The sequence below is a fragment of the Humulus lupulus genome, chromosome X, assembly GCF_963169125.1.
Source record: "Humulus lupulus chromosome X, drHumLupu1.1, whole genome shotgun sequence".
Lineage (NCBI taxonomy): Eukaryota > Viridiplantae > Streptophyta > Magnoliopsida > Rosales > Cannabaceae > Humulus > Humulus lupulus.
In genome coordinates this window covers 6,598,707-6,670,795 of record NC_084802.1, presented here as the reverse complement: position 1 = coordinate 6,670,795, position 72,089 = coordinate 6,598,707, and the positions used below count along the sequence as shown (strand labels likewise).

The window sequence follows — 72,089 nt, the reverse complement described above, 5'->3', positions numbered from 1 at the left end:
TACGAGCTGGAGTTGGAGGCTGTGACCTTTTATAAAGTCAACCATGCAAGGTAAACGTGCATATATCAGACATCACGTGTCTGATATATCCCTGACTTCTCGGACACACAGCGTGAACGTGCGTATTCAGACACCCACGACTGGGTTGGGTCGTGCGGCCCATTATCCCCCTTACCTATCGATTTGACCACACTTATGTGTTAGGTTTAGGAATTAATCATGAATGTCACAGAGTTGACATGATAGGTAAGAAGGTCATGGGATGACCTTCTTACCAACTCCCAGGCGCCCTCTCCTATAAATATGGAGACCCTGGGAGTTACAAGGGGTTGGATTCTATTGTGTAAGAAATACTCTGTAAAAGAATACCAAGCAAATAGCAATAATATTGACTGGTGGAGTAGAAGGATTTTAACCTTTGAACCACCTAAAAAAAATGTATTTTGTGTCACCATTCCATTTCCAAGATCATTCATCTATTTCGGTTCAACATAAGCACTAATCCCTTTCTCTTTATTTTCTTAATTACCTATTGGCGAAGAACCGCGTCAACACTCATACATACAAAATGGCCCCCTGGAGATGTGTCATGACGCAGTACGTCACACTCTCCCCCACTTAAATCTTCGGCGTCCTCGACGAACCTGCCCCTTGCTGATCTTCAATCTTCTGTGTATGCTTGTGCAAGTCCTCCGCCCTTTCCCAGTAAATTTCTTCATCTCCGAGCCCTTTCCACTTCACCAGAAACTCTTTCTTCTTCTTTCTTTCCACGACCACGGCCTCTCTGCCAGGATTTCTTTAGGTTTTATGCTGCTTCGTGGCTTGACGCTGACTCCTTCTCTGGTAGACTGGTTGCGCGCTGGATCTTCTGGATCTTCATGATACGGCTTGAGGTTGCTGACGTGCAAGACCAGGTGTATCTTCATCCATTCTGGTAAGCTGACTTTGTAGGAGGTCAGGCCCACTTTCGAGATGACTGGAACAGGACCCTCGTATTTGCGGACGAGTCTGATGTCCTTATTCCCTCGGAATCTCAATTGTTCGGGCCTCAGCTTGATCATCACTAAGTCGCCTATTTTGAATTGCAGCGGTCGTCTCTTTTGATATGCCCACTTCTTCATTCTCTTTGATGCCTTCTCCAGATAGGCTCGGGTAATCTCGGTGGTTTTCTTCCAGTCTTTCGTGAAATTAAAGGCGCTCAGATTTCTTCCCCAATACTCATCAACTGTGTGGGGTAACAGCGGTTGCTGATCGTTCACAACTTCAAAAGCGCTCTTGTTTGACGAAGAACTCTTCTGAGAGTTGAAACAAAATTGAGCTATGTCTAGTAGCTGCGGCCAATTCTTTTGGTTGGCACTAACAAAATACCGCAAATACTCTTCCAGCATCCCATTGAATCTTTCCGTCTGTCCGTCTGTCTAAGGATGGTAGCTCGAGGAAATATTTAGTTGTGACCCCAAAAGGTTGAATAATTCGGACCAAAAGGTCCCTGTGAATCTTCCATCACGGTCACTAACTATGTTTTGGGGTACTCCCCAATACTTAACTACATACTTGAAGAAAAGTCTCGCTGTCTCTTCTGCCGAGCAATATTTCGACACCGGTATGAAGGTTGCATACTTTAAAAATCTGTCCACGATCACCAAGATCACATTCAAGTCTCCCGTCTTCAGTAAACTAGTAATGAAGTCAAGCGACACACTCTCCCATGGTCGGCTTGGGACTAACAAAGGTTCCAACAACCCTGGTGTCTTGTGTCTCTCTACTTTGTCTTGCTGGCAGGTGAGACAGGTCTTGGTGTACTCCACAATATCATCGCGCATTTGTGGCTAGTAGTACCCCTGCTTTAATAGGGCATGAGTTCTCTGCCACCCTGGATGACCCGCCCACAAGGTGTCGTGACACTCACTCATTAGTGTCCTCCGCAAATCTCCCGTCTTTGGCACATATAAGCGGCCACCTTTGGCCCACAAAAGATCGTCTTCTACCCAAAATTGGCGAGTCTTCCCCTCTTTTGCGAGATTCATGATGGTCTTCACCACCGGGTCTTTCACCAAGTTCTCCTTAATGCGCTCTCGGAGTGGAGTGGTCACCATGCTAGCTGACATATTTGCTAGCAATTTTAGAGCCGCTAACTCAGCTTTGCGACTCAGGGCATCAGCTGCCTGGTTTAGATGGCCCGCCTTGTGTTCGAAATGAAAGTCGAATTCTGCTATGAACTCCTGCCATCGTGCTTGTTTAGGGGTAAGCTTTGGCTGGGTGAGGAAATGACTCACCGCGGCATTATCTGTTTTCCCCACAAACTTCGACCCCAACAAGTAGTGCCTCCACACTCGTAGACAATGAATTACTACGAGAAGCTCCTTCTCTTGTGTAGTGTACCGCCTCTCCACCTCCGTGAGTTTGCGGCTTTCATAAGCTACGGGGTGGCCCTCTTGTACAAGCACCCCTCCCAAAGCATAATCAGACGCGTCTGTCTGCACTTCGAAGGGCCTACCAACATCTGGTAAGGCAAGGACATGATCTCGCATCATGGCTTCCTTCAGACTCTTAAATACTTCGACACACCTATCGGTCCACGTCCAAGTTACACCCTTCTTCAACAACTCGGTCAAAGGTGCCGCCCTTCTTGAACAGCCCTCCGCAAATCTTCGATAATAGCTGGCTAAAGCAAGGAAAGAGTGTAATTCCTTCAAATTGGTGGGGGCCTTCCATTCTTGAATGGCCCGCACCTTCTCTAGATCCATGTGGATCCGACCACGTTCTACTATGTGGCCTAGGAACTTGATTCTCTCTTGTGCGAAGGAGCACTTCTCTCGCTTCACATAGAGTTAGTTCTCTCTCAATTTCTGAAACACTTAAGATAAGTGTCATTGATGTTCTTCTATTGTGGAGCTATAGACCACAATGTCATCCAAGTAGACTACCACGAACTTGTCTAGGTATTCCTGGAAAACTTGGTTCATCAACGTACAGAACGTGGCTGGTACGTTTGTCAACCCAAACGGCATGACTCGGAACTTGTATGCTCCATATCGAGTCACACACGTTGTCTTCGGCTCATCCCCTTCTGCTATCCGCACTTGATAGTAGCCTGATCTCAAGTCCAGTTTCGTAAAGAATTTTGCTCCACTCAACTGGTCGAATAAGACGGCGATCAAGGGGATGGGGTACGTATTACGCACTGTCACCTTATTGAGAGCCCGATAATCAATACATAGTCTCAAGCTCCCGTCGTGCTTTTTCTGAAATAGCACGGGTGCACCATATGGTGCCTTCGATGGTCTAATGAAGCCTGCCTGTAATGCCCCAAATTTCCTAATAAGATTTAGGACCTTGATTAGGAGGCCGGGAGGGCCATAATTGATTTATTATGATATTTAATGATTATATGCATGTTTATGTGGATTATATTATTATATGATGGTGAATGCATGCATATGGGTTCATATTTCAATTATAAGGGCATTTTGGTAATTTGGCCCGCTGAGGGCGTGATTGTGCATTTTTATGCATGTGGGTGAATTATAAATAATACCACATTATATGTGGATTGGTTCGAGCCATTCGGCATGAGACGATCATGGAAATGCAGGTTTTCGGTCTAGTCATAACAGGATTAAGTTCGGGGCTCGGAGTGAGTCTCGGGGTAATTTGGTGATTAGAACGTTGCCGGGGATTAAAGGGTAACGGGATGTGAATTATTGGTATTTGAGAATATTGAGAATAATGGGAATTGGAGGGTGTTAATTATAATTAACGAGATAGGCGAGAAATGACGATTTTACCCTTGGGAGTCTTTGGAAGCCTTTATTGGACCTAGGGGCAAAATGGTCTTTTCACCCCTAAGATATATATCAACTCAAGGCTGTAGAAACCTTTAGACCAAAATAGAGCATCCTCATCTTCAGTTCTTCTCTCCTTCCCGTACACCATTTCTCCTCTATCAGCCTTTGGAATTTTTGAAGCCAACTTGAAGAACCAAGCTAGGAGATCAAAGGTTGGAGCTTAGGAACTTAGTTCAATCATTGAAGAGGACTCAAATCCAACTTGAGGTAAGGTTTCATCCAAGAACTTAAGCTTTACCCTATTTTTTAAGTTAGTTTTCAGTTGGGAATTTGAGATGTTAGTTATGAGAATTCATGGAAGTTCTTGTGTAAGATTGCTTGGGTTTTGATGAAGTTGTGGTGTAGATGAGGTTTGGGGGTTGAGTTTGATGTTTTGATAATGTTTGGGATTGGTTTGGAGGTTTGTTTTTCAAGGGAAATCGCAGGGGAGAAGACCAGAAAAGTTTCTGGTCTGCTGATGGCACCCCAGCGCTAGGCAGAGCTGATTCTGGAGCTCTCTGACTTTGGGGCAGCGCCCCAGCGCCATTAGGCAACGCCCCAGCACTAGTGCACTTTCCAGCAAGCATATTTTAGGGCTCGGGAGGACTTTTAAGGCTCGGGGGTTGGTTCCTTTACCTTGTTTGGGTAGATTGAGAGTCCCGAGAGTGTGGGATGGATCCCAGAAGTGAGGTTTTAGATTGTAAACCTTTTATGATTTATTTTATTGATGGGATTCCATATTTGGTTATGACTAGGTGACCGCTAAAGGATCAAAGGATTAATCATTCTCGAGGGTCGTTCTTTTACTAATTCTTGCTCGAACCCAAGGTAAGAAAACTGCACCCCATGTGTGACATGCATGGCTATTATTGCTGCATGTTGGATGTTTAAATGTAGACATTGATAGCATAATGTATGCTTGGCAATCTTGCCCATTTGCATATGATTATTATTGAGGCATGCTGGATGATTAAGTGTGATGCATGTGATGCACGAGAAACATGTGATTAGGGCATGCCATGAATGATGAATATGAGATTGGTCAGGGCTTGAGTCTCTGAGTTTGTGCATGATCATAATTATGCTAGCAACTGTTTAGTAAGCATGCTGAATGCCCTATTCTTGGATAATTGGCATATGATACACATTGATAGCATTGCTTACTTGTGCATGGTACTGACTAATTAGTCAGATTTGGCAAAGGTGCTAGTATCAACTGTGAAGCTGTGACTCATTAGTCAGGTTCGGTAGTGGTACTGGGCACTGGTCACGTTGCACTGACTCATTAGTCAGAACGGCCTTAGCGTGTATCACGCAAGCCAACAGAGATTAGATCAAATCGACTATCAGCATTGAATGACTCAAAGAGCATTAATGCCAGACCGACCTCAGGGTCGATGAACATTATAAGCGCTTGAAGGCTAGAGGCTTACCCAACAGCCACCTTTCCATTTGAATTAGTGACTTGTTTGTCAGTCACTCAGTATGGTTTACCAGAACCTATTGAAGGCTAGAGGCTTACCCAACAGCCACCCTTCCATTTGAATTAGTGACTTGCTTGTCAGTCACTCAGTATGGTTTACCAGAACCTATTGAAGGCTAGAGGCTTACCCAACAGCCACCCTTCCATTTGAATTAGTGACTCGCTTGACGGCCACTCAGGATGGTGTATCGGAACCTCAAGTGTTGCGACACTCATCTGATTAGGATTGACTTGATAGTCCTCCAATCAGAAGGCCAGGATTTCTTATCCTGGATACCCCAGCAGTTGTTTGAATTCATTTGCATGCTAAATAGAGCTATGATTGCTAGGCATGCCAGATATGATTTGATATCATGATATGACTGTTTATGAGCATATGAGTTTTCTTGCTGGGCTTCGGCTCACGGGTGCTTTGTGGTGCAGGTAAAGGAAAAAGAAAGCTGGACCATCCTTGAGTTGGAGAGCTTAGGTGATGACGTGTACATATGCAGCTGCTCGACCAATACTTGGGCGAGGTTTGAAAGTGGAACTACGGCTGAACCCTGTTTTGCTTCTTAGAACGGCCTGTTGTAGACACTTTCTTGTAATAAACTCTGAAATTATATTTTTGGGATCCCAATGTATACAGTAAACGTTCTAGTGAAACGTTATATCTTAACCAAAGTTTTTAACCCCTAAACCGCTAATCATGCTTAGTTACACGATTATGGCCAAACGACTCGATTAGCGAGTTTAGCACTGTTTGCAATGTGCACTGTAGCGGTCCCTGGAGTTGGGGCGCTACACTGCCTCTAGAAATCCTTCAACTGCTTCCTCAATTCTGCTAGTTCAGGGGGTGCCATCCTATAGGCCGCCTTTGCAGGTAGTTTGGCTCCCGGCACCATCTCAATCTGGTGATCAATCCCTCTTCTAGGTGGTAAGGCTCTGGGGAGTTGGTCCGGCATAACATCCCCATACTTCTTCAAGACCATTAGAATTTCTGGTGGGATGACTTCATCCACCGTATCCTCGTATATTGTGGGTAGGATAATATGCGTGGGCTCTTGTCTTCTCACACCCTTCTTCAATTGTAAGGCTACAGCAGCTTAGTTTCTGGGGGTTGCTCTACTTTAGCAGGCACCACGGCAGGTGTCTCCCCCATTATGAGTAAGCTTCCCGTAGCTGGGATGGGAATAGCTCCCTTTTCCGTAAGGAAGTCCATACCCAATATCACATCAAAGTCGTCCATTCGCACAACCACCAAGTCAGTCTGCCCCTCCCACGAGCCGATCTTCATGTTCACCTTTTTAGCCACGCCGGTTGTGGCCAAGGCTTCTGAGTTAACCGCTTTCATGCAGCCATGGTCCTTCTCCCATTTCAGTCCCAGACGTTTAGCTTCGATCTCCTAAATGAAGTTGTGAGTGGTGCCCGTGTCGATCATCACACTTCCGGCCATCTTACCGTTTAAAGCGGCGTCCACATACATTAGTCCCTTTCTGGGGGTCTTCTTCACTTTCGCACCGTGTTTCTTGAGAGCATTCAGCATCCGAAGGGCACCCATGTGCGTATACTCCTCCTCCTCCTCTTCGTTGGTTTGTTCTCCTTGAGCAAATGTCACCTGGAGGGCACTCATCTTGGATCTGTGAGGACACTCTGTCGACTTATGAGGTCCGATACAGATCCAACATGTAAGAGGCTTCTTGAACGGGGGGCTACTACCTTTGCTAGGAGAGTTAGACTCCACACTCCTTTTCTCTCCTCCCCCACTCTTGCTTTGCCAAGACTTCCCAAACTTTTTACTCCCAACATTACTTCCACTAGTCGACGGATTGGTCTTCTTGGATTGAATGTTCCCTGATGAGTAATCAATCAATCGTTCGACAGCAGCTTGAGCAATGGCTAGGTCAGCCACTCGTTGTCTCTTGAGCTCTTGCTTTGCCCAAGGCTTCAGACCTTCTAAGAACGCGAAGAGTTTGTCCACTTCGGACATGTCCTTGATATCCAACATCAACCCAGAGAATTTCTTCACGTATTCTCGGATTGTTCCGGTGTGCTTCAGCTCTCTCAAATGGCGCCGAGCTATGTAGGCAACATTCTCAGGGAGAAACTGCGTCTTCAACTCTCTCTTGAGATCTTCCCATGTTGTTATCTGAATATCGTCGTACTTCGTCCTCCACCACACTTTGGCATCTGTAGACAAGTACATCGTTGCCATGGCGACCTTGCCATCCTCTGATTCAGCTATCACGGTTCTAAAGTAATGCTCCATATCAAAGAGGAAGTTCTCTAAGTCCTTTGCATCTCTAGCCCCCCCATAGGGCCTCGGCTCAGGGACTTTTACTCTCCCATATTCCATGCCAATGGGTCCAGTTGCAGGCTGATTCCCAACTGCCCTCATGGTGAGGTTCAGCTTGGTGTTCATCTCCAACATTTCATCCTTTATTGCCTCAACTGACTCCCTATAATTCTCTACAAGGTCCTTTAATGCTTCTTGTAGGTCCTTCACCACTCGTTCCACTGCCTCAATACGTTCCTTCCTCAGAGGAGTATTGGATGTGCTTGAAAGGTTTTCTCTCCGCTCGATTGCCGTTATACGGGCTAGTAGATTGGTCGTATCCCGCTCCAACGCAGCCACGCGGTTTAGTGCGTTAGTCGTCTCCAGTTCTATCCTGACAGAGCCAAGATCCCTGACTCTTTCGTCCAGGCCATCTAGCTCTCCAACGCGCCTCTCCAGCGCTTCAATCCCTTGAGTGTTGCTCACCATCCTGCAGGGTCATCAAGCTTTCTCAAACTTGGCTCTGATACCAACTGTCACGGGCCGCCAACTTCGATACTCAAATCGACGGAACATGCAGCACTTGTTAGCGCTCTTAGCTAGCAAGTCAGCCTAGAATTCACACCTGCGGCAAGCAAACTCAATGGTTAGCCATGTTACAAGTCTCATACAAGTAAGGGAAATTATGAAGCGGGAGCAAGCACGAGGTAAGCATTCCAGAGACAACATCCCACACAACAATCAGAGCATACAACACAGTCAAGTGGCACGCAATGGCCCAACGAAGGTAACAAACAAGCAACACATAGACCGTAAAGAAAGCATACACAAAGGGACATGGCAAAGCATCGTTTTATTCATATAAGGCCTTGATAGGGCAAGGGAGTACACAACTTAAGCCCATATCTGCTGGTGGCCATGGTGCTTCCTTAAGTCACCAGGTCACCCCCCCCCCCCTAAGGAGAATACTAAGGAAATGAAGTCTTCCTAAGAACATATATGATTTTTGTCTGGGAGACATATGCATAATTTCAAAACTATCATTCCCTACCCCTGAGGTTACATGGTGCAAGACTTGACTAATGATCAAGCACTAAGGCATGCTCATACATACAAAATGGCCCCCTGGAGATGTGTCATGACGCAGCACGTCACACCTAGCGCTGGGGCGCCATCAGCAAACCAGAGAGAATTCTGGTCTTCTCCCCTGCAATTTCCCTCTGAAACCAAGTCTCCAAACCAATCCCAAACATCATCAAAACATCAAATTCAACCCCAAAACCTCATCTACATCACACCCTCATCAAAACCCAAGCAATCTTACACAAGAACTTCCATGAATTCTCATAATTAACACCTCAAATTCCCAACTGAAAACTAACTTGTAAAATAGGGTAAAGCTTAAGTACTTGGATGAAACCTTACCTCAAGTTGGATTTGAATCCTCTTCAATGATTGAACTAAGTTCCTAAGCTCCCACCTTTGATCTCCTAGCTTGGTTCTTCAAGTTGGCTTCAAAAATTCCAAAGAATGGAAGAGGAGAAATGGTGTACGGGAAGGAGAGAAGAACTGAAGATGAGGATGCTCTATTTTGGTCTGAGGGTTTCTACAGCCTTGAGTTGATATAAATCTTAGGTGTGAAAAGACCATTTTGCCCCTAGGTCAAATAAAGGCTTCTAAAGACTCCCAAGGGTAATCGTAATTTCTCGCCTATCTCGTTAATTATAATTAACACCCTCCAATTCCTGTTATTCTCAATATCTTCAAATACCAATAATTCATATCCCGTTACCCCTTTAATTCCCGGCAACGTTCTAATCACCAAATTACCCCGAGACTCACTCCGAGCCCCGAACTTAACCCCGTTATGACTAGACCGAAAACTTGCATTCCATGATCGTCTCATGCCGAATGGCTCTAACCAATCCACACATAATGTGGTAATATTTATAATTCACCCACATGCACGAAAATACACACTCACGCCCTCAACAGGCCAAATTACCAAAATGCCCTCATAATTAAAAATAAACCCATATGCATGCATTTATCATCATATAATAATATAATTCACATAAGCATGCATATAATCATTAAATATCATAATAAGTCAATTATGGCCCTCCCGGCCTCCTAATCAAGGTCTTAAACCTTATTAGGAAATTTGGGGCATTACAATATCCCGGCCTATAAAGAACCTATCGTGACCCCTGACCCTATAGAGACCTTATCCCGACCCCCGACTTCCGACCCTATCCCACCCTATAAAGACCCTGTTCGGACCCCCGACCCTATAAAGACCCTATCCGGACCCTATTTCGACCCTATAAAGTCCCCCGACCCTACAGAGACCCTATCTCGACCCCCGACCCTATACAGACCCTATCCCCGACACTATAAAGACTCTATCCCGACCCTGTGAAAACCCTATCTTGACCCTATAAAGACCCCCGGCCCTACAGAGACCCTATCCCAACTCCGACCCTACAGAGACCCTATCCCGACTCTCAACCCTATCTCAACCCTATAAAGACCCTATCCCAACCCTTACCCTATCCTGACACTATAAAGACCCTATCTCGACTCCCTACCTTATAAATACCCTATCCCGACCCCGACCCCAACCCTATAAAGACCCTATCACGACCTCCGACCCTATCCCGACCCTATGAACCATATCCCGTCCCAATAAAGACCCTATCCCGACCCTATAAAAGACCTTCTCTCGACCCCCGACTCTATAAATCTACAAAAAATTGGGCAGCATCTCCCTATACTAATGACCTAGCCATCTGTAAACAGTTAAAAAAATAATTCAAACAACACGCAATAAGTTTCTTCGTTAGATCCCAACATCATACAAAAATTTCATAGAACCTACTTCACTAATACATACAAGTCCATAACCTTCTGATATCACCGCAACATACACAATATGTATCTCAGAACCTACTTCACTGTGGATGAATATTTAGGATATTCAAACTTCTCTAACAATAGTAAATTATAATAATAATAAAACAAGAAATAATAGACAAATACCAATTAATAAAATGATCCACAAGAAAATATAACACATATAACATATACATATATACACCTCACACACATATACATATACACCATACACACATATATATATATATTTATAGGGAATCTCTCTGGTGCAACTCACAAAAAGAGGTGCATTGGTGCACCTCTTTTTGTTTGCACCCGTGAACAATATTTGGCACGATTTTTTTCATAACCGTGTATATTATAGTTATTTAGAGCATTCTGCACATTTTCAGAAAATTCCGAATAATTTAGAGTACTGAAAAACAATGTTCAAACATATTAGTTTCCACACGCATAAAAAATTTAGTCACGAGTGCAACAACATGTTTGAACCTTGTTTTCGGTACTGTAAATTATTTGGAATTTTCTGAAAATTTGCAGGATACTCTAAATAACTACAGTATACACGGTCATAAAAAAATTTCACGCTGAAAACTATTCACGGGGTGCAAACAAAAAAAGATGCACCGGTGCACTTTTTTTTGTGAGTTGAATGTCGCTCCTAATATAAAAAATGCCGCTGCTAATAATATTGTAAATTAAAAAAATATATCTGACGTGATATCAGCGGCGAACATGCTTTGTCACCACTAAAATGTATTTTCTTGTTGTGGATTAGTTTTTCAAATTTTTCTCAATTTTCATACCAAAATTAAATATAAAAATCATCCAATAATCTTATTCAATCTAATTCTACTTTCGGAACGTGACTTTGATGTAAGGGATTAACTCCTGTATATTGGCAGTGTTTATTTTTTTCCTAAGCGTAACACTATATATTTCTTTTTCAAAATTTAAAACAATGCAGTGGAAAACGATATAAGAGATATAAAATATACTAAAAATATCCAGTTGTATGTATATATAGTCTTGATGTTATATAATAGATATAAATTTTAGTTATCCTCCTCTATATATATATATACATATATTGGCATGATGTGTTTGACCATTTCAAAAATGTTCTCTCAAATATAATAATACTTACAATTTATACTAGTACTGCTTCTTGTCAATATATCTTAATTCCACCGTTTTGGAGGCATGTGTGGAGAAAGATGCCTGTTTTAAACTTAGAATCTCTTCAAACTTATATATAAATATAATTAGTCAATAAATAACATTTCTCACATTTAATTTACTTTTTTAAAAGAATATTAAAGCTTTTGCTTTATTAATAATTTTTACTCATATCAAAATCGAACCCAATATGTGTGAGGTAATTTGTCACTCTTTAGAGTTTTCTTCATACTCATTATTCAATTATATTATTAATTAAAAATAATCATATATAATCACAATGCATATATATATATATATATAAATTAGCTACCACTTATGTTGTTTCTTTTGTACTTAATTGGGCTAGAGCTTGGGGAAGTGTATCCCCACCTGTTTTACTTAATTATTAGTTGTAGTTTTGCCTGAAAGAGGAAGGGTTGACTGGTTATTTATATATATTTAAATTAATTAGTTAGTAATTGAAAAAAATATATATTGTTTTTATAATAATTAGGTCTTTGTTTAATATGTAGTTGTATTATTTGGTTATATGTTAAAAAAAACCTATAATTTGGATTAAAAAACCAATTCCAATAATTAATTCTTAATATTTACACATTCTCTCTAAACCACACACATATATTTTCTTCAGCATTTTTCTCTTCTAAGTCAATGTACAAATTAAATTAAAATTAGTCCCCTTTGATCTTTGAATATATGAAGGTATTTTGAATAATAATCTCCTCTTATAAACATAATTTAAATTAATACACTCTTAAAAATTAATTAATTAGTTATTTTTAATATAATTTTTTTATATTAAAAAATAATAATATACTATAGCACCATTAAGTATTTTCTGTAATAACTTGTTATAGTGATATCACTACCTGAAACTTTTCCCTTATATTTGTATTTATATACTGTATTGTACTATTAGTTGTTCATTAGTCATTGTTGTGTACTATATCACCATATTGCACTTCAAGCACTATATATATATATTTATACAGAGATATACCTGTTCAAGTATATACCATTGTACTCTTGTATACATACAGTGTATATATATACATATATATAGAAGGAAAACTTCTGAGGGATCAGAGAGAGAGAGATGGCATCATTATCATATGTGGGGTTTCAAGTGAGTTGTTCTATTCATGAGAGGCCATCTATTCCAGTTAACAGCGCATACTTGAACTTGAAGACCGCATTGTGTTCTGTTATCAAGGTTAGTTAATTATGATCAATCTTCTCAATGCTTTCAATATATATATATATATGGTATAATATTGTTTATATATATATATATATAATGAATAAGCAGCCATTGTTTGGAGCATTGATGCAAAAAGCTCCGAATATCCGAATAGAACACGTTTCAAAAAACATGAAGAACACTTCCATCAAAATATTGGATGCCTTGGTTGATTCCATGTTTGAGATTACTGATCAACCATTACTCCCATCACAGGTACATACATACATACACATTTTTATATTTTTATATATATATATTTGCTTTGTAATTATCATATATATCATAGAATTTTTCGACATATATATAATTATATAGAAAAACTTTGAGCCGGTTGATGAGTTGGAAGAGGCTGTTGTTATCAGCAGAATCGAAGGGAACATTCCCAATAATTTTCCCGACGGCGTGTACGTAAGAAATGGTTAGTACTATATATGTTAATATATATATATATTATATGTCTTGATAAACACCATTTTTTTTTTACTTTCTATTAATTAATGCTTATTTTAAAGAACAAACAAACGAAGAAAACGCTGATGATTAAGACAAAACTAGTAAAAGCTTTGTATGAAATTTGGACAAAATAAATATATATATATATAGGTAAATATTTTTTGGTGTAAACACTGAGAGAGACCCCTATAGCTTGTTCGTCGTTTTGTTATGTATTGTCATTAATTATATAAAACCCTAGCGATTAACAGGAAATTTTAGAATATATAGATTCTTATTAATAACTAAAAGGTTTAAATTTGCTGAACTCCTTATTGTTGATGTTGTACTTAATTAGAATAATAGATTAGTAATTTTGTTATCTCTTTTCCTGAACTGAGTTGTATTATTAGAAACTTTAGATGATAGCTATTAAAATGCCATAATTAGAAGAAATTCTACTTATGTATATTTTTCTAATCAATAAGTATTATTTGTTTCATTACACGATGATGCAAACATTACCACATATTAACATTTTATATATATTAGGGTTTGGGAATATTAATTTGTTTTGACTACTATATATATAATTCTCTAATGTTTTAGAGTGACTACTTGACAAAGTATTATTTTTCTGACATAAAAAATGACCAATATCAAATATTAAAAAATATAGTTTGACTAAAAATTGAGTGGGTACACAACTAATAAACAAATAATGGGTGTGAACATGCATCCCTTAATATTAATTATTATATGTGACTCATAATCACATAAACATTTTATTAAAGTGCCAATTATTAAATAAGGTTGCTATACATCTAAGAGCCATAGTCATAGATTTTTTTTAAATTTTCTGTAATTACAGGACCAAACCCACTTCATGGAGGACTTAAATCAACAAAGTCAATGTTTGGAAAGTCAAATCACATATGGATAGAAGGAGAAGGAATGCTTCATGCTCTGTATTTTAGCAAAGTATTAAAATTAGATGATGACCAATATTCTAATAATAACCAATATCATTATTATTGGAGTGTCAACTACAACAATAGACATGTTGAAACCGAAACTTTCACTCTTGAAAAACTAAGGAACAAACCATCTTTTCTTCCCACCATAGGGGGCGATTCCTTGGCTGTTTTATCTGCCTATCTCCTCAATTTGGTAACTATATATATATATATATATAAATTACAATGTACATTAATTTTTTTAATTTTATTTATAGAATTTATTAATTATTTTTATTGAATTTGCACCATTATCATATAAATTTCAAATAAATAAATAATATTATATATAAAAGAATGACATATACATATTAAATAAAAAATTAAATCAAAATATTGTTTATAATTTTTAAATATATATATAATATGATAACATTTTTAAACATAAATGATAATTATTTAAATAAAAATTAAGATTATGTATTATAATAATATTTAAATTTATATTAATATGTGTATTAAATATTATTATTGTAATAATAATAATAATAATAATAATATATTTTATAATATTTGAATTCATATTAATATAATTAGTTGTATTATATATTATTATTATAATAATGCTATTTTATAATATTTAAATTTAAATTTATATTAATATAATTATTATACATGTAGTCTTACATTAAATATTATTATAATAATAATATTTGAATTTATAGTAATATAAATTAATAAATATCTATTTTTAATTAATTTTAAAGGTACATTTAGTTAAATATTTCGAATATTTTCTTGAAGTTAACAAGATAAACTGTCAAAATGTTAAAACTAAAATTTTTCATTATTTACACATTTTTTATAAAGAGGAGATATATTGATTTGTATATATATATATATATACAACTGATTTTTTGTAATTTGTATGTTTTAGCTTAGGTTTGGGAAAGTAAATAAATACATTAGCAACACCAATGTGTTTGAACATTCGGGGAAGATATTCTCCATCGCTGAAAATCACATGCCTCATGAGATTGACATTTCTACATTACAAACATTAGGCAATTGGGATCTTTCTCGAGCTTGGAATAGACCTTTTACAAGCCATCCAAAAGTATAAATATATATATATGTATTTATATATGAAGTGATTTTAAAATAAAAAAAAATACAGAATTAATGCATGCTGATTTACAAGTTTGATTTGATGTATTTAAGCTTTAATGATTATTAACGTTAGATTAATCTAACTATTAATCTGTTGTTTATGGAGCGAACGGAATACTTACTCTAATAAGACAAAATCCGAACTCATTTAAACAGCAGATTTTCCTAATAACTAATACAAAAAAAATTTAGTTTTAGTCGCAGTAAATTTTATGACTACGAGTAAAAAATTTGTGATTAAAGAAAAATTATCTTACTTATGTCATCACTAAAAAGTCTGTGGCTAAAAATATTAGTCACAAAAATCACAATTTATTGTGACTAAAACTATAATAGTGACAACTTATGATTAAATATGATTTTTTAATCACAAATAATTTTTTGTTGTGACTTAAAGCGACATTTAGTCACAAAAATATATGTTGACTAAATGATACATTTATTTGTAGTCACCTTAAGTTTGTTGTAGTATTTTTTTTTTTTCTAATTTCATCATGTATATATATATATATATATATATATATATCTATGTATAGCTAGTTTGAGAATGTCCTTAATTATTATATATCTTTAAGGGAGTCTCTAAAAATTGATGACCAGTATACATATAAATATTATATATACATAATGCAGAGAGTTCCAGACACTGGGGAATTGGTTACGATCGGAATTGCCCCAACGAAGCCTTATCTTGAAATAGGAGTAATTTCAGGTATATATATAAACTAGAAAACATAACCGCGCTTCGCGCAGTCTATTATAATTATTACAAAATATATATATTTTAAAATATTTTTAGGAGATTGCTACGATATGGATTTTTTTTCACCCTACTCGTACAACATGTTCTTTATATGGACACGTGAGGGCGTATTGACCACAATTTTTTTTCATAATTGTATATCAAACCTCTTGCAAGTTTTTGAAAAATTCTGAATAATTAAAATACCGAAAACAAAGTTCAAAAAATTTGTTGTACATGTGCTTTTATTTTTTATTATTATTATCATTATTATATGCTTTACGTAATTTTTTTTATAAACAATCTAATTATGTATATGGAAATTTATGTTTTGTGTAAGACTTATTTTGGACGATTACCCGTTTGAACCCTTTAGTTTTAAAAATTAACTTTTAGAACTCGTGTTTTGTCAAAATGTTAAATATAGGATTGGATATATCGATTATTTGAACATTGTATTTTGGCTGATTACTCATTTTGACCCTTTATTTTTATAATTTAACATTTGGACCATATATTTATTCAAAAGGTTAAAAATTATTTATAAAAATTAAATTATATATAATTTATGTTTTTTGTAAGGGTTCACATCATTTTGAACCTTGTATTTTATCCGATTACCCGTTAGGACTTTTATTTTTAAAAATTAACTTGTGGACCTCAAGTTTTGTCAAAATGTTAAAAATAGGAATAGATAAATCAGTTATCTGAACACAATACTTTGGCCGATTACTTGTTTTAACTCTTTATTTTTAAAAATTAACCTTTGGACTATGTATTTATTCAAAGTGTTAAAAATTCTTTATAGAAAGTAAATTATATAAATATATATAATTTATGTTTTACTTAAGGGTTCACACCATTTTGAACTTTGTATTTTAGTCAATTACCCGTTTGGACCCTTTATTTTTTTTAAATTAACTCGTGGACCTTGTGTTTACTTGTTTAGATAATTTATTGTTAAAAATTGACATTTGGATCTCGTATTTTGTCAACAAGTTATAAATAAAAATAGATAAATTATTTATTTATTTATTTATTATATATAAATTACTCATAATATATAGATATAGATTAACATACAAAGAACATGTGTCCATATAAAGAACATGTTGTACGAGTAGGGTGATGATGGGAATTATGTGTGATTATTATGATTTAGATGCATGATTATGATTTAAGCATGTTATATGATTACTTGAGTACTTGAGATGCATGACTATGTGTGTTAGTGTGCATATGGGCTCAGATTAGGTTAGAAGGGCATAATCGTAATTTTAGCCATTATGGGCATAACTGCTTTGATATATGTGATAATTGTTGAGACCACATTATTATGTGGATATGTCTGTGATCTGTGGCTCGAGACGATCCTTGTGAGCAAAGTAGCGTAAAAGTCATAGCGGGGATTTATACCCGGCTCGGGGTGAGCTCAGGGGTGTAAATGGGAATTTAGTGGATAAGCTGGAGATTATTGTAACATTGAGGAATGCTATTGGTGATTAATTAGGTATCGGGAATTAAGCGGGAAATAATAGAGACATTCGAGGAAGTAGCGGAAATTAGGTAAAATGACTAAAATACCCTTAAGTGGACTAAAGGATTAGAGTTAATTGTGAGGGCATAAAGGTCATTTGACTTTTAAGGATGGGTATTACTGAGGTTTTAAGATAGTGGAATTTATAGAATATCAAAAGGGTCTGAAAAAGAAGGGAAAAGAAGGAGGGAAAACAGAGAGAGCTTCTCTAAGTCGGTTTACACTTTCCTTCACCTGTTTCTTGTGAATTTCTGGAGTAAAGCTTAGAGGAGAGCTGGGATAACTAAACCTCAAGGACTTTGATCTAAAACTAAGGAATTGACAGAGGTTTAACAGGGTTTCACCAATACTTGAGGTAAGATTTTAGAGTTCATCCATTTCTGTTTCTGGTTTTTTTTAAGCTGTGGTACTTGAGTTGAATTGAATGGAATTGAATGGAACTTTAGGGAATTCAGGCTTAGGGCTGAGGAGCAGCAAGCCAAGGGAGCCTAGGGTTAGCTTGTGGGTGAAATTCTATCAAAGGTATGAATTCTAAGCTCTAAATCTGATGTTCAGCTGGTTTATGTTGGGTTCTGAAGTTTGGAGGTGGCTATGGTGAATTTTGAGTTTGTGATTGCATGTGCTTGGAGTTTAGAGGTTTAGGGTGCTTGGGATGAGTGGAGTGTGGTCATGAGGTTGTTTTTAAGTTTGGGTAAGAGTTGGAAGAGGTTTGGTTGAGTTTGGCTCGAGAAAATCGCACAAGGGAAATTTTGGTGTTGGGCTGTCTGTGACTAGCGCTACAGCGCTAGCCTTTGGGTGCTGTAGCGCTAGGCCATCTTGCTGAGGGGATTTGGTTTCTGTCTGTAGCGCTATAGCGCCCTCCCAAGAGCGCTGTAGCGCTACCCTGCCTTCTGAAGGGGATTTTAGGGTATTTTGCAAGGGTTTTTGATCTAAGGTTTGGGGTTTGGTTCCACCACCTTGTTTGGTGGAACTAGGACATCCCGGGGGCTCGGGATTAGCCCCGGGGCTAGGTTTTGAACTTGAGGGTTGATGTTGACTTTGGCCATGATTGTGTTTAGGTGAGCGCTAGGGCTCGAGTGGGATCGTGCTCAAGGTGTCGAGGGATTAAAGCTATTGAATTGAAAGGTAAGAACACTGCACCCGAATGTATGAATGTGATGGGACTAAGTGCTCCCGCGAATTGTTTTGTGTCATCGTTGGTATTATGCCAAGGGACACATGTAAGCGGTCTAAGAGTACCGTACATGAATTTAGCGCATGGGACGCGAATTGGCCACTGGGAGCCAGAAACGAAAAGATAACAAAGGGAGCAGCTTGTGAGCGCTAGCCCTGGTTATCATCTGAGCATTGTGTTATATGAGCGGAAATGCTTTGTATATGAGATACTTGACTATTGATATGCCTGAGTTTATGAGATGCTATATGAGAAATTGATTTGACAGCTAAATGTGCATGCTCTATTCTTAATGTGTGTTCTTGCTGGGCCTTGGCTCACGGGTGCTTCGTGGTGCAGGTAAGGGCAAGGGCAAGCTGGACCAGGCCTGAGGTGGAGAGCTCCGAAGTGTAATGTACATAGCCAGCCGTTCGATCACCACGGTCGAGGAGTGTGTCAGGACAGAGATTACCTAACAGCTCACTTTTGCCTTAGTATGGCCAGTCGATGTATCTAAACGTTGTAACTTTTGTAAATGGCTTTTAAACTGTCAATTTTGGGATCCCATGTTCGTAAACAATGTTTAGTAATGAAAACGTACTTTTGAGACCAAAACACTTTTAATCCTAGTTCCTCTACTATTTTAGTACACGCTTTTACTTTAATGACTTGATTAGCAAGTCTGGCACTTTATAAACACACAGTGTAGCGGTCTTGGCTATCCAGGTCGTTACAACTTGGTATCAGAGCGTCCTAGGTTTATGGGTCCTGAAGACTGGCTGGGTATGTACATTCGCTGCGGGAGATAAGCTCAACTCAGGGTTTGGTAACTGTATATGCATGATTATGTGTTTAAATGATTTGAGTGAGATATGAATGTTGGTATCTGTCTGATGAATAGGGAGCATGAGATCCTGATAGGGCCTGGCCCTTGACTATTGCATGATGTTATTGAGGCGTGCTTATTAGCATTGCTGTGCATGTGAATGAATATCTGGATAAATTGCTGTACTTGATTGTTTGTGAATGATTGGAGTTCCAGAGATGGATTATGAGAGAATTATTACCCTGTCATCATAGCCTAATTGCCGAGTCGTTGTTTGCAGATTGACTTGAATAGTTATGCGTTCAAGGAAATCCACACGACAAGCCGGCAGGTCTGGGGCTAGAGAGGATGACCAGGGCCCAACCCCTCCGCCAGTCCCTGAGAACTGGCAGCAGTTAATGGCAGAAATGCAAGCTAGGCTTCAGAGCCAAGATGAACTGATCAGAATTCTGCAGCAGGCTCCATCTGGGAGTGTTGCCCCTGCTGGGCCACCGGCATTGGTACCTGTGGTACAGCCCGTTGATGTTGGTAACAAAGTGGAACCGTTGTATGAGCGGTTCAGGAAACAGCAGCCCCCGATCTTTGAGGGTGGATCAGATCCACTAAAAGCTGAGCAGTGGATGACCTTGATCACCACCATTCTTGATTTTATGAGAGTGGAAGGGCACGATAGGGTGGCCTGTGCCACTTATATGCTGAGAGAGGATGCCTTAATCTGGTGGGAGGTGGCATCACAGACTAGAAATGTTGCTGCAATGACATGGGAGGAGTTTAAAGATTTGTTCAATCAGAAGTACTATAATGTTGCCGTCAGGGCAACAAAGGTGAATGAATTTGTGGGATTGGTTCAGGGCAGTATGACTGTTACGGAATATGCCCTTAAGTTTGACAGACTTGCAAAGTTTGCACCAGATCTTGTTCCTACCGATGCGACCAGGTTAGACAGATTTGTTAGAGGGCTAAATGTCATGATAGCCCGGGATGTAAGGATTACTACGGTTCCTGGAGTGACCACCTATGCCCAGGCTGTGGAGAGGGCTTTGACTGCTGAGGAAGCAGAGAATAGGATATGGAGGGATAGTGCAGCAAGAAGGGGGGGTCGTAGGCCAGTGCCTCCATATTCGGGTTCTAGTAGAGGTGGAGGTGTCAGTGATTTGAAGAGGAAGGCTCCTGATGCCCCAATTGCTCCTAGGTTTGATAGAGGAGGTCGGGGTACTCAGGGTGGTCATCGGGGAGGCGGTGATTCATGGAGGACTTACCCAGAATGCCCGAGGTGCAGGAGACGTCATCTGGGCGAGTGTCAGGCTAAGGCCTGTTATGTATGCGGGGTGGTGGGACACCTCAGGAAAGATTGCCCAACAGTGAAGAAGGGCGAGGCAGGGAAGGTGGACAGCTTGACTCCAGCTCGAGTGTTCACTTTGACGCAGGCAGAGGCCGAGGCTAGTCCCTCGGTAGTGACAGGTCAGCTTTCTAGTGCTGGCACTTCTTTTACTGTTTTGATTGATTCTGGTGCTACGCATTCATTTGTATCTGATAGGGTGATTGATAGATTGTGTAGACCTAGTGAGTTTAGTGCCTCAGGGTTTGGGACTATTTTGCCTACGGGAGAGCTGGTGGTGTCTAGGAGATGGGTTAGGGCACTGCCAGTGTTAGTTGATGGTAGAGAGTTGTCAGTGGACTTGATTGAGTTGGGTATGGAGGACTTTGACATGATTTTAGGTATGGATTGGCTGGTTAGATATGGAGCTACCATTGACTGTAGGAAGAAAATGGTGACTTTTGAGCCAGAGGGTGAGGATCCCTTTGTCTTTGTGGGAGCGGTGCGTGGACCCCGTGTACCCAGGATATCTGCATTGAGAGCCAGAGATTTGCTACAGGGTGGATGTATAGGCTTTTTGGCTAGTGTGGTGGATACCACCAAAGTTTCACCAGTTGGACCGGAGGAGACCAGACTGGTTTGTGAGTTCTTGGATGTGTTCGCTGAGGATTTGCCAGGGCTGCCGCCGCGTAGGGAGATTGAGTTTGTTATTGAGTTAGCACCGGGGACAGAGCCAGTGACGAGGGCACCATACAGGATGGCACCAGCAGAACTGAAAGAGTTAAAGATACAACTGCAGGAACTTCTGGATATAGGGTTCATCAGACCTAGCTATTCGCCATGGGGTGCACCAGTTTTGTTTGTTAAGAAGAAGGACGGGACTCTGAGAATGTGTATTGACTATCGGGAATTGAACAAGTTAACTATTAAGAATAAGTATCCCCTACCGAGGATTGATGACTTGTTCGATCAGCTGCAGGGTAAGACGGTGTTCTCAAAGATAGATCTTCGATCTGGTTATCACCAGCTGAGGATCAAGGATGAGGACATACCTAAGACGGCCTTTCGGACGCGGTATGGGCACTATGAGTTCTTGGTCATGTCTTTTGGTTTGACCAATGCCCCAGCAGCTTTTATGGATTTAATGAACAGGGTATTCAAAGATTTTCTGGATCAGTTTGTTATAGTTTTCATTGATGACATCCTGGTGTATTCCAGTTCAGAGGCAGAACACGAGTTTCATCTTCGACTGGTTCTTCAGAGGTTGAGGGAGCATCAGTTATATGCTAAGTTTAAGAAGTGCGAGTTTTGGTTACCTGAAGTGACATTCCTTGGACACATTGTAGGTGCGGATGGGATTAAGGTGGATCCGTCTAAGATAGAAGCAGTTAGGGATTGGCCGAGGCCAAGGAACGCCTCAGAAGTGCGGAGTTTCCTTGGTTTGGCAGGTTACTACAGGCGGTTTGTAGAGGGCTTCTCGAAGATAGCAGCACCAATGACAGAATTGACAAGAAAGAATCTAAAGTTCGTTTGGTCAGATAAGTGTGAAGGTAGCTTCCAAGAATTGAAGCGACGACTTATTACAGCGCCAGTGTTGAGTTTACCTTTGGAGGAAGGGAAGTTTGTTATTTATTGTGATGCATCGAGGTTGGGCTTAGGCTGCGTGCTGATGCAGAATGAGAAAGTGATAGCTTATGCATCGCGACAGCTGAAGGAGTATGAGCAGCGGTATCCTACTCATGATTTGGAGCTGGCAGCAGTGGTCTTTGCACTGAAGATTTGGCGACATTATCTTTATGGGGAGAAGTGCGAGGTATACACTGACCATAAGAGCCTGAAGTATTTCTTTACACAGAAGGACCTGAACATGAGACAGAGGCGTTGGCTAGAGTTGGTAAAGGACTATGATTGTGATATTCTCTATCATCCGGGGAAAGCCAATGTGGTGGCTGATGCATTGAGCCGCCGAGGTCCAGGTCAGTTGTATAGCTCCGTTCAGATCTCAAGGGAGTTAGCTGATGAGATGGTTAGAGCGGGGATAGAATTGGTAGTGGGCCGATTGGCTAATATTACTCTGCAGTCGACCCTACTAGAGCGGATCAGAGAAGGGAAGTTGGTAGACACTCTGTTACAGGGGATTAGAGATGATGTCTTGGCGGGGGTAGCTAAGGACTATTCTGTTTCTGAAGTTGGTTTACTTCGGTATCAGGGACGAATTTGTGTTCCAGCTGATGAGGGGATCAGACGAGAAATATTGGATGAGGCTCATACGACGCCGTACTCGCTTCACCCGGGTACCACGAAGATGTATCAGGATCTACGGACTTTGTATTGGTGGCCCGGGATGAAGAAGGATGTAGTAGAGTACGTTGCCAGATGCTTAACCTGTCAACAGGTAAAAGCTGAGCATCAGTGACCAGCAGGGTTGCTTCAGCCTTTGGGTATTCCTGAGTGGAAATGGGAGGATATTACTATGGATTTTGTAGGAGGTCTACCCAGGACGGTAGGGTTTCATGACTCAATATGGGTTATAGTGGATAGATACACCAAGTCAGCCCATTTCCTTCCAGTGAGGTCAACTTATACTGTGGATCAGTACGCTGAAAGAGATCGTACGTCTCCATGGGGTTCCTAAGTCGATTGTGTCAGACCGAGATCCTATCTTCACTTCCAAGTTTTGGGGAGGTCTGCAGAAAGCCTTGGGAACCCAGATGAAGTTTAGTACAGCTTTTCATCCTCAGACTGATGGACAGTCTGAGAGGACGATTCAGGTATTGGAGGATATGCTCAGAGCCTGTGTGATTGATTTTGAGGGTTCATGGAGTAAGTACCTTCCGTTGATTGAGTTCTCACACAATAATAGTTATCAGTCAACAATTGGAGTGGCTCCCTACGAGATGTTATATGGGAGAAAGTGTAGATCACCCATTCATTGGGATGAGATGGGTGAGAGGAGGTATTTGGGGCCAGATATGGTTCAGAAGACAAGTGAGGCCATAGAGAAGATTCGAGCTAGAATGCTCGCTTCACAAAGTAGACAGAAAAGCTACGCTGATCCTAAGCGTAGGGACGTGAAGTTCCAGGTTGGTGACCACGTTTTTCTTCGAGTTTCGCCTCTGCGAGGGGTGAGGAGGTTTGGTAAGAAGGGCAAGCTAAGCCCTAGGTTCATTGGACCATTCGAGATCCTGGAAAGGATTGGTCAGGTGGCTTACAGATTAGCTTTGCCGCCATCATTGTCTGGAGTTCATGACGTGTTCCATGTCTCCATGCTTCGGAAGTATGTCTCAGATGTGACTCATGCATTGAGGCATGAAGATTTGGAGTTACAGGCAGATTTGGCTTATGATGAGAGACCAGTTCAGATCTTGGACCGGAAAGACAAGGTGTTGCGAAATAAGACGATTCCTCTAGTTAAGGTGCTGTGGAGAAACAGTAAGGTCGAGGAGGCGACCTGGGAGCTTGAGACAGCTATGCAGGATCAGTATCCGGAGTTGTTCAGGTAAATTTCGAGGACGAAATTCTCATTAGGAGGGGATAGTTGTAACGACCCAAATTCACTAATAAGGCTTAAGGGCCTTGGTTAGTGTGCCAGGAGGGCATGATGGGAATTATGTGTGATTATTATGATTTATATGCATGATTATGATTTAAGCATGTTATATGATTACTTGAGTACTTGAGATGCATGACTATGTGTGTTAGTGTGCATATGGGCTCAGATTAGGTTAGAAGGGCATAATCGTAATTTTAGCCATTATGGGCATAACTGCTTTGATATATGTGATAATTGTTGAGACCACATTATTATGTGGATATGTCTGTGATCTGTGGCTCGAGACGATCCTTGTGAGCAAAGTAGCGTAAAAGTCATAGCGGGGATTTATACCCGGCTCGGGGTGAGCTCAGGGGTGTAAATGGGAATTTAGTGGATAAGCTGGAGATTATTGTAACATTGAGGAATGCTATTGGTGATTAATTAGGTATCGGGAATTAAGCGGGAAATAATAGAGACATTCGAGGAAGTAGCGGAAATTAGGTAAAATGACTAAAATACCCTTAAGTGGACTAAAGGATTAGAGTTAATTGTGAGGGCATAAAGGTCATTTGACTTTTAAGGATGGGTATTACTGAGGTTTTAAGATAGTGGAATTTATAGAATATCAAAAGGGTCTGAAAAAGAAGGGAAAAGAAGGAGGGAAAACAGAGAGAGCTTCTCTAAGTCGGTTTACACTTTCCTTCACCTGTTTCTTGTGAATTTCTGGAGTAAAGCTTAGAGGAGAGCTGGGATAACTAAACCTCAAGGACTTTGATCTAAAACTAAGGAATTGACAGAGGTTTAACAGGGTTTCACCAATACTTGAGGTAAGATTTTAGAGTTCATCCATTTCTGTTTCTGGTTTTTTTTAAGCTGTGGTACTTGAGTTGAATTGAATGGAATTGAATGGAAATTTAGGGAATTCAGGCTTAGGGCTGAGGAGCAGTAAGCCAAGGGAGCCTAGGGTTAGCTTGTGGGCGAAATTCTATCAAAGGTATGAATTCTAAGCTCTAAATCTGATGTTCAGCTGGTTTATGTTGGGTTCTGAAGTTTGGAGGTGGCTATGGTGAATTTTGAGTTTGTGATTGCATGTGCTTGGAGTTTAGAGGTTTAGGATGCTTGGGATGAGTGGAGTGTGGTCATGAGGTTGTTTTTAAGTTTGGGTAAGAGTTGGAAGAGGTTTGGTTGAGTTTGGCTCGAGAAAATCGCACAAGGGAAATTTTGGTGTTGGGCTGTCTGTGACTAGCGCTACAGCGCTAGCCTTTGGGCGCTGTAGCGCTAGGCCATCTTGCTGAGGGGATTTGGTTTCTGTCTGTAGCGCTATAGCGCCCTCCCAAGAGCGCTGTAGCGCTACCCTGCCTTCTGAAGGGGATTTTAGGGTATTTTGCAAGGGTTTTTGATCTAAGGTTTGGGGTTTGGTTCCACCACCTTGTTTGGTGGAACTAGGACATCCCGGGGGCTCGGGATTAGCCCCGGGGCTAGGTTTTGAACTTGAGGGTTGATGTTGACTTTGGCCATGATTGTGTTTAGGTGAGCGCTAGGGCTCGAGTGGGATCGTGCTCAAGGTGTCGAGGGATTAAAGCTATTGAATTGAAAGGTAAGAACACTGCACCCGAATGTATGAATGTGATGGGACTAAGTGCTCCCGCGAATTGTTTTGTGTCATCGTTGGTATTATGCCAAGGGACACATGTAAGCGGTCTAAGAGTACCGTACATGAATTTAGCGCATGGGACGCGAATTGGCCACTGGGAGCCAGAAACGAAAAGATAACAAAGGGAGCAGCTTGTGAGCGCTAGCCCTGGTTATCATCTGAGCATTGTGTTATATGAGCGGAAATGCTTTGTATATGAGATACTTGACTATTGATATGCCTGAGTTTATGAGATGCTATATGAGAAATTGATTTGACAGCTAAATGTGCATGCTCTATTATTAATGTGTGTTCTTACTGGGCCTTGGCTCACGGGTGCTTCGTGGTGCAGGTAAGGGCAAGGGCAAGCTGGACCAGGCCTGAGGTGGAGAGCTCCGAAGTGTAATGTACATAGCCAGCCGTTCGATCACCACGGTCGAGGAGTGTGTCAGGACAGAGATTACCTAACAGCTCACTTTTGCCTTAGTATGGCCAGTCGATGTATCTAAACGTTGTAACTTTTGTAAATGGCTTTTAAACTGTCAATTTTGGGATCCCATGTTCGTAAACAATGTTTAGTAATGAAAACGTACTTTTGAGACCAAAACACTTTTAATCCTAGTTCCTCTACTATTTCAGTACACGCTTTTACTTTAATGACTTGATTAGCAAGTCTGGCACTTTATAAACACACAGTGTAGCGGTCTTGGCTATCCAGGTCGTTTCATGTGATGTGTCTGAGGTTCAGAAGACGAACCTACATACTTCTCATAAAACTGCTGACATGTATTTTGCATCTCCACGTTTGTTTCCAAACTTTTTTCAAGTGGAAGTTGCTAATACACGTACTGAAGCTGCTTATTCATGGTCTTCACCATATCAACCAATTCACGTATATCCTCAGTCGGCTGGTGAGGTGGTGCCTGAGACTGAGTGTTAGAAGGACGGGCTGACGCTTTACCCTTTAAAGCTTCATGTATCTTTCAAAATGATGCATCCATCTCATAAATACCAGCCCACCCAATAAAGCTTATTCTGGCAAATGCAAGACCAAATGTATCATTATATCAAAAATAAAACAAGAGGAAAAATCAACTCCATTTTTCATAAGATGTTAATGACCTCCCTTTGAGCTTTCTGCATATCATTTATATTCAAGGTCCGCGAACTTAATTGTCTGAAGAAATTGCATAGCTCCATTATGGGGCCTGATATAGATTCTGGTATAAACTTACGGATACCCATTGGAAGTAATCGTTGTATTATCACATGACAGTCGTGTGATTTCAACCCAATGATATTTAAGTCGTTACCAGTCCCTTTCTTCTTCAAGTTAGAACAAAAATCATTTGGCAGCTAACACCCTTTAGAAATTGAAGAAAGTATCGCCTATCTTTAGGAGTCAACACATAAGGAGCATGTGGTTTCATTAACTTTTTATTCTAATCTTCATATATCCACAATATTGCGTACCTAACTCCCATTTTCTGCAGATCATGTCTTGCATTAGTAGTGCCCTTAGACTTATCATTATCCAATATAGTACCAAGGACACCGTCACATACATTCTTCTCAACATGCATAACATTTATGCTGTATTTTAACTCGTTCGTACTCCAATACTCAAGTTCATAAAAGATTTCTTTTTCCTCCATTTACTATCATTCACACCTCTTTTTTCGTTCCAAACCCATCATGTTTCCCCGGGACTTGAAGTGGTAGGGAATTAACTTGATCTAAGATATCCTGACAAGTAAACTTTTTTGGAGTACGTCTCCTCTCAACTTTTCCGTCGAATTGAGTATCCTTTCTCCACCGATGATTACTGGCCAAGAATCGTTTATGACCAACATAAGATGTCTTACCAATCACTCGGATAAAATATGTATCTTAGTTGCATGTAGGACAAGCCTTGTAACCCTGACCACTCCATCCAGACAAACTACTTTGAGCAGGAAAATCGTTCACCATCCACAAAAGGGTCGCATGCATCTTGAACATGTTGTTGTTTCTACCATCCATAGTTTCCACCCCGTTAATCCACATATTTTTCAACTCATCCACCAATGGCCTCAAAAATACATCCATGCCCTTACCTGGTGATTTTGGGCAAGGAATAAGAAGAGTTAGCATGAAATAATGGTCCTTCATACAAAGTCAGGGTGGCAGATTGTAGCTCGTCAACATAACATGCCATATGTTGTACGATAAACTCATGTTGCAAATGAATTAAACCCATCGACAGCCAAGCCCATACAAACATTTCTAGGATCTCTTTCAAAATCAAGATGTTTGACGTTAAAATTCTTCCATGCTAACCCATCAATCGGATGACGCATCACCCCCTCTTCTTTGGATCTCCCAGTATGATGTCATAGAATCTCTTCTGTTGTATTCCTTGAATTGTACAATCTTTTTAATCGGGGAATCAATAGAAAATAACGCATCACCTTATGCAGAACCTTTTGCCCTTTCTTCTTTTCATTTATCTACCTTCAACTCCCGCACATCAGACATGAGTGTCAGATGCATGCTCATTATAAAATAGGCAACAATCATCTACACACATGGATTGATTGGTATCCCAACACTATCTCAACCTCCGACCCTTTAAAGACCCTATCCCAACCCTCGACCCTATCCCGATCCTATGAAAACCTATCCCGACCCTATAAAGATCCCCGACCATATAAAGACCCTATCCTGACCCCCGACCCTATCCCAACCCTATAAAAACCATATCCGACCCTCGACACTATAAAGACTCTATCCGACCCTCGACCCTATCCCGACCCTATAAAGACCATATCCCGACCCTATGAAAACCCTATCTCGACCCTACCCTGACCCCTGACCCCATATAGGCCCTATCCCGACCCCCGACCCTATCCCAACCCTATAAAGACCCTATCTCGACCCCTGACCTTATCCCGACACTATAAAGACCCTATGAAAACCTTATCTCAACCCTATAAAGACCACCGACCCTATAGAGACCCTACCCCGAAAAACTTGTTGCGTAAATTTAAGCAATTAAAATGTGCAAGTATACACAGTCGGCAACGAGTAATATAGTAGTAAATGAGTATCGTCTCCACAGGGATTTTAAACTAAATAAATGCAAAATCAATTAAAGAACAATCTAAAAATAAGATAACAAAATTAAGAACATGATTGGAGTATGAATCTGAAATTAAATGGGTATACGTAATTTAATCTAAAATAAAATGAAGAAATCAGAAAAAATTAATTCAGAGAAGATCTATGTGAACAATTAGATTTGGATGGTTATTTCCCCCTATGTTAATCTGCCCAGTTGCTATAGCAATCGTTCAGCAATTATGCACAGAGCTAACAGATTTCACAATAAGCCAGTAGGCTTTTTCCAAAACCCAGTGATATATTTCCACCACTTAATTCAATACATTCCTATATTAAATCAGGTTGTAAAACATGCATTTATTCACCAAATCTCAGGTTATACAAGGTAGCAAAATATTCCTATTTCACTACTAAGAACTACCTAAACATGGCATTTATCTTGCATCATTCAAGTTGATTCCACTAGATAGATTCTTTCCAAAATCAGATCTAGTTAGTTTAATTGTTAGTTATGGCCAGTAATCAACAATCATTAAACATTAATTTCACTTGAATGAACAAAGGCAAATTACTAAACTCATGCATTGCATTAATACTTCATCACATAAGGTTCATAGCCACCCAAATCTCAAGGTGATTAGTTCATGTCTAAACTGAAAATTACAATCCAAAACAGAAATTGTTCATCCATAGCAAATATTCAGTTCACAAATTATAGAATCAAGAGTATACACTACAGAAAAGGAAATATAGAAGAAAGAGAAGAGTAGAATCGGGTTCTAGAGTCCTCCTCCTTCCTTGGTCGTGATTCTCCTCTTGTACGTAATGCCTTTTTCTGTGTATATCTCTCTGGTTTTTCACTGTACTCTTCTTGCTCTCTAGATTTCTGTACTGTGTCCTCTCTCCTTTTCTGGTGTATTACGGCTGTCTCCCTTTAGGGTACTATCCCTTACCCTAATTAGAAAACCCAACTCCGTCTTTGGTCCATTTCTTCTTGCCACCTCAGCCAGCTAACTTCATTCACTAAAATGGGTGCCACATAGGCGCTGAGGTCAGTAAATAAATGCAGCTGGCTTTTGTCCACGTCAGTCTTCATTTTCCCAGAATTGCTACGAGTCTGGCCTACAGCATCCGAGCAGCAATGCTCCCTTTCTGTCCCCTTTGTCTCTTGATTCCTTTAATTTCCCTTGGCGCTTTGAAGGTTCCTTTCCTGAATGACAAAAACACACAAATTTACATAAATATTTATAATTACTAACAACAACTCACAAACTCTTAAATGGACTCACTACTTAAAATATAAAGGTAAAAGTTGAACAAATTTACAATTAACACACTTTCATTACTCTTTTCAACCTAAAAAACAAGTTCAAAGATCATAAAAATAACTCTAAATCATAGAGTTATCAACACCCCAAACTTGGCATATTGCTCGTCCTCGAGTAATGAAGAAAACAGAAATAAAACAACACCACAAAAACTCAGATAGCAACAACACAGATTTGTACATGAGAGAGTCCTGAATAATCAAATGTGGCTTAGTGAAGAAATTTTGCTCTCAGAAGTGTGTGGAATGGAATGATGTGCTGGTAGTGATTATGCCCTGACTTTATATGTCTCATTTCCCATTTTCAGTGCTAAAAATATCATTAATGCCTCCCTAAAGTCACCCAGTCAATAGTGTGTACAAATGCTTCCTACCAACACCTTGAATTCCTCTAACAACTACTCTTGATCCTCAAGTTTAACTATCTGCTCCCATAGGTTGAATTAGTGCACTCCTCTCCACTAATGTAGTCTAGCTTTACCCCCTAGATCAAAAGGACTTTACCCGGCTTGTAATGTAAGGCTTAGGTTAGGGTTTGATAAAAGATAATATTTCTAATGGCTACCAACCTAACCACCTCAACTTATCAAGAACCTCTCTTATTATTATTATTATTATTTTTTTCTCAAGCTCTCATCCAATATGTATTTTTTTACCCACAATGAATAATTTGATTTAGCTCTAATTCTCTTGCTATTTTTATTTCCAAATTCAACAAGAACAATAGAAAGAAGCCTCCAACATTTTCTTGGACAGGGGGTTGTACACCCCAAACTTAGTTTCAAAACTGCTTCTTTCTCTCTCTTTTTTTTTTTTTCTATCTGTTTTTTTTTTTTTTACTATGAAGATATATATATATATAGCAAGAGAAATATGAATATTTTTATGTGAGCTCATTCCCATACACCCCAAACTTAAATCCCATCATTGTCCCCAATGTGGCTAACAAATGAAACTTGGAATAGCTCACCACATGGCTAAAAACTAACCCCACTCATCCCAAACTTACTGCAAATAATCTGTTCTTGATAAGTTTCAGCAGCTAGGTTGGGTTAATGAAAGTGAAAAATAACAATTTAAGCAGGGGGTATCATTAATGATAGGTATTAAGAAAAAAATAGGCAAATTAGCTCAACTAAGGGAAATTAATATACAATGGGAAAGCTTGAAAGGCCCAAATGTCCAAAGATGGCCTAAATCATTTCTAAAGGGCAAAACTAGCTAGGATTTCGCCTCAAGGGGTGCACTAAACAATTCTAGAAGCGTAAAATTTCACAAGAAAGCAGTTATTCGAAAAATTCAAAGTATGGTGGGAGAACAGAAGTACACACCTATTGACCAGGGACTAAAAGAAAGCATGAATGAGATCACTAGCACCTATACAAGCATATTTAACATATAAAATCCGGGCAACACACAAATGGGCTGAAATGGAAAAGTTCATCATCGAGCAGGACACTAAGCCAGATTAAATCACAATATCTCTCATGCACAAATACAACTAACACAGCAACACCATGAAAACAATTAAAAGCTAAAACAGAAACTAAACAACCTAGACAAACAACATACTAAGAACAGTCACATAAACATAAAATAACAGAAAGTAACAAAATAAAAGGGAAAGGAAACCCCCTCTACTCGGAGTCCTCTTCAGGGAACTCTGCATTGTCGCCAACATTGTCAGTCCAGGTACTCAAAATTTGCTCAGAGAATGCGGGGAATTGTGGACCAGATTTAGGCAAAGCCTTTTGCAGCACATTCTTCATTGTTGCATCCCTGTGCTGCTCATAAGTCCACAAAGTCTGCAGACGCTCACAGATTCGCTCCTGCCGCCTATGCATTTGCTGCTGCATTTGTCCAAGCTGGGTCAATCTCTCCATAATGGGGTCACTGGAGGTGGATGAGGACGCTGCAGTGGCCTTAGGTGCTCGGGCAGGGCCAAAACTGATGAGCCCCTTTGTTGGAACCAGCCCCTCCTCTGGCCACACCGGGACACCGGCCTCGCGACATATAGCGGTAACCGTGGAAGGCAGGAAGAGCTTGCCTTTTGATCGATGCGCACAGTCAAAAATTTCTTGCGCCAACACGGAACCTACATCAATCGGCATCCTTTTCATTATGCAATAGAGCATCCACATGCGCTCCCTGCTCACTGTGGAATCGTGGGAGGTTGGGAGCAAGGTAGACTGGACAAAGCTGTAGAGGAATTTCATCTCATGTTGCAGATCCGTTCTTCGAAAACGAAACGTTCCATTCTCATCAATGTCCCACTCGGCCTCTGGTTTGGCCAGCTCGGGCATAATATCTTGAATCAGTTCGTCAGACATCTGTTCACGTCCCTTGGTGAACTCGCACTTGACTGGCTCCAACAAGAAAATCTCGTTAATGACCTTAGCCGAAAATGGCACTTCTACTCCTCTAACAATTATTGTTGTAGGCCATTGCTCGGCCAAGAAGTTGGAATAGAATTCTTTGACCAACTCGGGTACGGCTGGTTTCGGTGTTGAGCACAGGGTCTCCCAATTCCTCTCGGTGACAGTATCAATTAACCAGTCGGGCAGGTCGCTGAAGTTTGCATTCGTGGCTATCAGGCCTCGCTCCATGTAAAAATCCTTGTGGCAGATAAAGGCATGGTATTTTACCTCAGCTGCCTGTGTTGCAAATTTTGGCACTTCAGAGGATGGTTTCTTCTTGGCTCTCTGAGCAAGCTGCTTGACCTTAGGCATTTTTGCTTTGACGCACAACAGTATTCAGCCAGAGAATAGCTTGAGGTAGTCACAAATGGTGGCAGTGATGATGAGCCTCGGTCAGTCAGTAATAAATCAGCTGATATTCTCAAGAGCTGCAACCCAATTAATGGCCTCCCCACAAAGAGAAATTTTTCACAGTATATCACCAGGCAATACAACAGACTATCAGCAGCTCAAAATACCTACTCCACGAAAATTACAGAAATATGCTCTGCCAAGAAGAAGCTTACTGAATAAGAGAATGCCCTGAAACTTGACTGGGCAAGCTAGAGGCCGTGAGTCCCGTTGAGACTTAAGTATGGTGTCGGGTCGTGGCTGTGATGGGGAAAGAAGGTGGAGGCGAGGGTTCGGTGCTGTGGGTTGTGCTGGGTGAGATGGAGAAGGCGACGGGGGCTCGTGGCCGTGAGTTCGTGGTGGGGTCGAATGGATTTCTGGGTCGTGGGACGGAGAATGAAGGTGGAGGCGGTGCGTGGTGGCTGGTTGGCCTTGACGGCGGCTGAGGGATTTCTGGGTATTGTGGTGAGGTTATACTAACTTATATATATATATAAGCAATATACTTATATATATATAATAAACGCAAAAGTAAAATATATATATACGGTAAATATATAATATATATATTAAACTGATGTATATAATTTTCTCAGAATAAAATGCTCCCAGTTGATATAGCAAAGCTCATAGCATAGCATTTTTCCTCTTGCGACCTTGGTAAATGCTAAAGCAATGCTATAACAACTGGGACTTCCAGTTTGTTTTTTTTTTTTTTTTTTTGAAAATTTTCTGCCTTTCACCAAACTTGCCCAGCTTCCCATATTACAGCTTCCTTTCTTCCACCTGCAATAAATCATTACAAACACCAGCAAACACACTTAGTAACCTCAAGAAAACACAAGTCAATCTATATAGTATATATTTTTCTCTCTTTTTTTTTTTTAATTAATTATATATATATATTTCTTTTAAAAAAAAGTGCTACACCCCAAACTTAATTACATATATTATTTATTTATTTACAATCTTTCTCTTTCACTCATGGGTTGCCCAAGTATGATTCATTAAATCCATGGCAGCCCATAGTCCTTCTCCTTCAAGAATCCTTCAAAATGATGGAGGTCTTTGCTCTATCAACCTCCCCTCCAAGGTAATGTTTAAGCCGCTGCCCATTCACTTTGAATACTCTCCCGGACTGATCTTCTTTGACATCTACAGCTCCGTATGGGTACACCTTAACTATGGTGAATGGTCCCGACCAACGGGACTTGAGCTTGCCTGGAACAGCTTCAGCCGCGAGTTGAAAAGTAATACTCGCTGGCCTTCTTCAAACACTCTATGCTGAATTCGCTTGTCATGCCATCTTTTAGTCTTCTCTTTATACAGCTTGGCATTTTCATACGAAAACAGTCTCATCTCCTCAAGCTCATTCAACTGCAGCATGCGGGCTTCTCCAGCAGCGTCAAGATTAAGGTTCAGCTTCTTGAGGGCCCAAAATGCCCGATGTTCCAGCTCGACAGGCAAGTGACAGGCCTTCCCATAAACCAGCCTGTAGGGGGACATTCCGAGAGGTGTTTTGTAAGCTGTACGGTACGCCCACAGCGAATCATCTAATCTCTGCGACCAATCCTTACGGTTAGGATTTACAACTTTTTCAAGAACCCCTTTTATCTCTCGGTTTGACAACTCGGCTTGCCCGTTAGTTTGAGGATGGTAGGCAGTAGCAACCTTGTGTTTCACACTGTATTTGGCCAACAAGGCTGCTAGGATCTTGTTCACAAAGTGGGTACCTTCATCGCTTATCAAAGCCCGTGGGGTTCCAAACCGAGTAAACACTTGCTTATGGAGAAACTTCATAACCACCTTGGAGTCATTTGTGGGACTTGCTACTGCTTCAACCCATTTCGAAACGTAATCCACCGCCAACAAAATGTAGAGATTGCCATAAGATGGTGGAAAAGGCCCCATGAAATCGATTCCCCAAACGTCAAAGAGTTCCACCTCAAGAATGCAATTCAGCGGCATCTCATTCCTCGCTGAAATATTGCCAACTCTTTGGCAGCGGTCACATCTTCTCGCAAAATCATGAGCATCCTTGAAAATGGTAGGCCAATAGTAGCCCGATTGAAACACTTTGGCAGCTGTTCTTTGTCCCCCAAAATGTCCACCATAGGGAGAAGAATGACAGTGTTCTAGGATGCTTGCAACTTCCTCTTCGGGCACACAACGCCGCATCATTCGATCCGCACACTGCCTGTACAAGTAAGGCTCATCCCAATAGTAGAATCTCACCTCATGGAAGAATTTTTTAAGCTGCTGTTTAGTAAAATCTGGGGGCTGTAATCCACTCACTAAATAATTAACAACATCGGCATACCATGGAGCAATCTCTTGAGTTAAAACCAGCAGCTGTTCATCAGGAAATGTTTCTTGAATTTGCATCTCATCTTTACTGTCACCACTTGCTTCCAACCGAGATAAATGATCAGCCACTTGGTTTTCAGTACCTTTTCGATCTCGAATTTCTAAGTCAAATTCTTGCAGCAAAAGAACCCAACGGATAAGTCTTGGCTTGGCATCTTTCTTGGCAATGAGGTACTTGATTGCTGAATGGTCGGTGTAAACAATCACCTTCGTTCCCACAAGATAAGACCTGAATTTGTCAAAAGCAAATACCACAGCCAGCAACTCCTTCTCGGTGGTTGAGTAATGTATTTGAGCATCAATTAATGTCTTGCTTGCATAATAAATAGAGTGAAAAATCTTCTCTCTTCGCTGCCCAAGTACCGCCCCAATAGCAAAATCACTAGCGTCGCACATTAGTTCAAAGGGCAAAGACCAATCGGGAGCAACAATGACTGGAGCAGTAACTAATGCCTTCTTCAAAGTCAAAAATGCTTCATGACAGTCTTTAGTAAACTCAAACTGGCGGTTTTGTTCCAGCAATGAACAAAGGGGTTTTGAGATCTTCGAAAAATCTTTAATGAACCGCCTATAGAACCCCGCATGTCCCAAAAAACTTCTAATGCCTTTAACATTTGTCGGTGGTGGCAATTTCTCAATTACTTCCAGCTTTGCCTTGTCTACTTCAATGCCCTTATGAGAGACTTTATGGCCCAAAACTATGCCTTCCTTCACCATAAAATGGCATTTCTCCCAGTTGAGAACCAAGTTTGTCTCCTCACATCTCGCTAAAACTCGCTCCAAATTGGCCAAGCAACTGTCAAAAGACTCCCCAAATACTGAGAAGTCATCCATAAAAATTTCAAGAATATTTTCGGCCATGTCTGAGAAAATCGCCATCATACATCTCTGAAAGGTGGCTGGGGCATTGCATAAGCCAAACGGCATCCTCCTAAAAGCAAAGGTGCCGTAGGGACAAGTGAATGTTGTTTTTTCCTGGTCTTCCGGCGCTATAGAAATCTGGTTATAACCTGAATATCCGTCGAGAAAACAGTAAAATTCCTTTCCAACCAACCGATCCAACATTTGGTCAATAAAAGACAGCGGGAAATGGTCCTTCCGAGTGGCTTTATTAAGCTTCCTATAATCCATGCAAACTCGCCAACCAGTCACCGTTCTTGTGGGAATCAACTCATTGTTATCATTAGTCACAACTGTAACTCCTCCCTTTTTAGGCACACACTGAACTGGGCTGACCCAAGAGCTGTCTGAAATCGGGTACACAATGCCATAATCCAGCCACTTAATCACTTCTTTCCAAACTACCTCCTTCATGATGGGATTCAACCTTCGTTGCTGCTCGATAGAGTTATTACAGCCAGTTTCCAGCAGTATTTTATGTATACAAAACGTCGGGCTAATGCCTTTTATGTCTGCCATAGTCCAGCCGATTGCTCTCTTATGCTTCTTCAACACTTCTAGCAGCGAACTTTCAGCTTCAGCTCCCAACAATGCTGAAATAATGACTGGCAGCGTTTCATTTTCCCCCAAATAGGCATATTTCAAGTGACTTGGCAAGGGTTTCAACTCTAGCTTTGGTGGTTCTTGAATGGAGGGCTTTGGAGGCTTAAAATTCCCTTCCGACTGATTTAGAGACTCAAAATGCTTGCTGAATTTCATGGCTGGTTTTCTGGACTCTACCCAAGTGACTTGGGACTCCTCCTCTTTGGTAAATTCTTCATCATCTTCAAAAATATTCACCCCCAAATCAGCCTTGCAAATTTCTTTATTAAAAGTTTCAGCCACAAGTGTCTCAATTACACTCAATCTAGAGCATTCTTCGATGTCATCCGGAAACTTCATGGCTTTGAAAACACTAAACACCCTCATGGTGAGTTCTCCATTTTGCACATCAATCAAAGTCCTCCCGGTAGCAAGAAACGGCCTCCCCAAAATGATTAGTACATCTCTATCCGCTTCATAATCAAGAATGATGAAATCGGCCGGGAATATAAATTTGTCAACCTGCACTAGTACATCCTTAACCTTCCCTTTCGGATGAGCCATTGATCTGTCCGCTAACTGCAATGTAACTGTGGTTGGCCGAGCTTCACCAATGCCCAGCTTCTTGAAAATAGACATAGGCATTAGATTAATACTCGCGCCCAAATCGCATAAAGTTCTTCCCACATCTCTTCCCACTCTCTTCCACCAATAGAACATAGAATCGTAAAGATGCCTGGATCTTTTAATTTAGGAGGGATTTTACTTTTCAACATAGCACTACAACCTTCTGTGAGAGCAACGGTTTCGAACTCACCCAGCCTCCTTTTCTTCGTCAAAATATCTTTCAAGAACTTAACGTAGTTGGGCATTTGCTCCAAGGCTTCCACCAAGGGAATATTGATATGGAGCTGTTTCAGTACATCCAGAAACTTCCTGAACTGCCCATCTTGCTGTTGTTTTCTAAAACGCTGAGGAAATGGTGGGGGCAGCTTTGGTACAGACTTTACTGGAACAGATTGCTGACCCGATGATGTATCAACTGGGCCAGTTTCAGTAGCTTCACTTGCTGGTTTTTTACTAGATTCTCCTTCTGTTTGGATTGAAGTGGGCTCCCTACTGCCCTTTGTTTTCTCCTCAGAATTTTCCAGACTTTTTCCACTCCGTAAATTAATGGCCTTGCAATGTTCTTTACCATCCCTTCTTGGATTCTCGGTATCACTAGGCAAGGAACCTTGGGGCCTATTTTTCAGATCATTCGCCAATTGCCCCAACTGAATTTCCAGATTGCGAAGAGAAGCTGCCTGGCTTTGAATTACAGCGTCATTTTTGGCCATATAATCTCTCTTTAAACTCTCCAAGGAACTAGATTGAGAGCCTTGAGATTGGTGAGGTTGTTGAGCTCTTGGTTGTTGAGAAAACCCCGGTGGAATTGACTGTTTTCCTTGTGCTGGTGCTCCACTTGAACTTGCTCCTTGACCCCCCCATGACAGATTTGGATGTTGCCTCCACGCTGGATTGTAAGAGTTTGAATACGGATTGTTGTTGCGGTTGAAATTTTGATTACCCACATAGCAAACCGAGGCTGGATTTGATGGGCAATTCTCAAAAGTATGTCCGTCCCCACAATAAACACATGAGACTTCTGCACTTTGAATGGCAGCAGCTGGCTGTATATTCCCTCCCAAACTCATATTCTTTAAGATGTTGGTCATTGAGGCCATTTGAGTGGTTAGAGCATCTACTTCAAGAACACCCGCTACTTTCCGGCTTGTAGGAGCTCTAGTATTTGACCATTGGTAGTTGTTGCTTGCTATTCTTTCCAAAATCTCAAATGCTTCGTTATAAGTCTTGGAAAGAATGGCTCCATTGGCTGAAGCATCCAATACCATTCGAGAGGCTGCACTGAGACCATTGTAAAATGTCTCCATTTGTATGCAATGTGGTATACCATGGTGAGGACACTTCCTCAATAGCTCCTTGAATCTTTCCCAAGCATCACTAGTAGACTCATCTTCCATTTGTTGAAAAGACATAATCTCACTTCGAAACCTTTCATTTCTAGTGGGAGGGAAGTACTTTCTTAAGAATTTTTCAGCCAAGTCGTTCCAATTTGTCACCGAATCGGGAGGAAGGGTGTTGAGCCATGATCTAGCTCGAACCCTTAAAGAGAACGGGAACAACTTCAATCTTAGCGCCTCTTCACTTACTCCTTGTAGCTTGAAAGAGTCACTCACCTCCAAAAATGAGCGAAGATGGAGATGAGGATCTTTCGTTGGCAACCCACTAAATTGACCAACTGTTTGGAGCATTTGGAACATGACAGGTTTGAGCTCAAACTGAGGTGCTTGAATTTCGGGCCTCACAATGCCCGGATTGAGCTCGTTGAACATAGGGGCAGCATATTCTCTTATTGCCCTGGCTCTATCATCCGCCAAGACAATAGGATTAGTCATGTTTTGCGCACCCTCTTCTTCTTCTCCAACATTTTCAGCCATGTTGCAGCGGCTGTTAGCCTTTTGTGCCTTTCTCCTTTTTCTGAAAGTACGTTCAATTTCGGGGTCAATAGGAGCAAGTTCAAAATCTTCTTGTTTGTTCATGCACTAGATTAAACCTGAAAACACACAGCCCCAAACAAGCAAAATTAGAACCAAACAAACAGAAATAAATTGCAAAATAGTTGATAGAACAGAATTTAATTTTAAATCCCCGGCAACGGCGCCAAAAACTTGTTGCGTAAATTTAAGCAATTAAAATGTGCAAGTATACACAGTCGGCAACGAGTAATATAGTAGTAAATGAGTGTCGTCTCCACAGGGATTTTAAACTAAATAAATGCAAAATCAACTAAAGAACAATCTAAAAATAAGATAACAAAATTAAGAACATGATTGGAGTATGAATCTGAAATTAAATGGGTATACGTAATTTAATCTAAAATAAAATGAAGAAATCAGAAAAAATTAATTCAGAGAAGATCTATGTGAACAATTAGATTTGGATGGCTATTTCCCCCTATGTTAATCTGCCCAGTTGTTATAGCAATCGTTCAGCAATTATGCACAGAGCTAACAGATTTCACAATAAGCCAGTAGGCTTTTTCCAAAACCCAGTGATATATTTCCACCACTTAATTCAATACATTCCTATATTAAATCAGGTTGTAAAACATGCATTTATTCACCAAATCTCAGGTTATACAAGGTAGCAAAATATTCCTATTTCACTACTAAGAACTACCTAAACATGGCATTTATCTTGCATCATTCAAGTTGATTCCACTAGATAGATTCTTTCCAAAATCAGATCTAGTTAGTTTAATTGTTAGTTATGGCCAGTAATCAACAATCATTAAACATTAATTTCACTTGAATGAACAAAGGCAAATTACTAAACTCATGCATTGCATTAATACTTCATCACATAAGGTTCATAGCCACCCAAATCTCAAGGTGATTAGTTCATGTCTAAACTAAAAATTACAATCCAAAACAGAAATTGTTCATCCATAGCAAATATTCAGTTCACAAATTATAGAATCAAGAGTATACACTACAGAAAAGGAAATATAGAAGAAAGAGAAGAGTAGAATCGGGTTCTAGAGTCCTCCTCCTTCCTTGGTCGTGATTCTCCTCTTGTACGTAATGCCTTTTTCTGTGTATATCTCTCTGGTTTTTCACTGTACTCTTCTTGCTCTCTAGATTTCTGTACTGTGTCCTCTCTCCTTTTCTGGTGTATTACGGCTGTCTCCCTTTAGGGTACTATCCCTTACCCTAATTAGAAAACCCAACTCCATCTTTGGTCCATTTCTTCTTGCCACCTCAGCCAGCTAACTTCATTCACTAAAATGGGTGCCACAAAGGCGCTGAGGTCAGTAAATAAATGCAGCTGGCTTTTGTCCACGTCAGTCTTCATTTTCCCAGAATTGCTACGAGTCTGGCCTACAGCATCCGAGCAGCAATGCTCCCTTTCTGTCCCCTTTGTCTCTTGATTCCTTTAATTTCCCTTGGCGCTTTGAAGGCTCCTTTCCTGAATGACAAAAACACACAAATTTACATAAATATTTATAATTACTAACAACAACTCACAAACTCTTAAATGGGCTCACTACTTAAAACATAAAGGTAAAAGTTGAACAAATTTACAATTAACACACTTTCATTACTCTTTTCAACCTAAAAAACAAGTTCAAAGATCATAAAAATAACTCTAAATCATAGAGTTATCAACCCCCAACCCTATCCTGGCCCTACAAAGACCCTGTCCCAACCCCTACTGTATCTTGACACTATAAAGACCCTATCTCGACCCACTACCCTATAAATACCCTATCCCGACCCCCAACCCTATAAAGACCCTATCACGACCTCTGACCCTATCTCGAACCTATAAAATATCTTATCCCGACCCCCGACCCTATCCTGACCCTATAAATCTATAAAAAAAAATGGGTAGCATCTCCCTATACTAATGACCTAGCAATCTGTAAACAGTTAAAAAAAAATTCAAACAACACGCAATAAGTTTCTTCCATATATCCCAACATCACACAAAAATTTCACAGAACCTACTTCACTAATACATACAAATTCATAACCTTCTGATATCGCCGCAGCACACAATATGTATCTTAGAACTTACTTCACTGTGGATGAATATTTAGGATATCCAAACTCCTCTAACAATAGTAAATAATAATAATAAAACAAGAAATAAGAGACACATACCAATTAATAAAATGAACCACAAGAAAACATTCCAAATGAAAAAGCTCCAAAATTTACTCCTATTTATTTTCTCCAAAAAAGAAAACAAAGTTAGTAAAACAAAAAAATATATATAACACATATAACATATACATATATACACCTCACACACATATACATATACACCATACACACATATATATTTATAGGGAATTTCTCTGGTGCAACTCACAAAAATGTGCCCATGAACAATTTTTGGCACGAGTTTTTTTATGATCGTGTATATTATAGTTATTTAAAGCATCCTACACATTTTCAGAAAATTCTGAATAATTTAGAGTACAAAAAATAATCTTAAAACATATTAATTTCCACGCACATAAAAAATTTAGTCACGAGTGCAACAACATGTTTGAACCTTGTTTTCAGTACTGTAAATTATTCGGAATTTTCTGAAAATTTGCAGGATGCTCTAAATAACTATAGTATACACGGTCATAAAAAAAATTCGCGTTGAAAACTACTCACGGGGTGCAAACAAAAAGAGATGCACTGATGCACCTCTTTTTGTGAGTTGAATTTGTCACCCCTAATATCAAAAGTGTTGCCGCTAATAATATTGTAAATTAAAAAATATATCTGATGTGACTAAAATGTATTTTTCTTGTAGTGGATTAGTTTTTTCAAATTTTTCTCAATTTTCATACCAAAATTAAAGATAAAAATCATCCAATAATCTTATTCAATCTGAAATTCCGTTTTTATGATTACAAACTTAATTATTCAAATTAAATAATTAATTGATGTACTTATACAGAAATATTTAAACAAACACAAAAATTGTTTGAACAAAAACCAAATATGTTTAAACAGTTATCAACATAAGATAAAAATGAACATAAAGTAAAGAACACACAAAATTATACGTGGTATCAGCAACATTTGCAGATTGCTACTAGTCCACGGGACCACGCCCAGAGAATAAAATTTATTAGAAGAATATCTAAACGATTACAAAATCAAATTGACTTATACAAATAAAGACTTCCTCTTAAATTTGTCGCAACTGTTGTAATCTAAACTTCTAATCAAATTTCTGAAGTGCTAAGAACTTGAACTCCCTTCAAATCATAACACTTGCACTTTTCCTCCCGAAAAGTGACTCACGAGCAAGACTTCTCCCGAAGCTTGATGAACGATGTCCAAGTGTGTTCAACCTGCACAATTAGCACAAAGAAAACAATACAGAAGTACACTGTAATAAACCACTAAGAACTTGCTGGACTCAAGTTCTTCACACAATAAAAACTCTTTCTAAAACTTGAAAAAAAATATTTGGAAAATAATACACCAAGAGAGATGAGATAAATCAACGACCTTAGGTCATGGAAAACAAATCAGAAACTAATCAGCCAATAAATGGAAAAACTTCCCAAAAAGGAAAGTCAGAATCTGTTCAAACTGGCAATCCGTTCAAACAGATTTATTGAACCTGGACAGTTTTTAAACCCAGTTTCCTTAAATAAATAATATATATAAATTTTAGTTATCGTCCTATATATATATTGGCATGATGTGTATGACCATTTCAAAAATGTTCTCTCAAATATAATAATACTTACAATTTATACTAGTACTGCTACTTGTCAATACATATATATATATATATATATATATATCTTAATTCCACCGTTTTGGAGGCATCTGTGGAGAAAGATGCCTGTTTTAAATTTAGAATCTCTTCAAACTTATATATATAAATATTTATATATATATATATATAATTAGTCAATAAATAACATTTCTCACATTTAATTTACTTTTTTAAAAGAATATTAAAGCTTTTGCTTTATTAATAATTTTTACTCATATCAAAATTGAACCCAATAAGTGAAGTGTGAGGTAATTTGTCACTCTTTAGAGTTTTCTCCATACTCATTATTCAATTATATTATTAATTAAAAATAATCATGTATAATCACAATGCATATATATATATTAGCTACCACTTATGTTGTTTCTTTTGTATTTAATTGGGTTAGGAGCTTGGGGAAGTGTATACCCACCTGTTTTACTTAATTATTTGTTGTTAGTTATATATATCTAAATTAGTGCTACTTGAAGATATATATATAAGTAATGATTGAAAAAAAATATATTATTTTTATAATAATTAGTTGTAGTTCTTTGTTTAATATGCAGTTGTATTATTTGGTTGGATGTTAAAAAAATTAATAATTTGGATTCAAAAATCAATTCCAATAATTAATTCTTAATATTATTATTATTACATTCTCTCTAAACCATGCACATATATTTTCTTCAATAATTTTCTCCTCTAAGTCAATGTACAAATGTAATTAAAAAATAGTCCCCATTGATCTTTGAATATATGAAGGTGTTTTGAATAATAATTATCTCCCCTTATAAACATAATTTAAATTAATTACTTCATTAAGTATTTTCTGTAACTTGTTATTATTAGTGATATCACTACCTGAAACTTTTCCCTTATATTTGTATTTATATACTGTATTGTACTATTAGTTGTTCATTAGTCATTGTTGTGTACTATATCACCATAATATACCTGTTCAAGTATATACCATTGTACTCTTGTATACATACAGTGTATATATATATATATAGAAGGAAAACTTTTGAGAGATCAGAGAGAGAGAGATGGCATCATTATCATATGTGGGGTTTCAAGTGAGTTGCTCTATTCATGAGAGGCCATCTATTCCAGTTAACAACGCCTACTTGAACTTGAAGACCGCATTGTGTTCTGTTATCAAGGTTAGTTTTGATCATCAATGCTTTCAATATATATATATATATATGGTATAATATTGTATATAATGAATAAGCAGCCATTGTTTGGAGCATTACTGCAAAAAACTCCAAATATCCGAATAGAACACGTGTCAAAAAACATGAAGAACACTTCCATCAAAATATTGGATGCCTTGGTTGATTCCATGTTTGAGATTACTGATCAACCATTACTCCCATCACAGGTACATACATACACATTTGTTTTTATATATATATATATATATATATATAAATGTTTTGTAATTATCATTATCATAGATTTTTTCGACATATATATATATTTATATAGAAAAACTTTGAGCCGGTTGATGAGTTGGGAGAGGCTGTTGTTATCAGTAGCATCGAAGGGAACATTCCCAATAATTTTCCCGACGGCGTGTACGTAAGAAATGGTTAGTACTGTATATGTTAATATATATATATACATATATATATATATTACTAGGTAAAAGCAAGCGTGCAATGCACATTTACTTAGTTTTAAAGTTGTAAACATTGTATAGAATTTTAATAAAAACTGGTTCACTATCTTTTAGAAAATATATATTTTTATAATAAATGAATTATATTTCTACATTATATATAAATATTTATATTAATAATCTTTACATATATGATATCTAAGCATAACATTGACATAGATATATATTTACATGATTACATAATATATATAAAATAGAATATAATATTTAAAAAGAAATTGATAATAGAAATAAAATAAGAATAGAAAAAATTATAGTGTAGACAGTAGTATATATGCATCAACTATTTTTAGATTTTAATATATCTCACAATATCCTTTGGTGAATTTGATGAAGAAAAAAAGCTCCAATAACTTGATAAAAACAAACTATCACACAAATTTATAAGATAAAAAAATAATGTACATGTCTTTATTATTTTTAAATAAATATGATTTAATTATTTAAATTATCATAAAATATCTTAAAAATATTTTATTTTAATTTTTTTTTTTTTGTCTAAGTTTATATTTGTTCTAGTATATATTATATGTTTAATATAATATCAAGTTTGATTAAATTTTATTTAAGTTATAAAATATATAGTTTTATTATTTTTAAATAATTATCATTGTAAAATATCTCAAAAATATCTTATTTTAATTTGTTTAATTATTTATTTATTTAAGTTTAATTCATATTTACAATCTACTGTTAAATATAAGAATATTCTGTTAAATATAAGAATATTCTGCTAAAGTTAACTGAAAAAAATTTAAAAACCGTTAAAACCAAGAATTTCCGTTATCTACACACTTTTTATATAGAATAGATATGTCTTGATAAAGACGATTTTTTTTACTCTCTATTAATACTTTATATTTCGAATTATTAAGAACAAACAAAACGAAGAAAACGCTGATGATTAAGACAAAATTAGTAAAAGCTTTGTATGAAATTTGGACGTAGGTAAATCATTTGTGTAAGAGCACTTACATTGGATGAGCTAAAATGTGTTATTCTTTATAATATAGAGAAAAAATAGTTAAGTAGTCTTCCATTGGATGATGTAAAGTTATATTTTTTTACCTAAATGAATAGTATTTCTTTATATGTAGTGAAATACTATTCATCAAGCTATAAATATTTTATTATTTTTTTATAAACTTTTGTATATATGAGTGTGATACTATTATTTTAATTATTTTATTTCTTAAAATAAATAAAATATTTTTAAAAATATTATATATAAATAATGTAAAGAAGCAGATGTATGGTATAATGTAAAAGTTTTGAGGTAAATTATAAAAATGTATGTTTTTGTGATATATTTTATACTACACTTTCTTTATAATATTTAGCTAAAACTCATAAAAACATCTTCCATCAGCTCCTTTATATATATATTTATAATAGTTATGCACAAACTCCAATTAATCCATATCTACATTTACATATCCTTTATATAATATTTTAATATTTTTTTTATAACTTTTCTCTCTCTATTTAGTATATATTTATTTATTTTTTCTTTTTCAATTATTTTATTTTACTTTAAGTAATAAAATATGTTTAAAGATATAATATTTAAATGATGTAAAGAAATATATAGAGAAGCTGATATATGGTATAATGTAAAACTTAGAGGTAAAATAGAAAAATGTGTGTTTTGATGAGGTATTTTAAAAGATGGAATATAGCACCCAATATCAATGCTCTAACTGAGCCCTCTTGTTCGTCGTTTGTTATATATGTATATATTTGTCGTTGATTATAAAACCCTAGCTACATTTATAGGACAAAAATTGAAGAATATATATATATATATACTAGATACAAGTGCATATTTGCACATTTGCTTAGTTTTATTTATAGAATTTATGAATTATTTTTATTAAATTTATATTAATATTATATAAATTTTTAAATAAATATCGTATTTTAATTAAATAATTTATTTATTTTGTTTAAGTTTATGTTTGTTCTAGTTTATGAATTTGGGAGTGATAATAAGAGATTATATATTATATGTTTAATGTAATATTAAATATTATAAGCAGATTATAAATTTAAGTTTCTTTCAAGTTTTTTTTTTAAAAAAATAATAATTTGGTGCTAATTTACAGTAGATTATATTATATGTTTAATATGATATTATTCTAATGAGTGGGTTTAAGTTGAATTAAATGTTTATTTAAGTTATAAAACATATAATTATATTATTTTTAAATAATTATCATTGTAAAACATCTCAAAAATATTATATTTTAATTTGTTTAATTATTTATTATTTAAAATAATTATCATTGTAAAATATTAAAAAAATAAAAAACCTAGAAATTCTGTTATCTACACATGTATTATATCGATAGATATATATAGATGATAATATATAATTTGAAGGGTTGAAAATCCGGATTATCTCTAACCTGATAAGCCCTATAAAAATTTAATGTATGTTCTAATGTTTAACCAGCTTTATAATGATAGTGGTATAATTAATATTCTAAATAACATGTTAATTTATATAGAAAGATTATTTATTAGGGGAATTATTACCAGTAAATGTATTTTATTTGTTTCCAAGTACATTGTAGTTACAGCAGACGTCCCACTAATTTTTTAGAAATCCAAAATAATTCATAGTGCTGAAATTTATGTGAATCTAAAATAGACTGTTTGAATACTGATTTTGTCATCCTAAATTATTCAAAAATTGGTAAGACACGTGCTATAACATTCACGCACGTCATCATATAAAAAAAATGAGTTATAAGTTTTTATAAAAAACCAAAGATAAAATCACCTAAAAACAATGCCCTACCCCATATAGGCTGTCTATTTATATATAGATATGTATATTATGAAAGATGTTCAAATTTATTTAAATAGTCATGAAAATTGCTAGCTATATACCAATTTTGGTGTGTATTTAAGCACATGATAAAATAATAAATGACAGCATCAAATATGAACAGTTGTATAGCCAAAATTTAATTTCATACGTGATGATGATGTGCAAAATTACCACATTAACATTTTATATTAGGGTTTGGAATATTAGTTTGTTTTGACTATACACTATATTGATTTTTCTAATATTTTAGAGTGACTACTTGACAAAGTGTTATTTTTCTTCGACATAACAAATAACCAATATCAAATATTAAAAAATAATTTGACTAAATTTTTAGTGGGTACACAACTAATAAAACAAATAATGGATGTGAACACATATCGATCCCCACTAATAACCTCTACTCGTTAATATTAATTATATGTAGTGACTCGTATATATAATCATAGAGAAATAATAACTAACATTATTGTGGCTCCCATCACATAACATTTTATTAAAGTGCCAATAAATAATGTTGCTATATATAATATATATATATATGATAATTTTCGTATAGTATTTTAAGTCTTATCGATGGTACTTTTAGTGTTCTCGACCTGTGAACAATTTTTTGTGCGATTTTTTTTATAACTGTGTATATTGTAGTTGTTTAGAACATCTTGCAAGTTTTTTGAAAATTCTGAATAGTTTATAGTACCGAAAACTAGGTTCAAACATGTTGTTTTCCACGCGCATAAAAAAAATTAGTCACACATATAATAATATGTTTGAACTTAGTTTTTAGTACTGGAAGCTATTCGGAATTTTCTGAAAATTTACAAGATGCTCTAAATAGCTACAATATACACGGTCATTAAAAAAATCACACCGAAAATTATTCACGGGTTGAGAATACTGAAAGTTCCACCAGTAAAACTTAGCTTAAAGTGAATATAGAATGGTCATGTATATATATTTATATATATATATATATAAGATGGAGTCGTACATATATAGTCATAGTTTTTTAATTTTTCTCTAATTATTATAATATTACAGGACCAAACCCACTTCATGGAGGACTTAAATCAACAAAGTCAATGTTTGGAAAGTCATATCACATATGGGTAGAAGGAGAAGGAATGCTTCATGCTCTGTATATTAGCAAAGTATTAAAATTAGATGACCATTATTCTAATAATGACCAATATTATTGGAGTGTCAACTACAACAATAGATACGTCCAAACCGAAACTTTTACGCATGAAAAACTAAGGAACAAACCCTCCTTTCTACCAGCCCTTGGGGGCGATTCCTTGGCTGTTTTATCTGCTTATATCCTCAATTGGGTAACTACTATAAACATAACTAAAATCAACATATATATATATACACACAACTGATTTTTCCTAATTTGTATATTATTGTAGCTTAGGTTTGGGATCGTAAACAAATACATGAGCAACACCAATGTGTTTGAACATTCGGGGAAGATATTCTCCATCGCTGAAAATCACATGCCTCATGAGATTGACATTTCTACATTACAAACATTAGGCAATTGGGATCTTTCTCGAGCTTGGAATAGACCTTTTACAAGCCATCCAAAGGTATATACATATAGATTTAATATATAGGGGCTTTACTTTAAGCTATACTGGTGGGGCTCTCAGTGTTCTCGACCTTTTGACGTGATTTTTTTATGACTATATATATTATAGCTATTTAAAGCATCGGTGCGATTTTTAGAAAATTCTAAATAGTTTACACTACTGAAAACTAGGTTGAAACATGTTGTTGCACGCGTGATTAATTTTTTTATGCGCGTGGAAATCAACACGTTTGAACCTAGTTTTCGGTACTGTAAACTATTCAGAATTTTCTGAAAATTTGCAAAATGCTCTAAACAACTACAATATACACGGTCATAAAAAAAAGTCGCGCCGAAAACTATTCACGAGTCGAGAATATTGAAGAGTCTACTAAAAAGGTTTAAAGTGAAGCCCCTATTAAAAAAAAGTGTCCTATATATATTCTTAGTTTGATTTGATGATGCATTTAAGCTTTGAATGATTATTAACATTGGATTAATGTAACTATTAATCTGCGAACGGAATACACATACTTTAACAACAAAGTATGTTATTACCGATTATTATTTTCGTCGCTAATAGTGTAAAAATCATCACTATTCTGTTAGCGAGAATTTTATCAATGCAAGGTTTGTGTAGTCTATTTTTTTTTAATTTATAGTAATTACGAAATTATCAATCTCCTTTTACTAATTTCATCTCGTATATGCTTAATAAATATATCATCATTATCTTTAAGAGTTTGTAAAAATTATCAATGATCTGACTATACATAAATATTATACATAATGCAGAGAGTTCCAGGAACTGGGGAATTGGTTACATTCGGAATGGCCCCAACTAAGCCTTATGTTGAAATAGGAGTAATTTCAGGTATATATAGATGAAAACACACACATTATAAATATATATATATATATATCTTAATTATTACTGATTTATATTTTTAATATTTGTAATAATAAATTTTAACTGATATATATATATATATATGTATATATTTTCAGCTGATGGAAAGAAACTAATTCATAGGGTGGATATAAAACTCAATCGGTGTCCACTTTGCCATGACATTGGAATCACAGAGAGGTAATTAATCAAACCTTAATTAATAATTAAGTTTAATAAACTAATAAATAACCTTTAAGAAAATCTCATAAGATACAAGTTAATTGGTTTCATCAATATTAATTATATGATTTGATATAATAATATTGACTTGCTTCAGGTACAATTTGATTATGGACATTCCACTTACTATAGACCTAATGAGACTAGTCCAAGGAGGCCCGTGAGTACTACTTCTTTATCAAGATATTATTTTTTAGAAAATCTGAAATTTTTTTTTTTTATGGTATAAATTTAGAAGTTTTGGATGTATTTTGTAGATTAATGAAGTACAATAAAGAAGAATATGCAAGAATTGGGGTGATGCCTCGCTATGGTGATGCAGATTCAATCACATGGTTTGACGTGGACCCAAATTGCACATTCCACATTATCAATTGTTTTGAAGATGGAGATGATGAGGTATGTTTATATATATATATAAAAGAGGGAATGACTACTACTCATCTTTTTTTTTATCTTTTTTCTATTTTCGGTATCAGGATAGATATAATCCCAAATTTTGTGTATATGACAGTGTACAATGTAGGTATTTAGATTATCCTATAAATTTTCAAGAAATTCTGAATAATTTACGAATCTGGAAACAGGGTTCAAATGGTCAAATTTTACACACGTATACAAAATAACAGGCACGCGTGCAACAGACAGTTTAGACCCTATTTTCGGAACCATAATTTATTTGGAATTTCTTGAAAATTTGTAAGATGTTGTAGATAGCTATAATGTACATCGTCATATAAAAAAATTAAAATTATATCTATCTATGTGCCGAAAATAGAAAAAAGATTCACCGGTGTTACAAAAAAAAATACGTTATAGTCACTTCCTATATATATATTTAAACTTCTAGCAATATATAACATTTACAACACCATCGATAACAAGGGATTAACATAGCTATATCATGATTATTTCTTGGATTTGTCATTTAATAATCAATTTTTACTAATTGTTATGAGGTTTAAATATTAACTTTCTAAAGCCATCATCATTTTAGATTTTTTTTTTTGGTAGCCATCTAAGAATCGATTTCTCTACTAGTTGTTGATGTTACATTTCTAAAGTGTTTATTTTAGGGTTTTCTTCTATTTGCCATTCGAGAATTGATTTTAACTATCTGTTATGAGGTTGAAATATTACATTTCTAAAGTAAATTTTTTAGGAGTTTTTTTATGTTAGCTAGCCACATATCGGGAAATCGATTTTCACCAACTGTTGTGAGTTGAAATATTATTACATTTTTCTGAAGTGTTCGTCCTTCTAAGATTGGGAGTTTTGGTGCTAGTGGACTCTGTAATCGCAAAAATACCTTAAAATAATGTTGAATTAGAGTTGTGAGGACATGATCGATTCTTTTTTTTTTTTAACTAACAAAATGTGAGAATTAATGGCCAGGTTGTAGTGTGGGGTTGTAGAGCTCTTGACTCGATCATATCAAGCACACAAGAACAAATTGACACCTCAACTACAAATCCTAATAACTCATACCATGATTCTCCTTACGAGTGGCGATTAAACATGAAAAATGGACAAATTAAGGAGAGAAAGCTCACTCTTGACACTGAATTTTCTATGGATTATCCCACCATCAATGAAGATTACACTGGTCTTAAAAATAAATTTGGATACATCCAAGTGGTCGATCCTATCTCCACCACTCCCTCAAGTAAGTTGATGATAAAACCCTAATTTTGACCTTATTTCGATAACTTAGTTCATATCTAATCAATAAATGAAATATGTTAATTACTTGCAGATAACTTACTCAAATATTGTGGTCTCGGAAAGCTACATTTTGCAGAGCTAGATACTAGAGTTTGTTCGGTACAACATTTTATTTAATCTCATTTGTTTGTAGTTATATATATATAAATATTTAGGATGGTTTTAGTGTGTAGGGGTGTAACTTTAGCTATTAGTAGTCATTTCTGTTTTTGGTACATAGATAAATTATAACCTAATTTTTTTATATGACAGTATACATTGTACTTATAGCAGACATCCTACCACTTTTCAGAAAATTCATAATAGTTTACATTGCCGAAATCAAGATTTAAAAAGTCTATTTTACACATAAAAAAAACGTGTGCAACAAATTGTTTAAACCCTTATTTCTGGCACCGTAAACTATTTGAAAATTTTCTAAAAATTAGCAGAATATCTACTATAACTATAACGTAGACTGTACCATATAAAAAAATTGATTATAATTTCTTCAAATGTCAAAAACAGAAAATAAGGCTCTACCAGCTAGGCTAAAGTCACACCCCTACATTAGAATTTTTCTAAATATTTATATATAGAGAGAGAGACTTCTAATTATTATTATTAAATTTTATATTTTGTGTTAATTTGAATTAGACAAGTGGTGAATCTAAAGAGGTGGTAAAAATAGAATACCATATGTTTGAGAAGAACACATTTTGTAGTGGAGCTACTTTTGTTTCTGCAAAAGGAGGTGTTGAAGAAGATGATGGTTGGATTATCACATTTGTTCACAATGAAGATACCAACATTTCTCAAGTACTAAATTCTTCATTTATTTATTTATTTATTAAGAGGTTGTTTAATTTCAATTCTATGTATAATCTAAGTTCATAAATATTTATTGATTTTTATTTTCTTAATTTTTCAGGTTCATGTGATTGACTCAAAGAACTTTTCTAGTGATCCAGTAGCCAAAATTACATTGCCGTACAGAGTTCCCTATGGGTTTCATGGAACTTATGTATCAATGTAGAATATTTACATTTATATATATCTATACAAATATATATATACCTATGTTTTTAGTATAGACAAATAAATCGGTAATTATTTAAGATCTATATATTCATGTTTCTACTGTAGTTTTTCTTTTCTAGTGATATACTGATTGTAACCTAGCTAGTTATCAATTTTAATTTTTCATTATTTCAAAGTGTAACTCTGTTTCCACTATTTCGTACCTAATAATTATGTTCATCTCAAAAGTTTCATTCATATATTATATATATTGTTTTCGTGTAGAAAAAACCTATTTTCTGGTTTTTTTTAGTAAATATTGTAATTTTTAAGAAACAACTTCGCTTTCCTAGCATATACAATTTTCCAATTACAATTGAGTCTTAAAGAAAAGAAAAAAAAAATTGCCGTTTCTAAAGAATTTATCGTTTTGAAGAATTTTGTTGTTTCCCGAGTGCACTGTCGTTTTTTCCTTTTACAAAATTGTCGTTTCTCTCGAACGTTATCGTTTATTGATATTGGTGTCGTTTTTAAGAATTTGATAGCTTCCCAAGAATATTGTCGTTTTTATAAAAACAATATCGTTTACAAGAATAATGTCGTTTATCATGAAATTTGCCGTTTTTAAGAACTTCGTCGTTTTATGGAAATTTGTGGTTCCTTAATATATTTGTCGTTTCTAAAGAATATTGTCGTTTTTAAGTTTTTTTAAGTTTAATGTCGTTTTTCACATAAACGTCGTTTTTTAAAGTTTTTTTTCAAGACTAGTCGACTTTTCACATAAAAATTTGTCGTTTTTTAAGAATTTTGTCGTTTTAAAAACAATTGTTCTCATTTTTTAAAAAATAAAAAATAATTAATTAATTATATAGGATCAACGTTTAACAGAGGATTTAATGGAGTCTGGGGAGTTTACTAACTGGGATCTTGGCCATTGGTGTTGCTGAACTGGCCCTTTGTGCTGGCCCGTAGCTGAACCTATATCATCATTGGCATTAGCATTTTTTTTCTTAACGTGGATCTTCTTATTATATATATTATCTAGTTTATTCTCATTAAAACCATGGTTTTATGTATTTTATACATTGGTTTATATATATATATATATATATATGTATATGTTGCCCTACACAGTTACTCAGACTCAGCAACAAAAGTAAGTAAAATATTAAATACTAACTAACATCGTCGATATAGCTAGACATGCATTTACGTATTTACCAAATTTTACATTGAGTAAATTCATAAATTTACTACACCCAACAAATTTTATGATAAATAAAGTACTCTTCAAGATCAACTACTGTACTTATTACTATGTATATATATATATTTATATATATAACCCAACTTGTAAATATCATTTTCTTCCTCATGCTGCCATGGAATTTTATCACCAAAACTCAGATGATATCCTTAGCATCATATACGAAGAGAGAAGTTACACCACTTCAATAGAAACTCCAAGTAGTATCAATCTCAATCTCAATCATGATCGACAACATCAATACCACGATGAAACATACGATGACGAAATATACCACAATGATCCTTACTACTTCAGCCCATTAGCACCTTCAAGCCCAACCCAAGCCCATATCCAGGCCCAGCCCAGTTTTCTGCCACCGCCGAGCCCAGAATCGCCTTGGACCTGCTCACCTCTCCAAACCCCATCCCCTTCTCTCCTCTACCACTGCATCGCCTCCCTCCACCGCCACGACGGAACAATCTACTCCGTCGCGGTCTCAAACGGCGTCGTATTCACAGGCTCAGACAGCACGAGGATCCGCGCGTGGAGGCCACCGGACTGCGTTGAGCGTGGGCTTCTGAAGTCCAACTCGGGTGAAGTCAGAGCAATTTTAGCATACGGTGACATGCTTTTCACTTCCCATAAGGACCTCAAAGTGAGGGCGTGGAATTTCGCTGTCGTTTCGAGCAATTTCCTCTTCAAGAAATTGTCGTCTATACCCAGAAAACGACGAAGCTCGTTTCAGCTGTTTTCGAAGCCGAAATTCACCGAACGACACAAAGATTGTGTGTCGTGTTTGGCGTATTACCACGCCGAGGGTCTCCTCTACACCGGCTCACACGATAGAACGGTCAAGGCCTGGCGAGTCTCGACTCGGAAGTGCGTTGACTCGTTCGTGGCTCACGAAGATAACGTTAATGGCATATTGGTTAACCAAGAAGACGGTTGCGTCTTCACTTGCTCGTCCGATGGGTCTGTAAAGATATGGAGAAGAATCTACAGAGAGAACTCTCATACCCTCACCATGATTCTTCGTTTCCAACCTTCTCCGGTGAACGCCATAGCTCTGAGCTCGTCCTCCGGGTCAACCGGATCCGGGTTTCTGTACTCGGGGTCCGGGGACGGGACCATAAATTTCTGGGAGAAGGAGAGAATGTCGTACAGGTTCAACCACGGTGGGTTCTTGCAGGGTCACCGGTTCGCGGTGCTGTGCGTGGTGGCGGTGGAGAAGATGGTGTTCAGTGGGTCGGAGGACACGACGATTAGGATATGGCGGAGAGAGGAAGGGAGCTGTTTGCATGAGTGTTTGGCGGTGTTGGATGGGCACCGTGGTCCGGTGAGGTGCTTAGCGGCGTGTTTGGAAAGAGAGAATCTTGTGATGGGGTTGTTTCTGATTTACAGTGCGAGTTTGGATCGAACTTTCAAGGTTTGGAGAGTTAAGGTGTTGCCGGAGGAGGAACCGGAGCAGGAGCCGGAGCCGGAGAACAGGAGTGTGTACTGTGGTGGTGGTGGGTCCGAGTTCAGTAGTAATATGGATGAGTTGGATCGGAGCGATTCGAGGACTCACCAGTATTACGAGAATAATACTACTACGAGTCCAGTTTTGTCACCTTCTTGGGTTCAGATTAAGAAGAGTTCCCAGGTTAAGCATTTTCAGTAGAAAAAATAAACCCAATGATATTTTGGATTATACATACATATAATTTTGTGTTTGTTATTTTTATTAACTTTAATTAAGAATAATTAAGCTAAATTACTATATATATTTTCCATGGAAATAAGAAAGAACGAAAAAGAATCATCCTTCTTCTTTGGAATATTTAATAAACTAAAAACTATATAAACTTGTATCAACGAGAATTATTATTTCTTTTATTTTATTTTTTATTGAGCAATTATTATTACTAAGAATTATACGATGAGAGTGGCATTATGAGCCAAAAACATAATAATCACAGGTAAAAGGAAACAATTTTTATGAATCAATAATAAATTAATTTTGAAAGCTAGAAGTTCCTTTGGGAGCATCAATTCTTGTTTTCTCCGTCGTCCCAATCTAACAACCATGAATCTTTTCATTACATTACAAATTTGATCACTCAGATTCAACACCCACAAAACACAACTAATTGATTCTCAAAAGTCCCAAAATCCCAAACTCAGTGGATGAGCCTGCCGGCGAACCTGATCCCCGACCTCGCCAGCCCAGAATGGATGAGCAAGGGCGACAACGCGTGGCAGCTGACGGCGGCGACTCTGGTGGGCCTGCAGAGCATGCCGGGCCTAGTCATCCTCTACGGCAGCATTGTCAAAAAGAAATGGGCCGTGAACTCGGCCTTCATGGCCTTCTACGCCTTCGCCGCCGTCTTAGTATGTTGGGTGGGCTGGGCCCACGAGATGTCTTTCGGCGATCATCTCTTACCTTTTTTGGGCCGGCCCAGCCCAGCTCTGGGCAATAACTACCTTCTCACACAAGCCTTTTTGGGCCAGATACCGAACGCGAGCATGGTGTATTTTCAGTTTGTGTTTGCGGCCTTAACAACGATTTTGGTGGGTGGGGCCTTGTTGGGCCGGATGAGCTTTAAGGCATGGATGATGTTCGTGCCTCTTTGGGTTACGCTATCGTACACGGTGTGTGCGTACAGTTTATGGTGTCCCGAAGGTTGGCTCTCGAGGCTGGGTGTTATCGATTACTCTGGCGGCTTTGTCGTTCACTTATCTTCTGGTGTCGCTGGTTTCACTGCAGCTTATTGGGTATTCATTGTCGTATTCCGTTGTTTGTTCATGTCATTTTTTATTTTTTTGGTCGAAACTACCCTTGCTTAGAAGATTTTAGGAGATGTTTGAAGGGGGCACTTTGGACATTGCAGGTGGGACCAAGGTGGACCAAGGACAGGCAGAGGTTTCCGCCGAACAACCTGCTGTTGATGTTGGCAGGAGCAGGGCTGCTGTGGATGGGGTGGACAGGATTCAACGGTGGAGATCCGTACAGCGTGAGTGCCGATGCATCTCTAGCCGTCCTTAACACCCACGTGTGTACAGCCACCAGCCTGCTGACGTGGCTGCTGCTTGATATTATTTTCTTTGGGAAGCCTTCTGTGATTGGAGCCACTCAGGGAATGATCACTGGCCTTGTTTGCATCACCCCTGCTGCAGGTCTATACACTTACTCATCTTCTCAAAACTACTCAATATAATGCTCCATAATCATGATTTGTTAATGAAAACCTTTTTAACTTCTTTTAAAACCTCCTTAAATAGTTTTTCTCTTTAATTTAGAAAAATTAATTCGTCAAAGCAGTTGTAGTTTTTCACATTTTTTCACTAATCTTCTTTTGGAGAAAGTACTTTTTTCTTTTTTTCTTTCTAATAGGGATGTTAAATTAAGTTGGCATCTTTTTATAAAATGAAATGACGATTATTACCACAAAGATCCGGTGAAAAAATATGTATATATATTTATATAGGTGGGACAATTTTTTTTACAAGGAATTCACTTTAAGTCATATCGGTGAGACTTTTAGTGTTTTTTGACCTGTGAATAATTTTTTGCTTGATATTTTTTATGACCGTATATATTGTAACTATTTAGAGCATTCTGCAAATTTTCAGAAAATTCTAAATAGTTTACAGTACCGAAAAGTGGGTTCAAACATGTTTTACACGCTCATAAAAAAAAATTAGTCACGCGTACAACAACATATTTGAACTTAGTTTTCGGTACTGTAAACTATTCAGAATTTTCTGAAAATTTGCAGGATGTTCTAAATTACTACAATATACACGGTCATAAAAAAAATTGCGTCGAAAACTGTTTACGAATGAAGAACACTGAGATCTCCACTAATAAGATTTAAAATAAAGCTCCTATAAAATAATTCTCATATATATATTAAATTAAAACTATATTGTCACATCATTCAAAATTTATTAATGAATGTAACATTCCATGTTTTCAAAATTTCAAGAATTTGACGAGAACAAAAAAATGCTTAAGAGAAACTTGTTTATCCATCTATTACAATTTAGTATCACAAACTCAAGTCGTTCTCAAAGCATATTAAGTTTAGTTTTTTTTTTTTTTTTAAATGATTGTGGTTAAAAAAAGCAGGAGTGGTACAAGGGTGGGCAGCCATCATAATCGGAATGATGGGAGGAAGCATCCCATGGTACACCATGATGATCCTCCACAGAGAAATAAATCTCCTCAACCAAATCGACGACACCATGGCAGTCTTCCACACCCACGCCGTCGCCGGCTCCCTCGGCGGCATTCTCACCGGCCTATTCGCCGAGCCCAAGCTCAGCCGACTCTTCTACTCCACTGACAAATGGCCACGCTATATCGGACTCTTCTACGGCCTCCAAACCCGCCAGTACAAGGCCGGGTTCCGACAACTCGGCGTCCAACTTCTGGGCATAATTTTTGTCGTTTTTCTAAACATCGTTGCCACCAGTGTTGTGTGTTTGATTATTAGATTGGTTGTTCCGCTTAAGCTTGCGGATGATGTGTTACAAACTGGGGACGATGCCATTCATGGAGAAGAGGCTTATGCTTTGTGGGGTGATGGTGATAAGTATAGCTCTGTTCACGCCGTCAATGACCTTCCTCCGCCGCAGGAACCGGTGCCGGTGACCGAAACTAGGATTGAAGGTCAGACTCAAACGTCATAAATTTCTTCTTTTCTTAATTATTGTAGAAAACTAAATGTGGGGATGTGTTGTTTATGTTTCATTGTTTTTAAAATTATTTAGTATTGTTTTTTTTAAATTGACCTAAAAATAAAAATAGAGAAGTTAGAATCATATATCAAATGATCATATTCAAAATAAAGATGTGTAACATTTTTTTGTCATTTTTTTTTTGTCATTAATTCATTTTTATTTATTTATTAATTTATGTGTAACTGTAATGCTTGTAATAGTTGTAACTTGTAAGCATTGTATGCGTCGTTAAAAAGTAATCATTCAAATAATTTAGGAAGGACAAACAAAGAAAATGACATTATTATAATTTTGACATGATGAGTTGTCGGTTAAAACCCAATATCTAGACACTCAGGTATTTGTTGAAAAATAGAGGTAAATTTACCCAAATACTTTTAAAATGAAAATTTATTCCAAAAATACTTTAAAACAACTTATTTACCTATATATTGTGCTACATCAGCATAGTAAAATAAATTTTGCAAACTTGCTCCCAGATTTTTTTTTTTTTTCGTTTTAAAAAAATTACATTTTAGTTTTTTAAGATAATGATAAAATGTCGATTGGTCATACTCAACAAGCATTCTGTTAGAAGGGTTTAATGTCGCTTAAAACAAATTTAAAAAAGTGGAGTTGATGTAATCCAAAATGGTTTTATAATATTTCTAGAAGCAAAAAAATTAATAATACGGCTTCACGAGGTGACATAATAAAAAAAATGTTGAAAACTATATAAACTTGTATTAACGAGAATTATTATTTCTTTTATTTTATTTTTTATTTTAAAAAATGAGCAATTATTATTACTAAGAATTATATGATGAGAGTGGCATTATGAGCCAAAAACATAATAATCACAGGTAAAAGGAAACAATTTTTATGAATCAATAATAAATTAATTTTGAAATCAATAATTAACATATATAAATTGTTGGACGTCATAACACGTGAAAACGTAATTATTTTATTAATACAGAAGTAATTACACCAAGACTTGATGACAATTCTTGACCACACACACTAAACACTCTAGCTTACACTCTTTGGAACACTTTTATATGCACTTTGTGTACTCACTTTTGGGACACTCACTTTGCTACTACATTGGACACACATTACATTTGTATTTATAGCCTACAAAGGAAACATCTACATCTTTCTAGAATTTTATAACTTTATAATTTATTAACTACTTTCTTCATTTTTCTAAATGTTTCTAGAACTTTCTATATTGTCTAATTAGTTCTAAACTATTCAAGAATTTTCTAGAATGTTCTATGTTCTTCCTAGTATATTCTAGAACATTTTAGAATTCTAGAGCATTCTAGATACGGTAATGACTTTTAACACTCCCCCTCATTAGCGAATCTCTAAGCTTCTTCTCGTTTGACGAGGTTTAGTTGAGTTCTGAATTTCGAAAACTTGATTGTGCTTAGTCCTTTGGTGAATATGTCAGCAACTTGATCATCTGTGTTGATTTGTTGCATCTCTATTTCTTCTTGAAGCACTTTTTCTCTCAGAAAATGGTAATGCACTTCCACGTGCTTTGTCCTTGCATGAAATACTGGATTTTCTGCTAGACGAATAGCAGACTGATTATCACAATGAAGTGGCACTGCATAGTCTGTAAATTGATGTAGATCCTTCATTAGTTGCATCAACCATGTACTTTCCTGAGCTGTCATTGTTGCTGCTCTATATTCTGCTTCAGTGGTTGACAAGGACACCGTTGGTTGCCTTTTGCTACACCAAGAAACGACTCCAGATCCAAGCATGAATACATATCCAGTTGTTGAGCGATGAGTATCGTGATCTCCAGCATAATCAGCATCGCAATATCCAACTATCTTAATCTCGTCACCTTTCTTATATAAGAGGCCATAGTTAATGGTCTCTTTGACATACCTTAGCATTCGTCACACTGCTTCCAAATGAGGTTTCTTCGATTGTTGCATATATCGACTTGCTACTCCAACTGCATATGAAATATCTGGTCTAGTTAACGTAAGGTAGATTAAACTACCTACAAGTTGCCGATACATTGCTCCATCTTGCAAGTCCTTCCCTTCATGAGCACATAACTTGGCATTAGCTTCCATAGGTGTTGAGATGGGCTTGCATTCGAGCATTCCAAACTTTTGCAACAATTCTTTAGCATACTTTTGCTGACAGAGAAATAAACCTTCCTCAGTTCGGTCGACTTCTAATCCAAGAAAGTGTTTCAATTCTCCAAGCTCCTTCATTTGAAAGCGAACTGACAAGTTCTCTTTTGTTTGACGAATCTCTGCTTCATCATCACCAGTAATGATGAGATCATCGACATATACTAGGACAACTGCGATCTTTGCATCCCTTACTTTGACGAATAAGCTTGAATCTGCATGCGCCATGGTATAACCACTCTTTACTAAGAACTCAGCAATCTTGCCATACCATGCTCGTGGAGCTTTCTTCAATCCATAGAGTGCCTTTTTCAGTTTGCAGACATAGTCCGGATGAGCTCTATCTTCGAATCCTTTTGGTTGGACCATGTATATTTCTCGATCTAATTCTCCATGTAGAAAGGCGTTCTTTACATCCATCAGCCATAGCCTCCAGTCTTTACTAGCTGCAAGTGCTAGTAGAACCCGTACTGTTGTAATCTTAGCGACTGGGCTAAATGTCTCGTCATAATCTAGCCCATATTTTTTAGAGAATCCTCAAGCTACTAACCGAGCCTTGTATCTTTCAATTGAACCGTCAGGACGAGTTTTTACCTTATAGACCCATTTGCACGAAATGGTTTTTGCTTCCTTCGGCTTTGGCACCAGCTCCCAAGTCCGATTCTTCTCTAAAGCAATTATCTCTTCTTTCATTGCTTCAAGCCACTTGGAGTTCTGGTATGCTTCTTCATATGACTCCGGCTCTCTGAACTTCTCTTCTTCAGCTACAGCAACATTGGCATATTTGGGATTTGGCTTTCGTTCTCTTGTTGATCTCCGAAGTTCTGGTTGGCCATCATTTGCATCATCTTCTGATCTTTGATGCACTCCTGTTTGCCATGGACTCTGTGTTGTGTCTTCGTTGTCTTCTTCACTTTGTTCTTCTTCATTTGTTTCTGGAGTTGAAGGTAACTCAACAATTTGCTCCCCCATCTTCTTCTACAAAATTTTCTTCTATTTCCATAGAATCTAGTAACTCTTCCTTTTGCAGTGACCACCATGAAGAAGCTTCATCGAACACCACTGTACGCCCTGATTTTCCCACGGGCTGATTAGCAGGCCGAGCTTCGGACTAATCATGGTTAGTCCATAAACATCCCCCAGATCGGAGCTCCTGTCTTGAGGTCGTACCCCCCTTAGCTCGAGGAATCCTCAAGGACTCGCCAAGACTCCCCAAGACTGGAGCAAGGAATCGGAAGGCCGAAGGTCGGGTCAGATGCACAGCTCGTGGTACGAGCTAGATATGGAGGCTATGACCCCTTGTAAAGTCAACACACGCAAGATAAACGTGCATATATCTGACATCACGTGTCCGATATCTCCCTGACTTCTCGAACACGCTGCAGGAACGTGCGTGTTCAGACACCCGCAGCTGGGTTGGGCCGTGCGGCCCATTTGACCATACTTATGTGTCAGGTTTAGGAATTAATCATGAATGTCACAGGATTGATATGACAAATAAGAAGGTCACGGGATGACCTCCTTACCAACTTTCAGGTGCCTTCTCCTATAAATATGGAGACCCTGGGAGTTGATAAGGGTTGGAAAGAATAGTCTCTGGAGAGATATATACTTTGTAACCAAATACCCAGAATATATCAATAATATTGACTAGTGGAGTAGAAGGATTTTAATATTTGAACCACTTAAAAACGTGTCTTGAGTCACCTATTTCATTCACTAAGATCTTATATCTGTTACGGTTCTACATTTGGCACTAATCATTTTCTCTCTTTCTCTTAATTACCTGTTGGCGAAGAACCGCGTCAACAATTTGGTGCTTTCATTGAGAACAAATTCGATTAGTGCTGCTACAAACATCCAACTATGGTGACTACTCGATCCAGGCATGGCAACCAGACAGAACACACATGATGGGCAGGAGGCTCATCATACCGCCATCCCTGATGAACAAATTCCTGAAGTTCAGCAGCGGCCAGGAAAGCAGCCGGCGGGCCAAGACGATACTGGTAGTTCGGCGCCCCGGCCACCTAATCCGAACCCGTGTTATTATACTGCGGTGGAGATGGAGAACGCTCAGCTGAGGAGCCAGTTAGCAACTGCTAGTCAGCAAATCCAGGATATCCTGGCCCGACTACCCCCTCTCACAACCAACGTTAACGTTGGAGAGAGGCAAACTTCGGGGAAATGCCTGGGACCGGACAACAGCAGTACAGTCGTTCGGTTAGGACGTCAACTCCTAGCTCTCAACCATCCTCGAGGACGCCCAGGAGAGCTCGAGGAAATTCCCGAAGGAGATCCGGGGAGGGCCCATGACGTCAACCCGTCCCCAAAGACCGTCCTGCGCCTCGTCCAGATCGCCCGGCGCGGGACCAGCAAGTTGGTAGGGCCGAAAGGCCCCCACCAAATTTGATCCGTCCAGACGAAACTAGGATCGCTTCTCCAGTCAGGCATCCTCCATCTCCGATTAGATATCCGTCTCCCCCTCGGCCCGTCCGGGACGTCCCAGCCTACGGAAGTAATAGGAGAAACCCACCGACTGCTAAACCTTCCCGGCGTAGCAGGGCGCCTGAGGGAAACTCAGATCGTCACCACCGAAGGCGGACTCCAAGCCTATCCAGCAGGAGCCACTGGACCGGTAGTCGCCGGAGTGATCTCTCTGGGGGAGACCTGCGTCAACGATTAAGTTCAATGCAAAGTCACCAGAGAACCCAGGGAGGTGACCTGCGAGATCGCCTCAACTCTCACAGAGAAGACTGAGCTGGAAGTGGTGGCCAGGCTCGTTCAGGGGGGGGGTCCTGTCCGAAATACGCAACGGAGGGAATGTCCCAAATAACCTATCTCAAGATAGGAGGGGCAATAACCCACCAAATGTGTATAATGGATCCGGAGCTGTTGAACAGCCCTGGAATAACCAAGGACATCAGGACCAAACCCTCGAGCGTCTGACCCTAATGGAGGAGCTGATGAGGAAACTTCTATCAGAAAAGGAAAAAGACGAATATGATTCAGGGGACGAGATGGAACTCTTCGCCCCCAACATAGCAGCGACGGCATACCCGTCTGGTTTCCGTATGCCCCACTTTTCAAAGTTCAACGGGGACAGAGACCTCTCAGACCATTTAGGGATGTTCAACACCCTAATGATGGCCCATAATATTGGCCCAGAGCTGAGATGCTTGATCTTCCCCTCCACACTGACCGGACCTGCCAGACAGTGGTTCAAGCAAAGTAAGAAACAGTCAATCAGCTCCTGGAAGGCCTTCTCAGCCGACTTCAAAAGGGCATTCCGAGCCTCTCAGGCTGCCCATGTCCAGGCCGATTCCCTAGCTAACGTGAGACAGCAGCCCGGTGAGACGCTGAAAGCCTACTTGAGCAGATTCGTGAATGTCGCTACTCGAGCCAGGGACGCAGATGATAGCTCCAAACTCATGGCCATGAGGACCGGAATCCTTGTCGGAGGAGACCTGTGGAAGGATATACAGAGGAAGGGAGTCAGCTCGGTTAACGAATTCCTTAACCGAGCCCAAGAATGGATAAACTTGGAAGAAGCAGAAGCCTCAGCCGCAGGAACCAGCCAGGTTCCCGAGCAGCCCGCTGGAGTAGGGACGGAGGTCGTGGCAGACCCCAGACGTCATACAGAACAACTAGCCCGGTGGAGGCAAAAGAAAGGGAAATGGCGAAAACAATCAGCACGGCCAAAAGAAGAATAAGTCTGTAGACAAGTTCAAGCCCGTGTTCGCGACATATACCGAACTCACCCAGTCCAGGGAAAGTATCTTCCTGGCCAACTCTACTCGGGTCCCCTGGATGAGGCCGGAGCCATTGAAACACCACAAGGGAAAGAGAGACACTTCCAAATTCTGCTGTTTTCATAACGACGTCGGACACAATATCGACGATTGCAGACATCTCAAAGATGAGATAGAGACTCTCATCCGAGCAGGCCCCTTGGCTCAATACTCACGGAACAGGGTCCCAGCGAGTCGGCCTGCTCCGGACGCCCCAGCCAGTCAGCCTGGGACTCGGATAGATCAGGACGTCCCTCCTCCCGTGGTCGGAGGAGAGATATCCACCATCTCTGGAGGTCAGCACATGGCTGGCATGAACAGAGGCGCCCAGAAGAGATACGTGAATGAACTAAAGGCTCACAACGGAGTGGAGTTCATCCCGGAGCAGCGTCAGTCAAAACAACAGCGATTAGAGAAGCAACCGATCACTTTTATGGAGGAAGACGCGGCCCATGTCCAGTTCCCTCATAACGATCCCTTGGTTGTAACAGTCCAGCTCGCCAACCGGAAAGTAAGGAGAGTGTTGGTGGACAACAGAAGCTCGGTGAACCTCCTATTCCGATCCACCTTGGAAAAGATGGGTTTGACCGTCGCCGAGCTAAAGGCAACCTCCATGATGCTGTATGGTTTTTCGGGAGAAGGATCGGCAGCGATAGGGACGATCAAGCTGGTGATCACCCTAGGAGAAGAGTCTCGGACAGTTTCCAAACTACTCGAGTTCGTGGTCATTGACTGCTCCGCTGCCTACAACGCCATTTTGGGCCGACCTACACTCACAACTTTCGAGGCTATCACTTCCATTCGACACCTCGCCATGAAGTTCCCTACTTCAACAGGAATATGCACTATCCAGGGCGACCAGCTCGCTGCCAGGGAATGCTACAGCATTTCCATGAAGGGAAAGTCCAAACCCGGGTAGCTGGCTATGGCCGTTCAGAGTGAAGAGGAATCTCAGGGACCCTTGGCGGATCCTGAGATTGAAAAACCTCAGAGCGCCGATAAGGAAAAAGTCGTCTTAAGTGAGGATATCGACCCCCGAATAGGCGAAGACAAATCCAAGCTCCAGGCCATTAAGGAGCTCGAAGAAGTAAACATTGATAAACAAAATCCATCATGGACGGTCAAGCTCGGAAAAAACCTCTGTAGCAAGAGAAAGGCGGAGCTGACTACGTTTCTACAGGATAACTTGGACGTATTCGCATGGTCGCACGAGGACATGGTAGGGATCAGCCCGAGTGTCATCATGCACACGCTCCACCTGGATAAAAGCGTTCCTGCCAAGTCTCAGAAGCAAAGACGTTTAGGAACAACCCGAGCTGAAGCCCTTGAAGAAGAAGTGGCCCGGCTCAAAAAATGTGGCTTTATCCGTGAAGCCAAATTTCCAATTTAGGTCGCCAATCCCGTGCTAGTTCCAAAGCCCAACGGGAAATGGCGGATGTAACGCCCTACTTCCTTAGAGTCGTTACCAAGTGAGTTTTAAGACTAAACAGTGCAATGAACTCGCTAACCGAGGTTTTAAAAACAAAAGTGTGACTAATAAAAAGTTAAGGCTGTAATCTTTGAAAATGCGTCGTTTCATTAAATACTTCTAGTATTAAACATTTGGGATCCCAAAATAAGGTTTGAAAACTATTTACATCTTGAAATAAGTTTACAGTTGATAAATTATAAAATCATAGATTATTACAGCCATTTCTCAAATAAACCCCCAACCAAAGCAGTCGGGCAGGCCAAACATGTACGCGTCGCTTCACGCTCTCCGTACTCATGGTTGGTTGACTCAGTCATTGCCCTTACCTGCAACACAGAGCACCCGTGAGCCGAAGCCCAGCAAGAAAACTCATGCAGAACATAACATATGCAATTTATACAGTTTATCATATCAGATAATCCACAGATAAACAAGTCAACCATTAGACTAAGCAAACACGGCCATGCCGCCCCAGAAGCCTTACCAAAGCCTGGGGTCTCGGTCCTCACCGTAGAGATATCACATGTATCCACTGGGTCCTACCCTGATTATAAGCATCCCATGTGCTAAGTGTTACTTCCGACCCCGCTGCCGTTCTCGGCCTTGCCGCCCTCGGCCATAGCCGTTCATTTCACTATAATCATATATAGCATAAATCAAACAACATTCAAACAAATATCAATTCATTTAAATCTGCACCCTAACATGTAATGCAATATAGGGCCGTGCCCGGCAATCATCTCATCATGCAATATAGGGCAGTGCCCCTCAATCACACTATGGGCCCATGCCCTATCCTACGGGTGTTATAGTTTTCTTACCTGTATCCCGAGCTTCACAATGCACCAAAGTCACGAGCACGGTCCTCTAGCACGAGCCTCTCCAATAGCCTAGTCACAACACACATAAAACATCCTTTAATACTAATCAATTCAAAACCACTTCCCGGGACCAATCCCACACTCTCGGGACTCCCAAATTCCTAAAACAATTCATCGGAAACATCCCCCGAACCCCCGGAGCAAAAGTTCAAAATTGCAAAATTTCCCATCCTGAAAAAGGCGTAGCGCCGCGGCGCTACCCGTAAGGGCCGCGGCACCCAGAGAAGTCAGAAAGCCCCCTGACTGCAAACAGCTTCGCGCCGCGGCGCCCAAGAATAGGGCCGCGGCGCTCCTTCGCGAACCCAGGAAAAACTGGGTTTTTCCTCTGCATTTCATCATCCAAAACACTCCCAAACTCACGCCTAAGCCCCAAAATCAACTCAAAACCCCACATAGACCATTTAACAACTCAGAAACATCATTAAAGAAACCCAAACACACAATCAAATCCCCAAAATCCACATCTTTGATTTTCAACTTCAGAAAATATAAAACCCAAAACTCAAACTTAAACCATGCTTAAATTCCTCAAACCATAACAGAAACAAGCCTTAAATTACATAAAATCCTTACCTTGAATGAGGAATCCCACCCTAAGCTTCCTTGATTCATCTCCTAAGTCTCAAATTTCAGCTCCTTCACTCCTCTTCTTCTTCTCATTGCCCTAACTCTCCTTCTCTTTATTTTTAACAAAGCCATCAAATAAACCAAATGCCCAAACCGTATACCCTATAATCCCAGCTGAAAATTGTCTAAGCCCCTTGCCAAATGACCATGCTACCCCTCCAAATACTCCTTTCCCAACTAAGTCCTCAAGGGCACTCTAGGCTTTTCACTAATATTTCAATTCTACCATTTTCCAACTAAACTTGTTACTCACAGCAGTAACTAATGGTTACCCAGGTTACTCAATCACCAATAACCATTACCCGCTAAATCTCAACTTAACCATAGAATTCCCAAGGTACCCCTAGGCTCCTCCCGAGCCGGGTATAGAAATCCTGTTGTGACTCTTAAGTAAACTAGCTCTCTAGGACCGTCTCGGCACGTGCATCACAATAATAACACCACACTCACGTGGTACAATTCACAGAATACAATTATCACATATATGCCCTCAGCGGGCTAAAATTACCAATTTACCCCTATCATGCAAACGGGGTCCACATGCATATTTATTTCACCTAACATGCATACTAACCACGTAGTCATGCATCTCGAATGTTCAATTAGTCATATAACATGCTTTAAATCATAACCATGCATTTAACTCATAAAATCACACATAAATCCCAACATGCCCTCCTGGCACACTAATCAAGGCCCTCAAGCCTTATTAGCGATTTGGGTCGTTACAGCGGACTTGCATTGATTTCTCCGACCTGAATAAGGCCTTCCCCAAGGATTGTTTTCCATTGCCAAGGATCGATCAACTGGTGGATGCCACGGCGGGGCATGAGCTCATGTCCCTTATGGACGCGTACTCAGGCTACAATCAGATCGCGATGAATCCGGCGGACCAGGAACACACTAGCTTCATGACCCCGACTAATGTCTATTGCTACAAGGTCATGCCGTTCGGTCTGAAGAACGTCGGAGCTACCTACCAAAGGCTAGTAAATAGAATGTTCGCGGACCAGATCGGAAAAAACATGGAAGTGTACGTTGATGACATGCTTGTCAAGTCAAAAACTGCCGACAACCATGTTTCCGACCTGGAAGAATGTTTTAAAGTACTACGAGAATATGGCATGAGGCTCAATCCCCAGAAATGCACTTTTGGTGTCGCATCCGGGAAGTTCCTGGGGTTCATAGTCAATACCCAAGGAATCGAGGCAAACCCCGACAAGATCAGGTCACTGCTCGAACTTCCTTCCCCCAGGTTGCGGAAGGATGTCCAAGGCCTCACAGGAAGAGTGGCAGCACTCAACCGGTTCATTTCCAAGTCAACCGACAAGTGTTTGCCCTTCCACAACCTGCTCCGAGGGAACAATAAGTTTGAATGGACAGTAGAGTGCGAAAGCGCATTCCTCGACCTGAAGGCGCATCTGGCTGAACCGCCTGTGCTATCCAAGCCCAAGGCAGGCGAGCCTCTTTTTCTCTACCTAGCTGTCACTGAGGATGCAGCTAGCGCCGTACTGGTACGAGAAGAGGACCAAGCTCAGAAGCCAATCTACTACATCAGCAAGAGACTCCTCGGGGCAGAATCACGATACCCAATGATGGAAAAATTGGCGTTCTGCCTGATTACGGCCTCGCGAAAGCTCAGGCCATACTTCCAATCTCACTCGGTACACGTCATGACCGATCAACCTCTAAGGCAGGTTTTGCAAAAGCCTGAAGCATCGGGACGTTTGTTAAAGTGGGCGATCGAACTCAGTCAGTTCGAGATTTTCTATACTCCACGAACTGCCATAAAAAGTCAGGCCTTGGCCGACTTTGTGGCAGAGTGCACGGGATTCCAGGAGGATCCGTCAGAAGGCTCTCCCCAGATCGTCTCGCCCCATCCGTTATGGAGAATCTTTGTGGATGGCTCATCCAACGAGAACGGCTCCGAGGCCGGAATCATTCTGATATCCCCCGAGGGACATAGATTCCACTCGGCTCTAAGATTCGGGTTCAAGGCATCTAAAAACGAGGCAGAGTACAAGGCTTTGTTGGCTGGGCTGAGGATAGCCAATGAGTTAAAGGCGAGCTCCGTCCAGTGCTTTAGTGACTCCCAGCTCGTGGTAAACCAGGTTCTGGGCGAATATCAGGCGCGGGGACCCAAGATGGCCGCCTATTTGGCGAAGGTAAAAGCTGAGCTGTCTGCATTTGGGCAAGGATCGATCGAACAGATACCTTGAGAGCAGAACGCCAATGCAGATGCTCTTGCCAAGCTCGCCACCTCGGGAGAGGCGGAGACCCTGGGGTTGGTGCCAATAGAATTCTTGGAAAAACCAAGTATAGAAGGATATCGGGCAGAGGTCGAGATGATCGACGCCAGGCCAACCTGGATGACCGCCATTCTTGAATATCTCGTCAAGGGCAAGCTGCCTGAAGGACGTAACGACGCGCGGCGAGTCCTATATCAAGCTCTCAGATATACGATAGTCGATGGAGTGTTGTACCGACGTGGGCACTTCTTACCTCTCCTCCGGTGCGTTCTTCCAAGTGAAGCGAAGGCCATCCTGCAGGAAATTCACGAAGGATTCTGCGGAGACCACACTGGGGGGCAAAGCTTGGCCTTAAAGGTTCTCAGGCAAGGTTATTACTGGCCGACTCTGTCCAAAGACTCGATCTCATATGTGAAAAAGTGCGCAAGTGCCAGCGATTCGCTGCAGTTGCCCGAGCTCCTCCAGTCGAGCTGAAAATGATCTCGACCCCTTGGTCGTTCGCCGTTTGGGGGATAGACTTAGTAGGCGCCCTGCCTAACGGAAAGGGCCGGGTCCGATACGCCGTGGTAGCCATCGACTACTTCACTAAGTGGGCCGAGGCAGAGCCGTTGGCAACAATCACGTCTAAAAAGGTGCTTGACTTCGTGGTTAAAAGCATCATCTGTCGCTTCAGCCTGCCCAAGAAGATCGTCTCCGATAACGGCACTCAGTTCGACAACGACCTGTTCACCGAGTTATGTGACAGGCATGGGATTGTGAAAAGTTTCTCCTCCGTGGCCTATCCTCAGGCTAATGGCCAGGTCGAAGCTGTCAACAAGACCTTAAAGGCGAGCCTCAAGAAAAGATTAGACGAAGCAAAGAGGTCTGGCCAGAACAGCTCCCCCAGGTCCTATGGGCGTACCGGACCTCGCATCGGACTCCTACGGGTCATACTCCCTTTTCTTTAACTTTTGGGAGTGAGGCAGTCCTCCCCGTGGAGATAAAGGTTCTTTCGCATAGAGTCCAATCTTACGACCAAGATTGAAACCTCGAGCTCTTATGCCATTCCCTCGATCTGGTTGAGGAAAAGCGGGAGGATTCGCAACTTCAGCTTGCCCATTATCAGCAGAAAATCGCCCGCTACTTCAACACCAAAGTTAGAAAACGCGCCTTTAGCGTTGGCGACTTGGTCCTAAGGAGAGTTTTCCTGGCCGGGAAAGATCCCAAAGATGGAGTTTTGGGCCCGAACTGGGAAGGACCATACCAGGTCATCGAAGTCATCAAGGAGGGAACTTATAAGTTATCTCGACTTAATGGAGGGGCCGTCGCACGGACTTGGAACGCCGTCCACTTAAAGAGATATTATCAATGATCCACTTGTAAGGCCTGGAAGGCCACTTTTTATGTA

At 38.9% G+C, this 72,089-nt stretch overlaps 4 protein-coding genes and 1 non-coding gene across 5 annotated transcripts; 4 read left to right on the top strand and 1 right to left on the bottom strand.

The window, feature by feature from the left end:
* Nucleotides 1–37,918: 37,918 nt before the first annotated feature.
* Nucleotides 37,919–39,874, bottom strand: LOC133805446 (uncharacterized). Its single transcript, XM_062243630.1, has one exon. The coding sequence runs from the start codon at nucleotides 39,872–39,874 to the stop codon at nucleotides 37,919–37,921; it is 1,956 nt and encodes a 651-aa protein (XP_062099614.1).
* LOC133807781 (small nucleolar RNA R71) lies at nucleotides 39,222–39,328 on the top strand. Its single transcript, XR_009879675.1, has one exon. It is a non-coding gene; the product is annotated as a small nucleolar RNA R71 (small nucleolar RNA).
* A 4,788-nt stretch (nucleotides 39,875–44,662) lies between the features above and the next one.
* LOC133805445 (carotenoid 9,10(9',10')-cleavage dioxygenase-like) lies at nucleotides 44,663–53,581 on the top strand. Its single transcript, XM_062243629.1, has 13 exons — nucleotides 44,663–44,779; nucleotides 44,854–45,000; nucleotides 45,108–45,210; nucleotides 49,178–49,467; nucleotides 49,549–49,728; nucleotides 50,505–50,583; nucleotides 50,718–50,799; nucleotides 50,939–51,001; nucleotides 51,099–51,240; nucleotides 52,237–52,507; nucleotides 52,598–52,665; nucleotides 53,203–53,364; nucleotides 53,477–53,581. The coding sequence occupies exons 1-13, from the start codon at nucleotides 44,663–44,665 to the stop codon at nucleotides 53,579–53,581; spliced, it is 1,809 nt and encodes a 602-aa protein (XP_062099613.1).
* A 1,279-nt stretch (nucleotides 53,582–54,860) lies between these two features.
* Nucleotides 54,861–56,597, top strand: LOC133804315 (protein JINGUBANG-like). Its single transcript, XM_062242479.1, has one exon. It carries the CDS (start codon nucleotides 54,948–54,950, stop codon nucleotides 56,472–56,474), a length of 1,527 nt encoding a protein of 508 aa, XP_062098463.1. The 5' UTR covers nucleotides 54,861–54,947; the 3' UTR covers nucleotides 56,475–56,597.
* Nucleotides 56,598–56,791: 194 nt separating this feature from the next.
* On the top strand, nucleotides 56,792–59,668 carry LOC133803587 (ammonium transporter 2 member 5-like). The gene is made up of 3 exons (XM_062241683.1): nucleotides 56,792–57,568; nucleotides 57,685–57,970; nucleotides 58,926–59,668. Exons 1-3 carry the CDS (start codon nucleotides 56,981–56,983, stop codon nucleotides 59,486–59,488), a joined length of 1,437 nt encoding a protein of 478 aa, XP_062097667.1. The 5' UTR covers nucleotides 56,792–56,980; the 3' UTR covers nucleotides 59,489–59,668.
* Nucleotides 59,669–72,089: the final 12,421 nt, after the last annotated feature.

Excerpts from the sequence above, each read along its gene's own strand:
- LOC133803587 (XM_062241683.1), top strand. The coding sequence starts at position 56,981 with ATGAGCCTGCCGGCGAACCTGATCCCCGACCTCGCCAGCCCAGAATGG. Across the intron at positions 57,569-57,684 it reads GTTTCACTGCAGCTTATTGG|GTGGGACCAAGGTGGACCAA; the intron begins GTATTCATTGTC and ends TGGACATTGCAG. Across the intron at positions 57,971-58,925 it reads TTGCATCACCCCTGCTGCAG|GAGTGGTACAAGGGTGGGCA; the intron begins GTCTATACACTT and ends TAAAAAAAGCAG.
- LOC133805445 (XM_062243629.1), top strand. The coding sequence starts at position 44,663 with ATGGCATCATTATCATATGTGGGGTTTCAAGTGAGTTGCTCTATTCAT. Across the intron at positions 45,211-49,177 it reads CGGCGTGTACGTAAGAAATG|GACCAAACCCACTTCATGGA; the intron begins GTTAGTACTGTA and ends ATAATATTACAG. Across the intron at positions 51,002-51,098 it reads AGACTAGTCCAAGGAGGCCC|ATTAATGAAGTACAATAAAG; the intron begins GTGAGTACTACT and ends TGTATTTTGTAG.
- LOC133805446 (XM_062243630.1), bottom strand. The coding sequence starts at position 39,874 with ATGAACAAACAAGAAGATTTTGAACTTGCTCCTATTGACCCCGAAATT.
- LOC133804315 (XM_062242479.1), top strand. The coding sequence starts at position 54,948 with ATGGAATTTTATCACCAAAACTCAGATGATATCCTTAGCATCATATAC.